Raw genomic sequence first — 72,089 nt, 5'->3', positions numbered from 1 at the left:
GAGTCTGTGTTTCCACTGAGAGGTTTCCCATCAGTTACCCCCCTTGAGGTATTGGGGAGCTTTAAATGTCTCTTTGGTTTAATAGCCTGTTTGCTTGGGATGATGCACATAAAAGGGCTGCAAGTACTTCGAAGGTGGAAAAATGGTTGTCATGATCTCAAGGGAGACTATAAGATGGGAATATTTCTACAATACATTGTGTTTTCCTTTTTAAGGAAAGAAAAGTAATGAAGTGATTACATCATGCCAGGGCTCACAGCCCTTCTCATGCTATTTAACACCAATCTCCCCCCAATACAGTTCTGTAACTCGGGGATCGAGTTATTGCCAGTGGTGGGATCCTGGTGTGACAGCCCTGGGCTGGGACGCTGCCGCAGTGACAGTGACAGTGGCTGCAGGGCTCTGCTGGGGACGTGCCGCACGGGGCAGCTCCTGCTGCTGTGCCCTGTGCTGGCACATCAGTCCTCAGTGCCACACTTCAAGGGTCCAGACGGTTGTTTTCTTTATCCCTTGCTTTGTTTCATTTTGATTTGTTAAATAAAAGCACTCCCAGCTCACAGCTGGTTTCAGGGTGTGCTGCACCTGCACTGCCCTGCCCTGGGCAGAACTGATGTGGATGGGCCATAAATGCAAAAAGATTGTGTGTGTGACCAGCTCTGGTTTTGGTTAAAGTGAAGATATTTGACAGCTCCAAAAGCCAATTTCTTATCTAGAGCCTGATGGTCTAAAAGATGGGGAAAGCTTTTAAACTAAGTTACAAGTGCATCATTACCAGTCAGGAACATGACCCTTGTCCTTATGTGTACATGGAAAAATAACGTAATTAAATAATAGAAACTGAGAAAATTAAGAAATCTACAGTAGTCTGCTATTTCTTCACTGGATTTCAGCCTATGGAAATGAGTCAAAATCCCATGACCAGCTGTGGAACAAGGTTGGGAGGGTACAAGGATCTGCTCATGTGAACAGCTCTTCCCATGGCAGTAGAAAAGGTGATGGAGAATAAAGTGACCCTACAGCAACAAACCAGCAGCGGCAACCCTGTCAGGCACTGAGAAATGAGGGAACAGCAGGTTTGTAGCTCTCTGTTAATCCCCTCGCCTTTATACTGTGTCTGTGGGACTGACCAAAAATTCATTTATGACAGACTTTTAATCAATTTCAGTTTTAACAATTACTTAGTCATCTGGTGTTTTCTCCATATAAATCCATTTCAGAGGCAGAAATATGCCCCTGACCCCAGGACTCCAAAATGTTAATTCACACTCTGAAATTCTGAAACATCAGGATAGTAAAGTGTTCAGGGCAAGGAGTCAACTGGGGGCAAACATAAGCAGTGAAAATTGCAGGGCAGAAGAACAGGGTGTTGGTATTTAATCGACTGCAGAGGAGTTGTTACCAGCTCCAGAGCCTGCCATCCCCCTGCCCGCAGTGAGGCTCACCGACGAGTGGTGTCAGCACCCTTTGTCCCCCCGATTGCCAAGATACTCACGATGACAATGACAGCAAAGCCTTTGCCTGCACGCCACAATAGAAACCTGCGGCCAGAGAGATAGCTAGGAGGAAGGGTTAAGGTAATACAGGAAAGCAAATCAATGTCAGGAAAGGGCTGGACTGATTTAAAGCTCTTCCTCACCCAGCTCTTCCCAGCAGCATCATCCCAGGTTGTGGCTCCACCATGGTGGACTGGCCTCAAGTACAGGCGGCCAAACCCGGGGTGCTCGAGGTCTGGCAGCTCTTTGTTCAGGTCCAGAAAGCAAGAAGATCCCAATCCTCGTATTGTCTTTGCTCGGTTTGTACTCTTCAGTCTTGCTTTTTCCTACAAATCTAAGAGTAGTCTAGTCCCTATTCCCTGTTTCACTCAGTCATGTTCAGGGGGTGACAGCTGTATCTTACAACAAAGAAATTCAGACCAAGAGTCCTCCAGTTTTGTTCCAGAATGTAGAGCCTTTCCAAAATGGCAGGCACCTGCTTCTGGCCCCAGGCAACACCTGCCCACTCTCTGCCAGGATACAGCTCCCGTGACCCAGCGCAGGTGCCCACTTTGCACCCAAATCCCCACAGACTTACAGGGAACGATCTTACTGCCCTACAAGCAACTGATTCTCATCTTAATATCCTGGTCTCTTTCTAAATGTCAAGGATGTTCCCCCCTTGCACTTCTGGGAGGACTTCTGGACTAATTCTGATGGGAAATGATGAAGAATTCTGTGGTCCTAAACATGGCCAGGCGATGGGAGTTGTTGGCTTCTCCCGTGACAAACAGTGGGGTGATGAGCAGGGCAGGAACCTCACGCTGTGCAATGGCCATTCCACCCAAAAGCTGTACCGAAAAGGGATGCAGCCCGGGGTGCTTGGGAAGGATGCGCTGGCTGGCCGGAGCACCCCGTGGCATCGCACTGCCGAGAGCAGTGGAGGCGGACAAGCGGTTTCTCTCTGACCCTCTTTTTGCCCGGACTGATGGCAATGAACCAGCGCAGAGCAAAGGTACCGACTGGCGCTTCCTTCTCTTTAGACACAGGCTGGGAGCCAGCCGTGCTCTGCAGCGTGTTTGTGCTGAGCATTATGGGCTGTAATTGTGTAGGCAGCAGTGTTCATTTAGGAAGCCTGGGAAAGCCCGATTAACATACAGGGTTCCTAGAAAATGTAGTTGCATCTGCTGGAATTGCAAGGAAATAAATGGTTTTGTTCTGTAACAGAAGAGCCGTCTTCACATCAGTTCTGCTTATAGCAGCTGATATGGATGAGGCTGGTAACAAAAATTGTACAGAGGATTTAGGGAGGCATTTACGACATCCACCAGGACCGAGATGTAAGGTTGGTATGTGTTTACTGCCAGACTCACCTGTCTCTTGTGTGTAAGCACAATTAACAGGAATTAAGGGCATCGCCCCAAACTTGCTGATCCATTAACCACTGAAAAAAATATAAAAAGTGAACAAACAAATGGAAATGCCTTATTCACTCCTGAACAGAGGTTGTTAGAAGGTGGCAGCTGGTTTCTTCAGCAGGATACTGGTCCAATACACAGGTTCTGCTTGTGCTGCATCATGGATACTGTGTTTTGTGTGGTGAGGAGACACAGAGTGACTTCATGTGTGTTTGGTTTGCTTACTGCTTCAACCGCCTGGAAAATTACAGATTAAATAATTAGATTGCCAACAAAAGAATGCATTATAAAGGAGAAACAAAAGTTCTGCATCATTCTGCAAGTTTGTATTTATGTGATAGTTTTACACAAAGTTACCACTCTTCATGAGTTGCTGATTGGAGTGTCTTATTCCCAGACCTGCTCCCCACACCTTGTGCCGCATTGTGGTTCAGGGAGGATGCTGGGGGGGGGTCTTGGCAGCGGCAGCAGCACCGCGGGCTCAGGGCAGCTCAGGACCCCGCGCTGTGCAGGTCGTGGTGCTGCCACGATGTTCTGGGCCCCAGCTGTGCCAGCAGCAGTGGGTTGAACGTGCCGTGGGGGTGTAATTGCATGCTTTAGACCTGCGCAACCCCAAACCACATCATGTCCATCTTGTCCACCACGTTAGTTTTATCTGCGAGATTTTCATCACAGAATTTAGTGGCTTAGTCTGAAATTGAAAGGTTGTAAACTGAAAACCAGTGGAGGACTTGACAAGTGGGCACAGGCTCAGTTGTGCAAAGCACACTGTCTCCCAGGGAGGTGTTAAACCGGTCAGCACCAGCTCATGGTGTCAGTGACCCCGTCACCCCTGTTCTGCCCCGACCTGCCAGGGTCAGCGGATCCGCTCTGCAAACGGGAACGGGGTGACCAGGAGGCTCAGGGTGCTCAGGGTGCTCCTCTGGGTAGCACAGGAGTCAGAAGATCATTTGAACAGGAAAGAAAACCGAAGAGTCCAAGACTGGAAACTCTGCTTCTACACTAGTAGTAGTAGCAGTGTTGTTGTTGTTGTTGTTGTTATTATATGAATAAAATAAAAGTGAAAAGATACTAAGAGTTGCTTGACAATTTTGTCTGATAGAAATGTGGCTGTTTAGGCTAATTTTGGCACTAGAAGAAAGAGTGTAAATGAACTGGGAACACACTGATGGTTATAGTGAAGGTTTGCAACTCTCCGACTTTCTGGTAGCTGAGTTTCTGGAAAAATTTTTCACTGGAAACTCATTTGTGCATGAAATGTGAATATTACTTGCGACAGAGTATCTGACAGAGTGAACCGCAATAAGTGACCTCAAAGATTCCTAAATGTGCTCCAGGAGATGATCTTTCCGCTTTTCTCAGTGTTACACATGATCAAGTGCTGTGCACATTCAATCCTTTATTACTCACCAAATGCGAAGAAGAACCAGGAAAAGGATAGAAAATTCAGAAGCGCTCTTCACTGGTGCAGCACTGCTCCACCTCCATAACTGTGTCTACATGATTGCACACCCTGTATCTGTGTTTGACAACACTGTCTTCTTCCCCAGAGCTGCAAATAAATAACCGTGCAAATGTTATAACTGGTTCCCAAGCGATGATTTTTCCTGTGTCTCTTGTGTCCCCTCGGAGCACTTGCAGGCACAGGCAGCAGCTCCCGCTCACACCCTCTGGTCCCAGCGTGTCTGCAGCACCCTTGGCTCTCGTGCAGCTCCACCGAACAGCAGCAGCTCCCGCTGCCGGGGTGGGGAAGAGGAAAGCACAGCCCGCGGTGCGGGGTGCTGGGCAGTGATGTCTGGCTGGGTGCTGCAGGCTGCGCTGAGGCTGTCTATGGAACAAGCCTTCACCGTGCTCACTTGTCCGTGTTGGGGCTGTGAGGCTGCGCCAGGACGGGCTGTGGCTGCGGAGCCCTGGCCAGAGGCAGCAGAACCTGCATCTGCACATCATTGCTGAGCCACCATCCGCTCCCCTCTCAGCCTGACAATGGCCGTGCATGGTGTGCTGTCACAGTGACAGTGTTTGTGCAGGACGTGCTACACACAGTGACAGTGGTTGTGCACAGTGTGCTGCTCATAGTGATAGTGGTTGTGCAGGACGTGCTACTCACGGTGACAGCAGTTGTGCACAGTGTGCTGCTCACAGTGACAACAGCCATGCATGGTGTGCTGTCACGGTGACAGCAGTTGTGCATAGCGTGCTGCTCACAGTGACAACAGCTGTGCATGGTGTGCTGCTCACGGTGACAGCAGTTGTGCACAGTGTGCTGCTCACAGTGACAACAGCCGTGCATGGTGTGCTGTCACGGTGACAGCAGTTGTGCATAGTGTGCTGCTCACAGTGACAGTGGCTGTGCACGACATGCTGTGCACGGTTGTTCACCAGGCCACCGGTGAGCCCCAGAGCACCCTGCTGGAGCCTGCACACATGTGTCGTGTGGGCTGTGGCCTCGAGGCAGGTGGAGTCATCAGCTGCACGGATTTATTCATTAGATCAGCAGCTGTGAATGGCAAACAGGAATGGGAGAAAGGGAAGCTTCACGATTCTTCCATTCTCAGCTTCTGACGGGGTAGTGTCAGTGCCACTGCACCAGTCCCTGCTGTCCCTGCTTGGGAGGGGAACAAAGACTCTTTGTCCCACGCCCTCAGGCAGGGTGCATCTGTGACCCCAAACCTCACCCACCCTCCCGGGGGCTCCAACACGACCCTCTGCTCCTGACCGCCGGGCCTCAGCCCACTGGCCAGCAAGAAACAAGCAAAAAAGGGAGTTTCGGTTGTTTGATTTGCTGCGGTGGGTGTGTTCCAGTTCTAGCAATAGGGTGTTCCCTTAATATTTGGATAAAAAAACATGCAACGCTTTATGTGGAAGCTGAAAGAATAGATAAAGCAATGGCAGAAGGAACTTCCCCACAAATTACTCTAAGAAGTGATTATGTTGGGAAAAAAGTGACAAGAACAAGAGAAAGACTCCTGAAAAGCAAGAATTTTGTTGTTCTAAGCTCTAAAAGACCCAAATGGATGTTGTAGGGAAAGTAAATCTGAAGGACATAGGGAAGTACAAGGTGCAATATAGGTATAAGGCAAATGCTGTTTGAAAGAACAGCAGACGCTTTCCTCCAGCCATAAAGATGAGGAAATAATTAAATTCTGATCAAGAGAAAAATCAGTGAGAACAAGAGAGATAATTAAAAAGACATTGGAAGTAGTAATGTCATCAATAAGTAATTTGTCCTGCGAGGAGCAGGGAGTTGGACTCTAAATGGGTCCCATCTAACTTGAAATATTCTATGATTGTGGTATTGGAGAGGCTATGGGTGTTGTAAATACCTGTTTGCTACTACAGATGTAGCAGGATGCGGTCCCAGCAGCATTGTCTGCAGCTTCTACACAAGCAGACCCCGTGCAGTACAGAAAACACGTACAAGAACAAAACGAGAACAACCCTTTGCACCAGGAAAAGCCAAACCAAAGCAGGCACGAATGAGCTCGGCTTCAGCTGCCTTGGGCTGACCACGGGCCGTCATTGCTGCGACATGCACTGACCGAAGCAAACTCACCAAAGTGGCATCCCCGTTGAAACCCCAGGCAAATACCTCCAGCTGATCCAGACAGGTTTTGCGCGATGTTCCACTTGCTTTACCTGTTTTTTAAACACGTTAATACAATTTCTAGACAATTAGAATGTAAAATGTTGTAATTACTATTAATTTCTATTACAGTCTAGTCTTTCTGTCAGTTGCCACTTTTGAAAGCAAGAAAAAAGAGAAAAAGCCCTTGTTGATTGCTTCCCTACCTATCCAATTTGTCTATTAAGAGACTGTTAATAATCTTGATGTGTAGACAGTTATCAGATGTAAAAATCTTATGATTCACAAATCAATGGGGGACTGTTAACAAAGAGCGTCATGTTTTATCCAGGCACTTTTTGGTTTAGGTGCTGCAGGTTACCTGATTTTTATGATAAAAATCTTTCTAGTCAAAACAAGTGGGTGAAAGTAAATGAAGTTTGAAGCATTATTACATTTTTCTATTCATCTTGCATGATGAGTGTTCCAGGAAGAAAATGGAACTACCAGTTCTTTACAATTTCAGGGAAGTGGAGTATTGTGTGAGAACACAGCAAACCCGAATAGGGGTGAAATGGAGTGTTTACGCAGCTTTGTGTTCCCACTGAACTGCGAGTCCTCCGCTGGTTCCACTGCCAACCTAACTTCTCCCAGCCATGTTCAAAGTTACATATGCACTCTGGTTTACAGGTAATCCATACTGAAATTGTATTTCAGTAGAAAAATGAGAACAAGAGATACAATTTAACATTGATGGATAATGAAATAAGACTCTACCATGTATTTAATGGCAGATTTAGGAACTACATTGCATTTCGCTCTCAGAGTTACTTGGAAATTGCTTAAATCCGGAAAAGATTTGCCAAGTAACTAGGAAGAAATATGGATTTCTGCATTATTATTATTCCTATTTGACTGTTACAATACAGCTGTGGTTCACACGTTCAGCTCTGAGCAACTATTCGGTGAGCATATGTCTAAAACTTCATTTAATCTCTTTGAATGTTTCTGGGAAATGGACTCCAGGGAACAGATCTCGCTTTGGGAAGGAGACGTATTGCATGACCTAACACATCTTTCTGCTTCTAATGCGTCTAGTTCTGTTATATGAAGTAACTTGTTGAAGTGATGTAGTCATTAAAAGAGGAATTGGAACTTCATATGGATTAGGATCTTATGAATGTCTTGGGCAATTGGGAAGAGATATATGAAGATGTGCTGGGTCTCTCTGGGATGAGTTGATTTTCTTCATAGCAGCTCATGTAGCACAATGTTTTATATTTGTGACCGAAACAAGGGTGAAAACACCGACCCGTGGGCTAACGGGGAGAACAGGGATTAGCATGAATTAGCTGAGAGGACTGGTAGATGATGATTAATTGCCAAGTAATGAGCAATAAGCAAAGTGCAATAGCTCCAAGTGTTTAGAGGGTAAGAGCATTATGGGAAAACCTTGAATACTTTGGGACTTCCAGCAAGGAAACTTTCATTACATGAGCAGAGGAGGAGTCCCAGACAGCTGTTCTGATGGAACTCCTCACGCAGTGGTTGAACCCCGGTCACACACACGGCTTGCACGGAGCACGCTGGCTGTACCAAGAGGTGGAAGGGCCAGGACGGAGATCTGCAAAGCGGGGACAGGGCTTCTGAGGAGCGGCTGCTGGCTGCTCTCCAGGGAAGGACAAGGCAGGCAGTTTCTAAACTCACAGAACCTACAGCTCTTCCTTCCTCTCACCCTTGCTGGCAGGAATGGAACTGCACTGGTTTGCCACGGCTGTTTCCCCAGCACAGACCGGCTCTTCTTGTTCTTTCCAACATTACAGCCGTGCCTGTGTAACTCTTGCCTCCCCGCGCAGGGTCCTTGGAGGTGCTGGAAGCTCTGGAGGAACATCTGGCTAAGGAAGCTCTGGTTCGCAGGGAGCCAGCTGCGTGTGGAGGTTCACTGCACACACGGGATCCTGGAAACAGGGCTCTTGGACAGATGCTCCTTCTTTTTGACCCACTGCAGTAGCTCTGGTGTTTTGCATCTCCAGTGCACTTTCACAGTAACGTTTATTTCTCTCACTTCCAGAACGGCAGTATCACAGCATCTCATGGTCTTCAGGTCACCTAGACCCCAGCTCTCAGTGACTGTCTGCACACATCAGCCAGGAGCCGGAGCCGCAGTCACACAGGTGGTCAGGGACAGGGCAGGCTCGGTCCCATCTCCCAGGATCTCACAAGTTCTCCAGCCCAGAGAGTGTCTCTTCATTCCGTGTGAGACAGAGTGAATTCAGCAGCAAGACCTGAGACAGGCTCAGGAGCAATATCTCCTCTGCTGCCATCAGGGCAGCTCCCAGAGGCGCATGTTTCATTTTGAGTCAAGCAGTGAGAAGACATGACGTGGATATGAGGCTTCCAGAGACACACTCGTTTTCAGAGATGCTTTAGGCCTTCTGAATCTGACATTGTGCTGTTATTAAATGGAAAATTAAAGAAATTTCTTATAGGCGGAAAAAAGCTTTGATCAAATTCAGACAATACTGCCAAGTGTTCTGAATCCTGAATATTGAGATCAAAACATAATTGTAATATAACTCATTAACGTTACTTTGGGGTTGGTGACCAAAGCGGAGGCAGCTTATTGCTGGTGTCCAGCTGCTCTGTGCTGCTGTCCCGCCAGCGGGGGAACACGGCGGCTGCTGAACGGGTCGGTGGGTCTGCTGGAGCAGAGCACATCAGCACCATCCTGCTCCATCGGTGGGTCTGGAGCAGAGCACATCAGCACCATCCTGCTCCATCGGTGGGTCTGGAGCAGAGCACATCAGCACCATCCTGCTCCATCGGTGGGTCTGGAGCAGAGCACATCAGCACCATCCTGCTCCATTGGTGGGTCTGGAGCAGAGCACATCAGCACCATCCTGCTCCATTGGTGGGTCTGGAGCAGAGCACATCAGTACCATCCTGCTCCATTGGTGGGTCTGGAGCAGAGCACATCAGCACCATCCTGCTCCATTGGTGGGTCTGGAGCAGAGCACATCAGCACCATCCTGCTCCATCGGTGGGTCTGGAGCAGAGCACATCAGCACCATCCTGCTCCATTGGTGGGTCTGGAGCAGAGCACATCAGCACCATCCTGCTCCATCGCATCCTGCAGCCACACCCACGCCGCACACACCCCAGAGCTTTGTTCGGAGGAGCTGGGACACATTCTGCCCGAGGGATGAGTGAGCACAGCAGCGGGTGGGGAGATAACGACACATACACTCATGACTTATGAGCACAGTTCCAGTAAAATAAGCAGAAGACCATTTTTCTAACACAACCACAAATAACAATACCTTTTTACAGCACACAGTAAAATACGGCGTCAGTGCCAGGGACTGGAAACGCTCCCACCATCTAATAACTGAGGAGAGATAGCATTACTCTTCATGTTGTCCAAACGGATGTAAAGCTCTGCTGGAGCCCCGTGCTGCTTCCCCTCCGCCCCGGCCGGGGAGGACGGTCCCGCAGCACACCGCACGCGGCGAGCGCTCGCTGCAGCGCTGGAACGCACTCGGCGCCGCAGTGATGAATGTGCTGTGAGGAACCACACGGTGCCGAGCAGAGAGTGCTTTTATTGCTTTATTCTGTGTGACACCCATCCTGTGGCTGCGCTCATAACCTTTGCAGCTGAGAATTGAACACCGCTGTAGAAAGACAGATGAAAAAAGGAGAAGAGAATTACAGCGGAGTGGTACAACTGCGACTGAGGTTTTAACCCAGTAACGAAGTCAATATTTTAAATAATGCATCAGAAGGTAAAGCCGTAGCGCTGTAATGGTATGTACCAAACTAAAAAGCATCTACGGTCCTGGTGCAAAGAGAAAGAGCTTTTTGGACAGAGCTGCAGAAACACTACTACAGGGATGGGCTGTTTTTTGCTGAGGAGCAGGACACCACGTGTGCTGCGTCGACGTGGAATCTTCCTTTCTCATGCGCCGCTCCAACTGCCTTGTTTTTCCCCAAAGTTTAGGTGTTGCAGAAGTTCCCATAAACCTCTTCAAAAGGGCATTTCTGGCGTTACATGTTGGATTGAAAATGTTATTTAAATTTAAATACATTTCACATGCACATAGACATTTATTATTAAACTGTAAGGAAAACATTTTCTCGAAAGTTTACGCAAGTTATCAACTCCATGTTTGTATTTAGTAGCTTTCTAGCATTGCATTGGGAGAAAACATTCTAAATTTGAGGAATAAAAAGTATTTCTAAAGGCATTTGGACTTATCTTCCTCTATTTTCCCCCTTTGCTACGAGGGTCTATTAAGGTGGCAGCAATCTTGTCCTGAAGAAAACATGTCATTTGTCATATCTGTATTTTGCTGCCTTCTTTCAAATGGGCTCAGAACACCCACAAATGGAAAAAAAATAATCAAGCCAGCAAAACGACAGCCCAGGAAGAGCGGCTGAGCCCAGAGAGGCTTTCACACAATCACAGAACCACACAACGCTAGGGAGTTTCCGCAGGTTTAATCCCTGCAGCTGGGCAGCAGCTGCGCTGCGATGGCCAGCGGTGCTGCCAGCTGTGCTGCCCCCGGCACTGACCACTGCAGCCCCTCGGGTGTGGGGACGGGCAGCCCCTTACACATGGGGACGAGCAGCCCCTCGGGTGTGGGGACAAACAGCCCCCTGGGTGTGGGGACGAGCAGCCCCTTGGGTGTGGGGACGAGCAGCCCCTCGGGTGTGGGGACGAGCAGCCCCTCACATGTGGGGACGAGCAGCCCCTCGGGTGTGGGGACGGGCAGCCCCTTACACATGGGGACGAGCAGCCCCTCGGGTGTGGGGACGAGCAGCCCCTCACATGTGGGGACGAGCAGCCTCTCACATGTGGGGACGAGCAGCCCCTCGGGTGTGGGGACAAACAGCCCCCTGGGTGTGGGGACGAGCAGCCCCTCACATGTGGGGACGAGCAGCCCCTCGGGTGTGGGGACGAGCAGCCCATTACACATGGGGACGAGCAGCCTCTCACATGTGGGGACAAGCAGCCCCTCGGGTGTGGGGACGAGCAGCCCCTCTGCGCCTCGGCCTTTCTGCCCTCTCTGCAGCTCCCAGCTCCCTCCAGTTCCTGCATGTGCACCTGGTTCTGCGGTGGCTGCACGACTCCCGCACAAGTAATCAATGCCAAACGATGCAAACGTGGACTTCAGCACTTATAACTCTGTTCCACCTCACTCGTACCAAACAAGCAGCTTGGAATCATCTTTAGACCACTGATGAGCTTCAATCATAGTGATTTGTAACTGATTAATGAGATTTTAGATTTGATGTAACATAATATATCAAAGCTCCATGCACATAAATTAAAGATGCTGCAGTATGCCTTATTATGGGATAGGAACGTGTCCAGCTCCAGTTTATGCCCAGAGGCTCCACACAGAGGTGGACCAGTAGAAGAGGAGCTCAGCACTCCCCTGGCAGTAGCTGTGCCACTCCGTCATTAATTAGAAAGCATGTGGAGGCACAGACAGAGCGCAGGGTGTTCACCGGGCTGGGAACAAAGCTCTGTCAGCACGGTCAGTGCTGCCAGCAAAGTGGACACTTGCCATTAGTCTGATTGTTTCCTGTGAAAACATTTTAAGATGACACTTTCAACAACAGCATGAAATTATAAAGGAAATCACCGGGGTTTCTGGCACGGGGGAGGATCTGTGCAAACCGAACGGCACATCAGAACAGGGCTGCTTTTTTCTCTGCAGTCCTAAATTTTACTTCTTCTTAGCAAAAATTAATGCAAATTGTAGCGCAAATTTACTATTTGTGACCCTGTCTCTCTGTCGGCTGAAAAGCAAGCACACAGCCATTGCAGCACCAGGGCTGGGTTACTGTGAATTTTGCTTTCCATAAACTGTGGTTGATTTAGTAACAGGACACAGAACTTCCTCCTCTCCTTCCCGATAGCTCCTGCTCCCTGGTACTTGCACTCTGATCCCAATCAGCTGCATCTCTGGATCAATAGTCCGGGTGTGGGCTGCAGCACAGGCTGACACAGGGGGTGATCGCCGCCACTGCCGAACCGCAGCCCGGCCGGTCAGCACAGCGTCTGTGCTCAGAGCCACCCGCCCCACCAGCTCGGCTGCTCTTCCCATCCCCTGCCCCACCACTTCTGTCGTGTTTTAGAGCTGTTTTCAGTGTTTGATTTATTCTCTGCTCGTTTAATAACAAATGATTATGTGTCTTCTGCTTGTGATTTACAGCGATGAATCACCTTTTCCCTGAAAATCCTGGCACGGTGTGTACAGCCCTCCACATTTATAAATCTGAACTGTTATTCTGTGCTTGGCAGGCCAGCTCCAGACTGTCACCCACAGCCGTGGACATCAGGAAATCCAGGGAGAGGGTAAGTAAATGATGTGGGCTGTGCTAATCAGGGCGTGTGTCAGGGGACCCGAGGTGAGCGGGTGAATCAGCATCAGCAGTGTGACAACTGGTCTGCGCTGCTGCCAGAAGTCGCCGTTTGCATTCGGAACCCTTGGATGATGTTCAGAAGCCTGTGGATGGTGTTCAGAGCCCCTGGATGTTGTTCTCCTCTCTGCACTGGAGCATCTGAGGCCTTGGCTCTCCAGGCAGCGCAGACCCCCTGCGCATCTCAGCAGGACCCGCAGGTGCACGTTGGGAGCAGGACGCCCAGGACAGGTCGGGCGGGACATCGCTCCATGTCAGCACATGCAGGGGTTGCAGAGGAACCTCTCGTTACCGAAGCCTAATGAAAGTCTTTTAGAGCCTTTCCCGCACTCTGACACAGAACTGGAACAAGGAGGGCGCTGCCAGGTTCTCCTGCAGTTTCCAATAGTCTCCTTCGCATCACGAAGAGATGGATCCAGGTGCCTGCGCAGGCACCTCGCTCTGGTTTGGAGACCCCAGCGCACCCCCAGTGTGGGGCGGCGGGTCTGGGGGACATGGGGAGGGTCCCTGCCCGGGGGAGGGCAGCTGGTGGCCCTGCTGGGCTGTACCGTGCCCTCCGCCCCTCAGACACATCCTCTGGGTGCTTTTTAACCATCACAATGTACTCCTGGCAGATCGTTCACCTCTCTACAGGACCTTAACAGGAAAATATTTTTATTGAGCTAATTGGCTAAATGTAAGCACTTCATTTTTATCCCATTATGATTTTTTATATCATAGCCATTAGAAAGAGTTTGCATCACTTTTATGTACTATTTTCCTTCAGATATCAATAACAATTATTTCTCTTTTAAAGAGGGCACTTAAGGCTATTTGTTGCATCTCCTTTCGAATAGTGCTCTCAAGCCCATTTCAGCATTCACTGTTCAAAACCAGCACTTTTAGAATATGTGGAAATCAAATAAAAGCCAACACAATTGAAGGGACCAAGATTAGACAGGTGCATTTAAAACCTGGTTATTTCTATCCATCAGAAACGAGGAGTTTCAAGGTAGTTTTAAATGCAGCCCCTACATAGCACAGATTAAAGCTTCTCTCTGACAGGGGCCCAAGTTGTGGAGCAAGGGTTTGTGTCTGAGTTTCTAAGGACAAGCACAGGGGCTGGGAAGTGAGCACAGGAAATCTCTTCCTCATGTCTCGAATGTGGGTTTCTGGAAGAAATGGATAATCCAGGAAGAATGTATTTTAAAAATCCATAATGCTGAGAGGATTTTTCTCGATATCTCAGGAATTAAATAAATAAATAAATAAAAGCTCACTTTGGTTTCAGCCGTCACGTTTGCGAGGTCTGTTCAAGGTCTGCTCAGCCCAGGGGGGTCTTGGGACGCCAGCCGAGGTGGGTGCAGGACCCGGCTCAGGCGGGGAGCTCTGCACCCACCCGCACAGCACCCTGACTTCGCAGCCTCGGATTTCACTGAGGACAGAGCTCTCTTGGCTGAGAGGAAAACAACGCGACACGTGGGTTCCCAGCTCGGGGAGGCAGGACTGGCCATGGGGACCAGCTTCATTTCCCTTGCGCCAGCCCACCAGGCTGCACCTACTGCAGATGATCGTTAACCTGCATCATCTCCTTATGAAATGCACTAGCTCTTACAGTAAATACAGCTACAGACCTTTGCGCCTCTGCAAGTCTGGCACTGCTGGGCAAACAGCAGCAACAGCAAACCCAGCACCTGCGCGGATAATCCCAGATAACGGTGCCAGCCCAGCACGGGCGCTGGTGCAGGCTCAGGGGTGTCTGGTGCGCCCACTGACCCCGAGCTCCCGCTGGTGACACCCACGAGCGCCGCACGGTGTGCGGTGCTGTCCCCAGGCTCCGAGCAGGCACTTTGCTGTGTCACACAGCTGTGAACAGGGAGAGCTCCTGGCTCCCCACAGGTGCACAGGCAGAGCGCGACATCCAGCATTCCCTTTTCTGGAGTAACATGAACATCAGTGCATCCCTGAAATGCATAATGCATCAGCTTTATTCCAACTGATAAATAAAGGCACAGTTGTCAGAGATTCGAGTTGCTTTTCTTCTGCTGGCTTGAAGCTTTAGAAGAGTATTTGAAAGGTGTGTTTAATCCATCCAGCACTCGCTCTCGAGAGAATCAAGGCTTCAGCTTTAATTCTGCGCGGATGCTCACCTGAGCCTATAAATACCCAGACTCCTGGTGCAGCCCAGACGGGAGCTTTGATATTTGGAAGGTGTTTGCAGTAGGAACCAGGGCAAAGTGACTAATCGGTGCCGCAGATCCAGGGCAGGACAAGCCATGCCGTGTACCGGCTGAGCGCTCGCTGCCGCACGGAGCCGGATGTGACCCCGGCCCGCGGTGCAGGGACAGAGCCCCGCTGACACAGCCAGGGGCACGCGGCCGCCCTCCGCACCACAGCACGTCTGTGCAGCTGCACACCGAGCAGCATCCCTCCTTTCATCTGGGGAAAACTGAGACATCTGGGGAACAGTTAATTACTGGCACTGGTAATTAATTAGATCTACGTATTGCTTTTCATTTTGGGTGGAACTCAGATGATGAATGGTATGTTTGAACCTACAAATCCATTACAACTAATAGAATTGTAACAGCTTTTTCTCTCTAGCTATTATTTTGTACCAAATGGCCTACTCACAAACAACACATAAACATAATTTATTTTCACCACAGTGGCAACTTTTACTGTTACAACAGTCATGAGTATCCAGGCTTCTTATTACAACACCCTTTTTTATTTACATTAACATTTATTTGTAAGCTAGTTATTATGCTCAAGATGTTATTTGCAAAAATATGCCATACTAAATCCCATTTTACTTCAGGATTTTTAGCAGCTATTTTAATGAGAAGTTCTCAGGAACAATATCTATAGGCCAGTGGCCTCTGCATCACCCGTGTGCCAGGTGCTGCCACCAGCAGGAAGGGACCGGCTCACGTATGCTTGGACTGTGCTCAAAATCAGCAACACCACGGGATGACGGAGAGGGAACTCAGAGGAAGAGAAATGCAATTTGGATAGGAAAGCACAGTGAGGCAGAAAGCGGGATTACAGCAGAGCCAACACAGAAGAGGAAGAAATCTGAAACGCTGAGACTGGTGGTGTCTGGGACATGAGACCCTGTGACCCCACGGGGACTGGGAAGGCTGCGGCAGCTTAAATCCACTTACCGTGGTATTAATGACTTTCCTTATATGGGCCTTATAGTTCTCCAACCCAACAAAAAAAAAAAAAAAAAACACAAAAGAAACAAACAAAAAGTTGTCATGTTTTCATCAGCAACCTGCCCTGTATGTTATCACTGACCGTCTTTCCTACAGCTTCCTAGAAAAGACCTCAATAAAGTTCTGCTGCCTCTTCAGTACAAGCTGGAGCTGTTGTGCTTATTACCCAAGCCACACCGGATTAATTTCTTGCCATATCTCTTCAGAAATCCATCTTCAAACAAGGTTTGTTATTTCCCTTGACTCATTTTCGGTGCTCTAGATTTACACAATGCTGCTCCTGCTTTATTTGTGTTTTCAGGCTAAAAAGACTCATACACTTAAACATGATTTGCAAATTCCACAGAATCATAAAGGTCCCTCAGAAATGCTGAATATCCTCGCCGGGCTGATTTTGAGCGCTTTGGCACTGGGTACATACACCAGCCCCTGCGGCTCCGGCCTGTGAGTCTCCAAGGGGCTGGAATGAACGCGGTCGCTGTTTCCACGGCTCACATCCCGCCCTGACCTCTGCTCCTCCGCTCCAAGTCCCACACCAATAAATGCGCAAAAAACTCAGGTCGAAGAATTCCTGAAAAATGAGACAGACAATGCACACAAACACCTCAGTGTCCCCGAAACGTGCTTGTGGCAGAGATCAAGTATTCCACGGTGAAACTATTTTGTTTAGATACATTATTTCCCTAAGGAATATTTAGACAAAAGGCTTTTAATGGAAACATATTCACAGTAACAAAAACCCCACGCCTGCTGGCTTTTAACGTTGTAGCAGAATGGGAAGGAAAACTTTTTAAAAGTCAAAACGTTGAAAGAATGATGTGCACGCCTAGCCCTGGGTCTGGAGGATAACTACAGGCACACCGATCAGAAGGGATAACACCTCGCTTTATTCTTAGGAAGCCCAGACCGGGTTTAGCCGAGCGCAGCTCCCACTCTGTGCCCCCAGAGCCAACAACACACTGGCAGCAAAGCAGCGGCCCTAACCCCGCCAGCGGTCCTAACCCAGCTGCGGCTCTAACCCCGCCCCCGGTTCTAACCCAGCTGCGGCTCTAACCCCGCCAGCGGTCCTAACCCAGCTGCGGCTCTAACCCCGCCCCCGGTTCTAAACCAACTGCGGCTCTAACCCCGCCAGCGGTCCTAACCCAGCTGCGGCTCTAACCCCGCCCCCGGTTCTAACCCAACTGCGGCTCTAACCCCGCCAGCGGTCCTAACCCAACTGCGGCCCTAACGCCCCCGTCCCCCGTGGCGGTCGTTAGCCCCTGACTGAAGCCAGGCAGCCGTCGCTCGTTAGCGGTAATCACCGGCGGGCGGGGGGCAGCCGCCCCCCCGAGCCGCCAGCCGGGCGCCGGGAGAGCGGAAGCGCACCGGTGATCAGCGCTTTTGTGCGGCTGCAGCGAGGGGACAGGTCCTTCTCACTGGAAAGAAAGAAGAGCAAGTAAATAGTAATCGAAGGGCTTTATTTTTACAGTGGTAACTGTTCCACTGTTCAATTTAAAAATGTCTGGGTTTCTTTCTTTTATTTTATTTTTAATACAATTTAAGTGTAACACTTTTTTCTTTTTCTTTTTTTTTTTTTTTTTTTTTTTTAAGTGGGAAAGTGTTTCCTTTAGGAAAAAAATAAACCTTCAATACTCGATTAATCAATTTTGGTTTTCTTTCTTTTGAGGTTGACGACAAAGAGAAGCTGTCCTTGTTTTAAGCTGTCCTTGTTTTAAGCTGACCAGAGAGCTGAACAGCCATCGACTTGTACAGCTGCAGCCCAGAGAGCAGCTTCACAACCCAAACCAGTGGGTTAAGTAAGTTATCAGGATCTTTAGAGTTCTCTGCTGAGTGATGTGACTGTTTAGCCTGTTTAGGTTAAACATAGTAAACTAGATTAAAGTGTTTGTGGTTTTTTACCCTCCAAAATAATGAATAATAACAAAAAGATTACTCTAAAGCATATAGGAATCTATAAAATTCATTTAATTTGATTGTCACATTTTGAAGTAACTGTAATGACTGATACCATACATGCATATTTTTAATAAATTCATTTAGAATGAGGTATACGGGTTAATTATACATTAGAGGTAGAATCCATAACACAAAATAATACACAAACCAAAATATACACAAAATACACCACAAACCAAAACCGGAAACTTTTCTCCTTAAATCTTTTCAGTTCTGTCATTTGTGGTGAGCTTTCCAGCTTACCTGCTCTGCCTGCAATTAATTTAATGTACATAACGAGAGTAGGTCCTGTCGGGAGCCATTGTAAAACACAAACATCCATTTCCAATGCAAAAGCTAAACCCAGGTCTCAGAGGAGAGGCCCATGGAGAACCAGGCTTAGCCCCGGGGCGGATGTCCCAGGCCTGGACGTGTCAGTCACCAGGGCTGAGGTGCCACCACTTTGGAGTTTGAGAAGAGGGATTCTGTGAGACCCAAAAGGTGACATTTCTTTGCCCTTACCCAGAGCTGGTGCTGTTCATACAAATTACTGCCAGCTGGGTTCAGGGAAGCTGCCCCGATCTCAGGTTTGTTTCGAGGTTTGTTCTTCTCTTGGCGTCTCTCCCCACCTTGCTGGAGACAGAAGGTACCGGTACACACATAGAGTGAGAGACTATTGAATTCCGAGCGCGTGGCGGGGAGTCTTAGCGCTTTTATAACACAATATCACTACCATTTACCATATGCACAGTGACTAAAAGAGTTGAGAAAAGCAAGCAAAGCAGTGTCCCAGGTGAGGGGCCGGATGTGCCCAGGAGCAGCTCTTCCCAGCCCAGGTTCTGCTCCTACACATCTCACTTATGTTTTTATGTTTTTATGTTTTTATTGGTCCCTTCTTTCCATTCACATTTGTCTCCGTGCTGCAGAATTTCCCAAACCAGCTCGAGTTCAAGCTTACAGTGCATGCACACTTGGCTCTGCTTATCTGCAAAGATAATTTTGCCCCTGTGGCCATTTTTCTCTCCTTTCAAAATGTCACACACTGCTGTGCAGTGCCAGGCTGCCTATTAACGCAGGATTTCAGTGCTATCCATCTCCGGGTAACGGCCACTGAGATCCCCTCTCGTGGGCGGTGAGCTGGTGGTCTGGGAATGATTCACGCACCAAGTCACGGTTACCCTGGTGCTTCCTGACAGGCTGTGCACTGGTGCTGAGCCCCGGGCTGGTGCTGTCCCCATCCCTGCCCGTGCGCTGGGACAGCGGGCTGCTGCAGCGTCACCCGCGCAGGCTGGCACAGCTCGGCCTTGCTCCTCCATCTCCTTCCCCGGGGGGTTCTTTTCTCACTCTTGCTTTGGGAGGTCAAGGGAACCGCTGGAGTCAGTGTGGAGCTTCTGCCCACGTCAGGCACCGCTGGATGGCTGGAGCTGTCAGCTGGTTCTGCTCTCGTCAGCCTGTGTTTATGTAACGAAGCCCACTCAGTCTCGATTAACACCGAAACGAGCTTGTTTTGAAAGAGGTGATTCCGCACAAGTTTCATTCCAGAGACCGAGAGCAGCCCTGTGCCTGCTGGAGCTCCCGCCAGGCTGGGCTGTGCAGTGTCCGGTCACCCAGCCGCAGGGGCGGCTGCAGTGCTGTCCCCCTGCCAGCCGCAGCCCTGGCTGGAAACACCGGCACTCGAACGCTGGCGTACAGAACCTGGCTGTGCGTGTGCGATGGGCCACGGCCGCGTGTGCCGGCGCTGCGGGCACGGGGCTGGCGCCGGGGACACCGCGTGGAACCGGAGCTGCTTCCTTCCCTGGTAGCAGCACTCAGGTCTGATTTATTAAGTGAGGTTTTGTAAGTCCCAAACAATATACTGCTTCAACCGCAAACAGGTTTTTACTTGGGACCTTCCCCAGTGTCATGTTTGATGGGCCAGCTGAGGCGCGTAGCAGTTGGAGACTCATAACATCGGTGCCAAAAAGCATCACATCCGTAAATACAACAGTGTTTGGTATGTTATACACAAAGATCATCTCTATAATTTAATGTCTGTTTTGCTTGTATTGAACAAGTGGTGACCATTTGAAGAAAGCATATAAAATATTTGAAACTACTGCTGTCAGGAAATTAATGACATGTTTTCCTACACCATTTCAGCAGCTTTAAGACTTCTATTCAACATTTCACTGACAAAGGTTGTGAGATTTAATAGTCAAAAAAAGGCAGAACAGGTAATGTATGGAGGAAGGTGATTGTATTCATGTGATTTAGGATAATCATTGAAGAAGAAAGAGAATAAATTGGGAGACATAGAGCCTGTAATTCTGCAGCATAATTTCATTATTGCCTACTGAATTTGGCTTCATCACAGTTACTTTAGCCCTTAGAAAGTTCGAACAGATGGCATCTCTTGCTCTAACTGTATGTCTAATTTAGTTTGCATGACTTTTTGATTGTGTATATTTGAATTAATGGTCTTCTCTGTGTTTGTCACATCATCAGGTTAATGGTGTTTAAAAGATGGTCATATGTATCAATTCTCCATTGGTCAAGAGTCAAAAGTAAATGAAACTTACTACACAAAATTGGTACTGAACAGTGAAATAACTCTACTAGGCATGAATCGATTCATCCTTGCTAAATGAGGCACAGCTCTTTGCTGCCTGACCTGTGTAACAAGGGGAGTGACTGGTGACTAGAGCAGTGATCCATCCCTGTATCATCTACGCCATTATCACATCAATACGATAGGAAATCAACATTCTTTGAATCTTTGGAAAAAAATATCTGAAGTCTGATATTGCTTTTTAGGTGTTACAGAAATAAGGAGTCAACTTCTTGCTTTCCTTTTGCAAAGAAGATTCTTATCTAAGTCCTTTTGCAATCATGGGCAAGGACTTCAGCTTGGGCTGCTGGTGCATTTTGTGGCTGATATGGCTCTGGCAGGAGAAGGGCATGAAATACTGAGAGGTGGCGTGGGAACACTTGATGTTTTCTCTGTCTTCCCAAGGCCCAAATGCTCTGTTTAATCGCTAGAGTTGGTCAGACTGTGCAATGGGGTTCCTGAGCATCTGCTGCAGCGCAGGCAGCCGCCGCCTTTGAGCCTGGCCATCTCTTTCCCTGTGCGTAGTCACAAACACCCATAAAACTGGGGCTGTCTTCCCAGAAATGTCTAAGGACGGGGTTATTTATATGCAAATGCCCATTCATATCTGCATGCAAACAAGGAGTTTTGTGGCTAATGACTATTCTTTCATGTTATTTTTGCTGCAGCTTAGAAGTAGTGTTGAAGGAACATAATGGTGAGCGTGTAGCAGCAGCAGCGAGCGGTTAGTGCAGCACTGAACAGCTGTCACGAGCACGTTTCATCCAGCTACTTTATTTTCGTTGGTTTTCCCTATGTTTTTAAGGCTACTTTATCTCTCTACATTTCTACATATGTTACAGAGAGTTTCAATCAGTCACCTCACGATGGTTATTCAGCAACACATTAAACTGATACAAAAATCCTCTGTTCGCAGGGTCGACTGGCTCAGAGCTTTCACAACCTGAGATATCAGAGGGGGCAGGTTGTTTTATTTTATGTGGCAAAATAAATTGATTTTTTTTTCCATTTTGGCCCATCTGGCACCATTCCCAGCTGTAGTTTCTCGGACTCTTTCCCCTTTAGTGAAGACCTGTAGTTCAGTGACACCACAGCCCAGAAGAAGCATTTAAAGCATCTAAAGAACCATTCAATTATTGAAGCTTTCTCCCTCCCCAGTAGAAAACCAAGAGCTGCATCTCATACCAGCAAGAACTGTGTCTTGCACAGGACTCCCACAGCATCCTCTTGTCCTCAGATGCTTCCATGTGGTCACCCCCACCATGTTCTATCACTGTTCTTTTGTGCCTTCTGTGGCAATTTTACCACCGGACCTGTGGTGTCCTCTGCGGGCAGCGGACAGAGGGGACGCTCCAGCCGGGAGTGGGGACGGGACCCTTCGCTGCTCCCTCGCCTGCCCGACAGGGGTGGGAAGAGAAGAACTCAGGTACAGAGAACAAACCTGTTCGTTCTCAAAGGTAACCGGACAGGTTTCCCATCAATTTCTTATGTTTGTCTGGGAAAGTTAAAAATCAGAGATTTAGGATTATGCATCATTGCTATCAAAGCTTTACGGACACTGCCTAACAAAGAAGATTAACAAGACACCATGATAAAAATAAGCTATAACAATAAGTGATTAATGTTTCCAGAAGCCTCACCTTTCAATGTGAATTATCTCTGGGTTTAGTTGTACAACAGCATCTCCTATAAATAAAGCTAAAATTGGGTTATTGTTAGCAGTGCCTCTGCACTGTGTTTCTTTCTTACTTTATGTTTAATTTTTTAAAAAGTGTGGGTTTTAGAGTGTAAATGGCAGTATGTCTTATGCAGAATCACTGAACATAGCAATGGATGCACCAATCCCAGTACTGGGTATTGTGGTCCTATCAGCCCTCACGGTGGATCCTGGTGGTGCTGGCATGGGCAGAGGAGTTCGCATCTGTGGGCAGGGGACAGGCAGGTGTACAGGCTTCATGGCAATAAAGAGCTTTCATTGAAGAATTTATAGTCCCCCTCAGCTAAGCTGGAATTTGTGCCACTGCTGCCAGCACAGAGACAGCTGCAGGCACAGCGCGGCACGTTCCTGCACAGCCCGTGCGGTGCTCCCTTGCCCGTTTTCTGCCATGGCCTTGGTGTGAACAGGAGGTGCTCACGAGGTCCCTTCGAGCCCCAGGGACCCGACCATTGTCACTTTGGTGCTGGAGGAAGAGCTGCCTCGCTGCTGCAGCTCTCAGCTCCTCGTCCTGCAGAGCTGCAGGTGCTGCAGGACTGGGGGTGTCTCTGGGCCCCTTCCCAGCCCCATGGCCCCCACAGCCACTGTCACCCAGCGGGGTCTGGCTCACCCAGGAACCCCTCTGACCACAAGGCTCTGCTTCCCGAGGCTGTTCAGCCAGTCCCAAAGCACACCCACTGCTGAGGGCCAGGAGATCTGACTGCTCCACGGACACCGACAATTGCAACGCTTTCGTGAAAGCTATAGCAACATAAAATACCACATAAAACAAAGCAAAAGAGTGCACATCACATGAGTGCACATCACATGAGTGCACATCACAAAAGAGTGCACATCACATTTGACATCACCTGACACAGGTGTGATAGGATTCACTTAACTTTTCTTTCCTACATACAGCATCTCTAAATTGGAAGGCTTTCTCTCAGCCAGGCAAATCTCTCAACGAAGCTCCAGGTTTATCTTCTCATTATGCAGGAGATTTCCATCAGCTCAGTGAAAACGCTACAGAATTCAAAATTTTGCTCCTGCCGTTTGTCCTGAGGCTGCTGCACGAAGCCATCTGGCGATGCAGGAGCATCCCTCTGGCTGGGACTCACAGTTCACCATGGTCTGCTGCTGGCGGATGATTTCCCATGTCTCCTGCAGATCTTCACAGCAGTTTTACCCGTGAGGTCCTAGCAGACGATTCTGCAGCCCCCAGCCAGCAGAAAACCTGTGGCAGGAGCATTGCCAGTGGCACACAAGCCAGCCTGCAGCTGCGGGACAGATGTCACGAGGGTCAGCTTGCACAGGCACGGCTGCCTCGGCTGCAGCGTCCGGAAGGTGAGGGGAGCAGGAGGAGCACCTTCAGGCTGGGGTTTAAAGCTGGTCTTGGAGTCACATTGCACCAGCCACTGCTGATACAGATCAACAGAGCCTCTCTAATTGATAGCAGATCTCTGTCAGCCCATTCTGCAGCTGCCACTCACGGTGCCACTCAGCATGCGACCCCCCTGCTCTTGCTGTGACAATAGACCTGTACTTCTTGTGTGCTCAGGGAAACCATGAGGGTTCCAACTACAGGGAGAGGGAATTTCTCTGCTATTTCAAATTCCTCCCTTGGATCTTCCATAAGTCTCTTTGCAGGTCTCCTGGACATAAAATAGGCAGATAGGGGAGAACATAGACGGGTAAGCACATTGATGGATGGATGGACAGACAGATGATAAAACAGCTGAGTTACACAGCCCTACTCTTTCAGCCACATTGAACCAATGTGCATAAACAGACACATTGCAGCCTGACAAGTTCAATAATTGTCCTTGTTGTTTCCATCAAACTATAGCAAAAGGAATACTTGTTTTTCCAGACAACGTATGAAAAAAAGACTCCGTAACTGCTTACGCCTGGAAGTCACTGAATGCAGCAGTTTTGTAAGGTTTTTTACCTGTCTTGTTCACAGCAGTGGTTAAGCTACTCCTCATTAATGTCAGTGAATTTTGGGAGTAGTATTTATCACCTTTTCTCTTTTAGGAAGCTTAAAGTAATATACATGTACATGTGCACACAAATATTAGGGAGAGGGTGGGCAGGTTACCCTTTTATTTTATATCTTGTGTTTAAAGGATCTTACCATTCAGCGGGAGCACTGAATCCTGGTGCTGTACCTGACACTATTTCCTCAAACAGATCACAGGCCCAGCAATTCCTGTGTGCCGTTTGTTTCTTTCTTTGCCTTTGTGGTTAACTTTCTGTCCTTACACTAGCTTGAATACCCAAATCAAAAGAAGCAAAGCAGCCCAAGACTTCCCATGGCCAGGAAGTGATGGAATAACGTTGATGGTGTTTGTGTTGTGCTCTGTCCACAGCCAGCAGGTTCGGCAGCAGCGGGTATCGTAGCTCAGCATCCAGACGAGCAGTGCGAGGCTGCGGTGCCGCTGGGCAGTGATTCACCTTGCACCCCACTGGGAAGACGTCCATGAGATACAGCAGCCCCATCAATAATCCAGCGCAGACGTGCGCACCGTGGGCGTGAAGCTGCAGCGATGGAGGGGCAGGAGCAGGAGCGGCTCTTCCCGCAGGGTTCCCGGCCGGAGCAGGGCTGCCCATCTCCATCCAGCCCCAGCACCGCTGGTGCGGTGGTGCCAGCACTCACACCTTCCAAAGCTCTGCTCAAAAACGGGGCAGAAAGAGCACAAAGCCACTGCCTCCTTTGCACTGGCAGATCTGCAGCCTGGCTGGCACCTGGACCTGCAGGCCTGCGCTCACCAATTTATCTTGCCTTAAAGCACTTTTGCGTTTTGATGCTGATGAATTATGAAACCTGTAATTAGTCTATATCATTTATCATGAAGTTTGTCATCTAGCCTTTAAATGGAAAGGTTCTATTGGGTGTATACGCTCTTCATGTAATGAGCATTTATCTTTATTTGATTGTAATTATTTTATCTAGAAGGTGCCCCTCTGCTAAGGCACTTGGGAAGCTACGTACGCAATTAGGAAGAGCATGAATTTGTAAATGCAAATCCTAAAAGCCTGACACAGAAGCAGCAGATAAGAGCAGAAGTGGGAAATTCACTTAAGGAAATAAAAAGGTTACAGTGTAGAAATGTGCAGAAGTCAGTCGGCAGAGCAGGGACGCGGCCGCGGTCAAGGCGTGGGCACATCCAAGACCCAGGAGCCCCATTTATTCGCAGCCCCGGTAGAAGTGAAGCCCGTGCTGCATCACTTTCCTCTTCCTCTGCTAAACTGATGCACCCAAGAAAATGTCTTGAAAAGCGTAAAATGAAAGTCTGCTTTTAGTTTGAGTTTATTTCTCCTGGAGGGGAATGGGAGAGGGAGTTCTAGCTGGGAAATGATTTTACCATGTCCTACGCCGGCAGTTCCAGCTCCCTCACAGGCGCTGCCCGTGGCTGTTCCCGTGGTGCCCGGTGTTTATCCAGCTCCGGTGTGGTTTATCCAGCTCCCCGTGGGGATGCTCTGAGCTCTTGGGGGACACTCTGAGCCAGGTTGTGCCAGGTCCTGCCAGGTGGAAGTTGAGCACGCCAGGGTCTCACCAGCGAGTCTCCCAAAGTTATTGTCCTGGGTTTGTCTGGTCATCATCTCCTGAATTTTACAGATTCATTTCTACATCTCTTTGCAAATGTCTGGTCTGCCCTTCAGTGCAGCTGTTCCTTCTGGCCACTCCTGAAAAACACATATGGGGAACAGGAAAAAACCCAACCACCCTCAAAACAGACAATGTTTCTGCTCTAAGTGTGCGGTGAGACAGGAGCAGCGTGGCTCGTGGCACTGGGGTTTGTCATGCCAGAGCAGCCGCAGTCACCGGTGTCCTGTGGGAAGGAGCTGATATCTCAGCTGACACGACCTTCACGATGTGGCAGGTACTTGATTCCAGCACTTGCCCTGTGTCACACTTGACAGGTTTAGTTTAGATCAAACGTGTCATCTTAAAGAAAAGTCTGTCCTGATTTAGTGGTGCTGATGAACAGATTCTCCACCATTTCCACAGACGTTTGTTTTGTATTCGCTCAACCTTGCTGTTAAAAACTTGTTTCTAATTTTGAACATTAATTTTGAATTGCTTGTTGTGCCTTTTCCTGTTGGAATGAAGTCCCCTGAATCTCTGCTAAGGTTTCTTTCTGAAAGTGTTGAGCCACTGTGTTCCAGGGGTGGTCAAAGTGGGTGTAAAGTCCATTTTTTAGAGAGCAACCCTGTAAAAGCGGCTGTCACTCACACTCCAGCTCCAGGTTCCACCCGAGCCGAACCGCAGGTTTCAGGAACTGCAGCAAGACGTCGGATTTCAGGCACATCCCTTTCTACAGTTCTTGCCCAGGCAAAACCCGCTTTCTTCCCCGCTTTAATTGCTTTAATTCTGAGGGTCCACTGTGACAGGAGCAGTGGGCGTCACGGACAGGCTGGGCTGATGGAGACACCAGGGACAGAAAGTCCAACAGGACATGAGTGATGGGTGCCATGGACAGGCTGGGCTGATGGAGACATCAGGGACAGAAGGTCCAACAGGACATGAGCGATGTGTGCCATGGACAGGCTGGGCTGATGGAGACACCAGGGACAGAAGGTCTGACATGACACGAGCGATGGGTGTCATGGACAGCCTGGGCAGAGCAGCCACCCCACCAGGGGCTGTGTGGGCAGCCACAGTGCCGGCACGCTGGTGTCCCAGCGTTCATGGTGAGGATGGGACGGAAAACCTGGAGATGTCACCCATTGGAGCTGTCCCTGGGAAACTGTGGTGTCTTCTGGGAACAATTTCTGTATTCTGCAGGGCTAATTATGAGATCCTGCAAACTGGAATAAATCTCTACTGGTATTTAAGGTGATTTAAGATATTCTCCTGATGGAAAAAAAGTTGGGTTTTGCCATTTAAGGATTTTAAATCCTGAATGCACTGATACAAACTGAACTAAAATCACCTGCTGTCCTTCAAAAGTAGTTTGCATTGTTACAATGGCCTTCAAATAGAGGAGTTGTAAAAATCATTCCCATCGATTCACAATGATTTAGTGTGCATCACAGCATAAAGCAGTCCTATCAATTATTATTTTATCTAGGTTCTTAAAAATTTTCCCATCCTATTAGAGCAGTTATGTCTGTGCTAAAAATAATTTAAGCTCCATTAAACATATTCAAAATATTTAAATCAATCCAATGTTGACCAAAAAATGTTTTATGTTTGTCAGTCTCTAGTGATAAATTGTTCTGGATGCCTATTACATGGAATCTCGGATCTCAGACTGTAATTGTTCAATTCTGTGTGTGTGACTGGAAGCGCCACGCTGCAGGAGAGCAGCATCACGCTTGTGTGGCGCTGGGAGGTGAAGGCACTTGGAAGGGGATCAGCTCCTGCTGCCCGCAAATGCTCTGAAGACATATAGTTAAAATTAACAACAACAAGAACTCTTAACCACATCATACAGGATTACATTGCAAAATAAATTAAAAAAAAAAAAAAATATATATATATAATAGTTAGTATTTCAATAAAGGCAGGAATAAAATTAGAATGAATTTATCTATGATACTACAAGCTATTATTTTTCCATTAGAAGAAAGTGTTTTAGGGAGGTATTCCCTAACTGGATATTAAAAATAATCATAACATAGAAGATGACTGCAGAAAATGCAGGATGTCTCAAAACACATGCTAAAATGGCTTTACAATTTTGTATTATGATTTCCACTTCTGGTTTTCAGCTTGTTTTACTTTCCCCAAATGAAAAAGAAAATCCATTCATGGAAGTTGAAGTCTCAGACAGCTGAGTCCTGAGCACAAGAGACCAAAAGCGCTAAATTGCATCTTCCAGTGAATTCTGTGATTATTGAACAGTGACAAGTACAGGTGCCTAAAAATGACGATCTGATGATCGGAGGGTGCAGGGGCTGCGGCGGCACCTGACCGGCCACGGGCACAGAGCAGCAGGTTTGCACAGAGCGCGGCCAGCGTTTCTTCACTGGGCTTCTACCTGTGCAGGAGCATTCTGAGAAAACCGAAGAGTGAAATTAGAGATGCAAATCCTTTTAAAACTGTGACCTCTGGGAAAGACAGCGCTGCCTTTGTGTTTGGAAATACCGAACAGTGGGGGCTTTATACTAATCCAGATAACTAATTGCAGCACAATTATTTTGCAGAAAGTCAACTACAATGTGCAGGACTCAATTAATAAATGCTTAGGAAGATGCTTGAGCACAAGAGCACACTTCTCTTTCCCCCCAGTATAAAAGAAAACCCCACAGATTAATTTCTGTAATTGATCATTTTAAGCATTGGTTTAACTAAAAAGTGGTCAAATTTATTTGGCAGCCCCCAGAAGCTTCAGTGAGCTCAAGGAGATAAGCCACGTACTTCATGTGAGAGAACGCGGTAACTGGCAACACGGGTGCCCATTCTATCTCTCTGTTTTTTTAAATATGAACTTTTGGCAGGACTGACGCTGTTTTTTCTCCACTTTTCAGAATTTCTCGGCCTCCCACGCTCTCCAGCGCTGGCGGGACAGACGGTAACTCCAGGGCAGTCAGGGCAGTGCCGGGGCCCACGCGCGGCACCCGCTGCTGCCGCGGCACCGAGCAGAACCAGCGGCAGATAAACTCTGCCAGCAGTGCAAACCCAGAGTTAAAGCCCAACAGACAGATCTTCTGAGTCGCTTTCACAAGACATACTGTTCAAACAGAATAATGCAAACAAAAGAAGTTCTCCTCCTCTGAGGAGGGCGAGTGAAGCTCTGGAAGGCGCTGGCTCTAACGCTTGGTCTGAGCAACAGGAGCGCAGCTCTGCCATCGATGGCCACACTGCAAACATGGGGACACAGGAAAGCAGGATGTGAGCACTGCAAACCTGCTACACGGCTGCAAGAACGGCAATGACTAAAACAAAACTGGAGCTTCCCTCCAGTTTGCTATACATGGTAAATGTATTTATACACAGACATGTTATACTGAGAGTGTCCGAACATCTCCATTTCTAGGTGCCATACTACAGCCCAGAGTTGGCTTTCTGATAGAAAACACCAGAAACTGAGCTTCATAACCACTCAGAAACACAGGAATGGGTCCCTCTTCAGAAAATACAGTCAATACTGGGTTTGAAGGATGCTATTTTTCCACATAATCCCTTTGCATAGTTCGTCTTAAACTGTCAACATTCATGATATTTATTATGACATCTATATATGCACTAATCCTCAGTCCTACTTCTTCCAATTGACTACTACACTATTAGCTATTTTTTCCTTTAATTTTTGTTGCATTCCCTTTATATTCTTTTTATGAGAAGAAGAAACTATTAGGTTGTTTTTTTTTTTTGCCTTAGAACTTCATCATAGTAATGGGAAAAATGTCAGAAATATTGAAGAAAAGGAGGTAGTGAAATGTCACATGAAAGGAAGAAGTCTTTCATCCGGCGAGTTTATCAAAAGATGCTATTTGACACATAACTGCTTCATTTATGGACTGTCAGATTATAAAGCCGCGTTTTTCTCCAGGAGAATGGCAGCAGATAGCCAGGAGTGATGCTGCGTTTACAAGTCCCACAGCAGAGGCTTTTTGGGAGCTGGAAATTACTAACTTGGCCAAAGAAACCTTGTCATTTAAGCAGAGATTAGAGGCAAGAGTGATGGAAAATAACTAGGGATGAGGGGAGGAAGCTGGTTAAGAGTCTGGCCCGGCTGCTCTCGGAGCAAGGCGCATTCTTTCCATGTGGGTTTGAAGTGGGTTGTGCAGCCTGAGAGCTGAAAAGACCGGCCCGAAAGGGCGGCCCTTGGAGGCAGGAGGTTCTGTGTCACTTTGGGTAAAACCCACCTTGCTGCCCAGCCACAAGCGGGCACCGGCACAGCGTCACTGGTCCTGGGCACCCCGTGGTGCCTTGGTGCAGGGAGCTAATAACCCCAAAATACCCTGGTGTCCTCAGGGAACAGTGCTGACTGTGCCGGGGAAGGGAGCACTTCTTTGCAAAAGTGAAGACCAAACCCATATCCTCGGCAAACAAAGGATTCACAGCTAAGGAATCTGTAGGAGCAGGGAGATGCTGCTGCTGCAGGGGTGCAGGGGGGACCCAGGTCCTTGCCCTGTGGCCCCCGCAGATATCACCTGCTTGTCCATCAGACAGAGCTCAGCAACACCCAAAGCAACACTAAACTGCTTCCTGCAAAACAGGCTATAAAGCATTATAAGCTGCACAAGCAAACAAAAGCTTTACAAGCCCCTTGAAAGCTCATCAGCACCAGCAGCAGCCGTGGTGGGTGGACTGGCTGGAGCCCAGAAGGACCCTGTGGAGGTGATTTAGTGAACACAGGACGTGGGAAACACTCATGCCTTTTTTCTGAGGATTTCAGAGAAAATAGTTCATCCTGTGCATTTTTTTTTTCCTGAGGATTTTGAAGACAACAGGTCGTGAAAAAGTTAGTGAAAAATGTGTGTAAGAATGTATACAAAGTATTTTATAGAGACACTTATCCATGCTGGTTGAGATAATAAACCCAAAGCTTAGTAGTTTGGGAGTGGGTGTTCACATTTGTCCCAGCGTTAGAAATGTGGGCTAGAAAGGAAAGTAATATGGTAGCCAGAGGGCTGGAATGCTTCAGGAGAAAATCGGGCAAAGCTCTGGAGCTCTTTCTTTTATTCTTTTTTAAATCCATGGTATTATTTTTTTTTTTCCTTTTATCTTATTTAACTTGAAGTTAATTGATAAGAGGCAAAAATGCTCTGGATACCCATGAGCTAAGACGTACTGGACTTTCTCATTTAGAGAAACCTGCGATTTCACCCAGATCCAGGATTCTGATGTCTGCATTTGAAATTCAACCTCTCTAGTGGAAACACTCTGCCTTTGCAGCAAATAATTGCTGTTGTGTTAGGCTGCAAAGCAGATGCTACCGTGTGGTTTGTTTTGCCCCGCCAGGGAACTCCAGCACAAGACACACAGAAAATGAACAGTCTCCTTGCTAAGGGTGATAGATTCCATAGACGTGTCCATTGCCTGGGTTTCTGCCTATAAGGCACCCAAGAGCAGGGTGATTTATTGGAGATTGAAAACCCCGACTGTCACTCGCTGCTCCCACTTGTGTTTGACGAAAAGGAGTTCTCGTCCCTCACTGCTGTCCCTGAACCCCCGGCTGAGCATGGCCCTGAACAGCAGCCGTTCGCCTTGGTAACAGCACCTGGGCATGTGTTATGTTTGCTGAAGCAAATTAGAAGAATCATCATATAAAACATTAAAAGCGCTTTTCAGTAGCATAGACGTCATTTCAAGATTCTGCGTTATAGACTAAAGATCAATGCAAACACTTCCCTGAAAGAGAACCCGAAAGTACCACAGAAGAATAAGCCCACTGTCCGTGTTCCTGAAAGGCAAGCAGAGTGTTGCGAAGACAGTAACAACAGAAAGATCTGTCAAAAAGGGAAGTTTTGTCCAAAAAATAAAAAGACAAAATACCAAAAATTTTCATAAGGTAAGCAAAAGCATAATAGCACAACAAGAAGGTTTTTAGGAACTAAAGACATGGGTGTTCCCAGAATGACTGTTCCTGATAGGCGGGGGGTGGGAAGTTTGGCAGAGGGTCAATGGGGTTGATGGGAGGAGAATTGGACGAGTTCTGTGAGCCGGACCCGGTGCTGCCGGCCCAGTCGCTGCTGCCACGGCCCCTGTGGCACCGGGGCATCTGTCCTCAGGGCAACCTGCTCCCCTTGGGCGACAAACCGGGGGCTGTAGCGAAGGGCAGGCAGGGAGCTGGTCTGTGCACGGGCACAGCCGCATTCACGGCCATGTGGGATGTCCCCGGGCGTCCGTTCTTCCACAGCTCCTGGTGGGTAACTGGAAGAATGTGATTGACTCACATGCATTATTTAACTACATCCAGTGGATACTTTGCATCTTCAGCAAGAAAGCAACAGCCTGTGCATTCCCAGAGCAGCAGAGTCCCTGTGCTTCCTCCAGCCATCCTGGAGGAAAGCTTGCCAACCATCAGTCTGCACGTCCTCAGCCTATTGACAGCCCTTCTACCTTCTACATTAATTCTTACTTCAGGAAATAGAAAGAGTAGTAGAAAGACATAAAGACAACCAAAGCAACTCATCAAAGGATAGGAGAAGTTGAGCAGGAAATTGCCCACATGTAAAATTTGTCATCTGTCTCACAAGACTTCTTGCTACTTGTCCAAAGGATTGAGTTTGACAGTAAGCTTTGCACTTAAGCTATTAAGCTGCTGGCTTTCATTTTCTTGCTAAAAGTAAGTGGAAATCTATGGCTAGGCAGAGCTCAAAACAGGGAGAGCATTTCTAGCTTCCCATAGGATGAAGATAACTGTCTGGTACGTGATCTGTCTCCACGTTCCCTTTTTTTCCCGCATTTTTCCAGGTAATAAGCATGTCCTGCAACCTGCTCACCCACCTGGGCCGCTGTGCTACCCTGGGAAGAGCTCAGACTGCAAGTAGGTTGAGGAGAGTGGCGATGCACAGAGGTATGCTGGGATGCTGGGTGGGTTTGGCGTGGGTTTATAATTTCTATCATTGATCATCTGGAAGAAACAGCAAGGAATTGTCCTACATGCAGACCTTGCTTCTGGTTCACAGTGCTGAGACTCTGAGAACACGCTGCCCTTTCCCCCTCCTGTGGGACCCGGTGCAGCCAAACTAACAAAACGCTGCATTTTAAGCCCAGTCTGTGTTCGACAGGCGTGTTCATTGGGAATGTATGTGACCTGAAAATCCCAGAGCAGGATGAAACTCAAACGCAGTGTTACAGATGTGACACTGGCACTGATCAGCACCATCACAGCTGAGCACCGGCACACACCCGGCGTTTGATTACAAGTGCTTCATTAAGAAGACATGCCAGAAATCTGGTGTTCTACAAATTAGCTTTCATATTTGAAGAAATAATCTCCAGACCTGTCTTTGCATTTTAAAAGTATTAACATGACTACAAGGGGAAAAAGAATATAGCAGAATATAATCTCAGAAACAGTTACTGTAGCTCACCAAATGTGGACTAGAGTTTCACATTCCAGATGACAGGTCCAACCACAACTACAAACAATCAGGCTCCATCAGAGGAGAAGTCAAATATGCTGTTCTTCATTTCAGTGTTCTCTTGCGTGCCCTGCTGGGTGTTCTGATCCGGCTTCACGCTCGGTTGTCAGGAGCTGTTTGGAGAGGGAGCCATGTCTTTGCATTTCCCTTGCAGAGCACACAGGAGAGCTGCAGAATCCGCACCACGGTGAGCCTGCCATCTCATTAGCCAAGTAAAGCATCTTTAGCCAATGCCACACGATGCTTCTATTTGATAAGAAACCCTATGAGCGAGAGATTTCTTGAGATAGTAGAATAATTGATGACCTCTGGAGACTGCTCGTCCTTTCTTCACCCCAGGACACCCCCGCTCTCCCGAGGCACCGTCCCATACAGACCCGGGTCTCCAGCCATGACCTGGAGGGGGGACAGAAAAGGGCACCAAGAGGCACAGCCCCAGTGCCAAACTTGCCGATTACCAGGCGCCAGCAGAGAATTTCAGGCCATACCCTGATGGGTAATATGAGGACATCCACCTACTCGGTTGGGCAAGCAAACAGCTTTTCCCTCTCTGCCAAACACAACATCTGGACGTGATGCGCAGGTTTCCCTCCTGGCTGCGGCAGCCGCGCTGCTCCTGCTGCACCGCTCCCATTCCAGACAGAACGCCCAGCACAGCAGCGCACCAGCCGGCGTGATTCAGAACGTCTTCTCCAAGTAACCAACCACCCTTGGCAGTGCTAAATACAGGTTTACATGTTGTTCTTACCAGGAACAAAGAAACCAAAACCCACAGCCAATCCAAGCGAATGAAAATCCCCACCAAAAAAAGAAAAACAAAAAACCAAACAAACCAAAATCAACCAAACACACACACACACAAAACAAAACACCCTGGTAAATTCAAACAAAAAAACCTGCTAAACTTGAGAGCACTGCAGTGCTTACCAAGGATATTCCTTCTTCAGAACAATAGAGGGAGATCTGCCAGACAAAACGCGAAGCCAACACAAGAGACCTGACACCCCAATTGAAAGACGCACGTTAAGCAGGAACGGCACTTGCAGCAAGGCAGGAGGGGCTGCTCCTGGGACGGATCCTGCACCGCCAGTCACTGCCCCACACCACCCACAGAAACGGGATGTCACAACCAGCACCGTGTCCCACAGTTCATTCTCATCTCACGAAGTGTGAAGTCTTGTCGCTACTGTTCTGTAAAATAAGGTGCAGGAGACTCTCTGCTTGGTGCTGCAGTCACCAGGCTGATCTCTGCTTTTTCAAGCACATGAGCATTAAATATCATTTTGTGCCCTTTTCGTTCTCCTGATCACTTTGAATTCCTGTAATGTTCCTCAGTACAGAGCGGGAGCTGCTTTGCTCTCCTCACATTTAAGTCAGGGCAGCGCCTGACGGATGAGCCGCTGCACAAGCACTTCAGATGAAAGCGATGCTGCAAAGGCACGAGCAGAAGATCAGGCCTCTCTTTTTCAGATTAGTCTTAATCATGTGTTTTCAATACTTTATGTGGCAAAAAAAGGCAAAATCCACTAAATCTGCTTTCTTCCTCACAGCTCTCATAGTGCTGGTATTTTCTAGTTTATCAGTCACTTGCAAACTGTCAGAGCCAAGTGTATGTCTAGTAATGCTCAGAGCTAAGGCTGAACTTAGCTAAGCGCTTCAAGGTTGCTTAAACCTTACCCCAGAGCAGAGCTCTGAAATGGAACTAGAAATCTGATGAGAACAGACTTTGGGAAAGATTTTCATCACACCCGCTACCTCTTGCAGTAAGCTGGGCATGGAAAAATGTGATGTCAGAAGAAGTGAAGTCTAGCCCAGGCCTGCACGAGGACTGGCAGCACCATTAGCGCTCTGTACTGCCTGACAGCCGAACACGAGCCCTCACTGGGACAGGGGAAGGGGCTCAAACCCAGACTGGATCCCCCGGGAGCTCAGAACCTCGCCCAGCTGCCGCCGGGACGTGGCACAGGGACACGCGGGGACACGCTGGGACGCTGGGCAGCAAAGGCCAGTCCCCCAGGCGGGTCGGGAGGGCAGGAGTGACCCCTCTCCATGCCGACAAGCACCGCTGGTACCCACTACAGGTGAGGATCTGTGCCTGGAGACCCATCGAACACAAAGCTGCTCTCCGGAAAGCACATGCATTAACTCCTCTTCAGTGCCCAGGGTCCCTGTCTCTGAAGAAAGGGTTAATGACTGTTGGCTTAATTAGTGCAACATGAATGAACAACATTTTTGTGAGCTTGAGGGTAAATTAAGACAACGTTTAGTTCTGCTTCTTATTAGCTCTGCATAAATTCTCCCAGGAGCCTAATTAGCACTGTCACAGCAAACGTCTCCTCTATTTACACAAGGGAACGTATTCCTTTTCTATAGATTTTGCCCTTGTAATAAACTGTATTAGCAAATAACGCCGTCTCATCCGTTCTGTGCCCGTTGCCACCAGTGCAGCGCAGGGTCCTGCTCCTCAGCGCTGCCCAACACACCTGGCAATGCCATCGACTCTGGATGTCAGGCTGCTTTTCATCTGGAAGAAAGGAATCCGCTGATTTCAAGTGTTGTTTTCAGATCTCAGCACTTTCCTCCTGTAAAGTCACTGCAGTACCCCGCTTATCTCTCGCGCTTCTCTCAGGCCTGAAGTGGGTTAAATTGCTCCTTGTATCAACATTTGGCGCCCAGTGCGGGGAGTGGGGTGTATTTGTGTTACCGCCGACCGCCGCAGGCAGGTTGTGCGGCTCAGCCCTGCCCACCGTTCGCAGGCTGCACACATCCTCTGCCTTCAATAAGCAAGTGTAGGTTTTAAAATATTTTTTAAAATTTATCTTTGCTTCATCTCTGTTTTTTGGAAAGACAGCACTGCTTTCCTTGCTCCCCCTTGCTCTGTAAGCAGGTCCCTATCCATGCAGAATTGGGGTGCTGACATGTTTACAAGTTTTGTCAATCCCTTCCCATCCCCGGGCGGCAGCGGGGGCTCCAGCCCCTCGCGCTGCTGCTGCTGCTTCACCCGCTGGTCCTGTGCTCGGGGCTTGGTAATAAATACACGTTACATTAGCAACATCCCTGCAGGCCAAGAGTGGCTCACGTATTTAATTGTAGCCTCTCTTAAAGGACATAAGCTTGGCCCGGACTTTGACCTGGGCCATGAACTGCGGCTCTGTGACCCCTCAGGGTGCCTGGGGACACATGCAGAGGTGCAGCCCGGACCAGCCGTGCCGGTGCTGAACGTCATTATCAGCCGCCTTCCCCTGAGCCTTTTCCAGCTCTTCTCCTGACCCCCCGAGTGATTTCAAGCATCTTCTGCTGAGCTGCTTTTAGCCATTAGTTCCCAGGACTACTCTACTGCCTCATTTTGAGAGAAGAGACTCTGCTTTTCTTTTTTTTACTTGTCCTTTTGGTATCAAAGTAATCTTTTACTTTAAATAAATGGTTCCACACTAAAAGCCGTGTTCTTTGTGCTTCATTCCTGAGAAGGGACGTTCTGGCCATGATGACCTCTTGTCATTCCTGGAGTTCTGAGAGGCATCTCTCCCGCATCGCCAGCAGCTCTCTGAGCAACCACCGTCACACAGGAATTTTCCTCAGGGAGAGTAACAGCCATACATCTTGAAGTAATAATCACCAGTGAAAATTGTCTCTGTACATTAATTATCTTTGGAGATTTGTTCCAAAACACAGGTAGCAATTTTTTGTGCTTTAACATTCGTAGTTCCATGGAAAGCACATCATTATGCAGAAGGATCTCCATTCAGACAGCTTCTCTTCTCTAAATTTTTATGTAGCTTCCAGAACTTTGGGGTGACACCTCTATCCCATGCTGGGGGCTGCTGGTCCCCCCCATGCTCCCTGGGAACAGCCCCTCCAGTGCAGCTGTCCCTTCTCCTCACCTGGGGACAAGACATTGAGAAGAGCTGGCCCCAGGTGATGCTGCTGGTACCCCTGGATGTTGCAGTGCTGGGTGGTCCCCACTCCCGCTCCCCAGCGAGCCCGCGGGGACGCTTTGGACGGCAGCAAAGGCTGTCCCGGGGGCTGGCCAACGACAGCCCCTGCTCTCCTGCTGGGTACCTGGCAAGCTCAAATGTTAAAAGTCATGGAGATTACACAGTGCAAAGATTTCTAACCTACAAAACTGCAAAGGCATCTTTCAAACATTTTCATCACTGATTACAGCAAATTATTAAAGAGGCACCTGCCACACTTGTTCAGTATTACAATGGCATATTTAACATCAGACCTAGAGGGTGGATCACATGAGAAATCCAAGGGAGAAGTCTTTGTAATATGACTTGTTCACAGCTGCAATTTTAATGCCTTTCACTTTGAGAAATATTGTGCTTGAGATGTTTTCCAGCAAGTCTCAGGCTGTGTTCTGTGGGGGAAGCAATGGTAAGATTAAGATATCTGGAGGTGCAGCGCTACCAAGGAAGCTACTTCTTCTCAGGCTCAGCAAGACACTGAGGATGAAGTGGCTGCTGAGCCAGTGAGTGACACCAGGTCAAGCTGGGGACACGTCTGTCCCTCATGCCGCCCTCAGACAAGGGCAGCGCCGGCTCCCGAGGCCGAGCAGGTCCCAGCTTCGGTGCTTTGCTTTGCCAGCAGCTGTGCCACCGCACGGCTGCGCAGCCTCGTGTGCGCCGACTGAGCCCCGGCCAGAAAATCTACACAGGCGATCCCTCCAAGCTCTGCGACGGCCGCAGGTGTGATCCCTGGTGGCAGCGGCAGCCGGGACAGCCTCGCGCTGGGACTGCGGCGGATGGACACACGGCAGCCAGCCGAGGCAGGAGCACATCTTCTCCTCCTTCCCACAGCGGGTGTAGGAAGAGCGTCTGTCATCAGCTCAGAAGAGTGTGAAGGCTCCCAGAACCCGACACTCATGTTCTCTGAAGAGCCCCTGCCCTAGAGAGCTCTCCTAGCTGGATTTCTCTGGAGTCTGATTAAACCCATCATTTGCCACTGAAAGTGTCATAAAATATTTATGACACAGATGATATTTAAAGATCACTGTAGAACATTTCTAATAACTGATGTAATTCAGTGGAAGCATCGTAAATTGACACAATCAGAAAAAGGAAATAATAGAGCAAAGTGACACTCCAGTGAGTCCACTAATTAGATCTCCACAGTTCCTGGGGTAAAAAAATCACATTCACCTCATCGGTGCACACTCACATCTTATCCAAAGACATTCACAAAGCACCAGCAAGTGCAGCAATCACTGCAGCTGTGCAGCAAATGGTGTCTGAGAGCGTGCAGACCAACAGATGCTCCAGCATGGGAGCTGGGACGCAGGGGGACTGAGCACCTGGCAAACAAGTCACCCTTGCCACAACGACTGTAATGCAAATGTGTGTATGTCTGTACAGGTGCACAGGCAGGAGAAAGTGATGAGTGCCCAGGTCACAACATGCCTCCTACTATGAGAAACAAGGAATCTTCTCCATCTCCCGCAAAAATCCACCAATCCCTCCTCAGCCTCCTCTGCCCCACCGGAAGCTAAAGAACTTCTGTCCATCTACACATCGCTGGTCAACGTGGAGAAACAAAGTCAAGTCCCAAGAATGTTATTTTAAAGCTACTGTCTCTGCGAGTGCTTTCCAAGGGTAACGTTACCCAGCAAATACTGAATGACTGATCAAGGAGCTGGAGACTGAAGAGCTCTGACCACCCACCTGGACACCACTGACATTCCATCTTAGGCTTGTCCCCCCCAGGACACGTGGGAGGTGAGTGACTGCGGCGCCAAGGAAATCAAACCTCCCGACTCAGGGGAAAAACAGTCTGAACCTCTGTAACCCTCGGCTTTGGTTCAAGTGTTCTCTGGCGTTTGCTCTGAAAATGCAAATGGATAATTTACTCTGAGCTGAAGACAATGTCACAGCTCAGTCTCTGTCACCTGTTGGCACAGCTTTGCTCTCAAGAAGTTTCATCGACTCAATCCAGGTGAAGAGAAAATATGAAAATGTTTCAGTTGTAAATGTTTTCTGAAAACCATTTAAAAAACCCCAAACACACACACAAAATGGAGTTTGCTTTCAGTGCTTTCAGTACGTTAAGACCTGCAGGAACGTTTTCTAAAATGCCACTCCTTTCTCACAGAAGTGCTTTTGCGAAGGGCAGACAACTGTGCTCACTTCTATTTTGGGCTTAGAACATTCTGGTTCTGGTTTGTAACATGGTACATAAAGCTTTTTCCTTAACTTGAAGTTACAGAAATTGTTGCATTGCTACTGGTAAAGCCAGATGTTCACAGTTGCTTGGGATAAAGTGGCTTTTTAATAGCCTGCATCATCAACTACAGACATTTTAAAACTATAGAAGAGACTTGTAATAATAACAAATTGTTCAAGAAAAGAAGGCAATTGATATAACTGCTTCCAAAGTAGAGAGGAAAAAGAAAATAGGTTTCCAGAGAAGTGAATGAGTCATCATACATCATCTACAGTCTCAGCAAAACTCCAGATTTAGCCACTGGTAGGTAACACACAGTTATAGAGGAGCAAGCACAGAAGGATTCTGCACCGCTCACCTGCAGCTGCCACCAGCCAGAGGTGTCGTTACGGCATCTGCCAGACACCGTTTCCTTCCCCAATGGGAGGAGCTGGCACAAAAAGCAGAGCTAGGCCCACACTACACCATGCTCTCCCCACTAAAACCAAAACCCAACAACGCACCGTGCCCAGGCAACCCGGAGAGGAAAGTTCCGCCTCCGCACAGCCTCTGTGCAGGGGGCTGTTATGGGCAGCCCTGCTTCTCGTGTTGCCACATCACGCTGGCACTTTTAATCACCCCCTCGCACTCATATGCAGATTGAAGTGGTGGAAAAATTCCATTTTGTGAGAGACTCAAAGGTCTCCGGTTGATCATCTGACTCACAGGGCTAACATCAAATTGTCCATTTCTGCACTGCCTCTCACCTTTCCACAGCGCACCCAGAGAAGCACCTGGCTCCATCTGCTCCGAAGGGAGCTCAGGTGGCAGGAACGTCCTCCTCCCCTTCTTCAGCTCCATTTTTCTGTTTTGGTTTTTTTATTTTGTCAGGAGTGGACTAGGGGAAGGGGTGAGGAGGTCTGGAACATGACTGAATTTTCCAGCTTCATTCAGAGAGATAATTATAGCTTCTTTTTCCTCCCCACATACCAGAAACCAGGTTAAGATTAAGATAGTCTACTATCAAAATATGTGAGGCAGCTGTGCAAATAGCTCAATAGGAATATCCCAGATGAGTAGACAGCCTATTAAACTCTGTGTCTGTGGATTGGTCTATTGTAGATCAAGAAGATCCTTATCAGCTGGTATTGTTCAGCAGCAGAGAAGTCATTTGTCTTCAATATGAACACAATGCTCCTATTGTTGCACATCAGCTGGGGACCAGCTCAGATATTGTGGCATTGATTACCTGGTTTGAGAGGGCCGGGGAGAGGTCTTAGCTTTAACTACAATTGAAATCAGGTAAGGAGATGGTGAGCAGGGAATATAGATCATACGAGCAGCCTGTTAAAAGGAACTGCCTAAGATTTTTTTATACAAAACATCAGCTCCACCGCTCTGCAGAGACATCTCCAGCCACTGTGCTGATCACAGGCCTCTCTGGCAGCAGCAAGACCGCAGGACTTTCCCCAGCCAGCCCTGTTCTGATCCTGTAACCAGATGCTGGAACAGCACCAGGAAGATGAGAATTGTCTCCAAGAGGAGCTTCTTCCAGCCATCTTACCACGACACCCTCTGCCTCAGAAATGTGAACAGGAGCTGCCCCTTTCATTTAAAGTTTCCCTGGTAAAAGGTGAAAAACCTACAAAAGATCACTGGAGAAACAGTGGCAGAGTCTCCTGATTCATGGGTCTCACTCTGCTTTGTAATTGGTTGTTCTGAAAAATATCAATGCTGTTGATATCTGTCAAAATTATAGATGTGCTACTATTTGTAGATCAGTTCGGTGCATTTACAATCCCAGGAGAGAGCTCAGTGCCAAATTTACTCATTTTCCCACTGATGTTAACAACACAAGAACTTTTTTCCAATATCGGCTTTGTAGGTGCCAATGAAATTCTGCATCTGAAGAAGCAACATGAGCAGAAATAGTGTTGTGCCACGAGCAGACCTCAGCTTGGCCCCCGCTCTGTCCTGCCTTACAAAGGACCCTGCAAACACGATAATCTCCTCTGGGTGTTTTAGAACGGAGCCGCAGCCATGGGTGCAAATCAGTGGTCACGCCATGCCCTTGGCTCCCTGGGACCAACACCCACTGAGTCTGGGATGGAAACTGGAAACCTCACTGTCACCGCTTTGAAAAAGGATGGGTCTTGTTACTGGTAATATTCAGCCATTATGAACATGGAACTAGAACTCCCCACTTTTTACATTTGATGTATAAAATCCCTGAAGGGAAGCAGCCTCATGGCAGCTCACGTTGGCCTGCTGAGCAGTACAGGGAGGGTTGCGAGTACACAGGACAGACAGGGGAATCCCTTGAACAGGTTGTTGCCAAAATTCAGTGCAACTTTAGCCTATTTCTATTTATTATTGTGATTTCCTAGTCAAATTAAAACCAAAACCAACAAAAACATCCATTCCCAGCAATTGGGCAGCACCCTGCCCAGCAGCCTCCCTCCCCGCAGCTGCTGCCCCGCAGGAACCCCAAGCCGTGCCCCAAGATGGTGCCTCTGACACACTGTCCACACCAAGCACGACCTAATGCAGGCTGCCCCCAAACCAGAAGATCTTGGGAAGGAAAGATGTGGCCAAACTCCTGTCTTTCACTGAAAAGCCTGTTCGGAGTCCAGCCTCGTTTCAATCACCTGTATAAATCTCTGATTTCATATGTATGTGGACACGATGAGGCTGGATGGGTTTTGAGCAACAAGACCTAGTGGAAGGTGTCCCTGCCCGTGGCATGGGGTTGGACCAGAGGATCTTTAAAAGGTCCTTTCCAACCCAAACTGTTCTGTCATCTCTGTTTGGGCAGCTAACTTTCAGAACGTTTCTGTCCTAAAAGACCTTCCACAATGCGATCTGTCCTTCGTGGTAGGAAATCTCTTGATTCTCTGGCTGCTGCAGGCTGTATGGACTTTTCTCATGAAGAAATGATGCCCTTTTCCTTTCACACACACTTTCCTTTGCAGGCATGACCTACAAATAACAGCTAGATATTAAACGAGGGAAGGGTAAACACCAGAATTCCTCCTTCGTCAGCTTGACTTTGTGGCTTTCAGCTCGCTGGCTTCACTCTGTCCGAACCACTCAGCTGCAGAGCAAACTGCAAAAGGACAGAGTTCCTTTGCACAAAGAGAAGCCAGGGGCCTTCAAGAAAACATCAGCTCATGCCACATTCCTTCTGGGACTTTGAATCCACGTTCTTTCCAGCCTGGACCCCTTTGCAAGGGGTCAGGAGCCTGGGTAAGTTCTCACCTGCGAGCACCACACCTGGGACTGCAGAGCCCGTCCTGAGCACCCCCAGGTGGGAGCAGCTGCAGCAGCTGCAGCCTCAGCACCTCAGCACCTCAGCTCAGGGCACCACAACAGCCAGGGCACCCACAGAGGGGCCTGGGGGTGTCTGTCCCAGAGAGGTAAAACTCCTCACGTTCCAGTGGGCAAAAGTCAAATGCACATAAACCAAAACTTGTGCTTCTAGATCAATCAGTGACTCACTGGTTAGATTTACTCACCTGGATTTTTCCACTGATACACAGATAAAGCTTTATAACTTGCAACACCCAGACAACAAAGCTACTGCTTAACTGTTGCCCTTGTCCTGTTAAAAAGCAAAATTAGCCTCACAACCTGTACAAAGCCTGTGGGTCATGATCTGCAGGATCCTCACCAGTCACTGTGTTCCAAAGAGCACTTCTGCCCTTTAGCCCGAATGGGAGCACTGGATTCTATCCCTATAAAGCCACAAGGCTGAAGCAAATACTGCCATTTTACCACACAATTCAGTTCACCCGCTACACGTAACCTGCTCTGATCCATTATTTCACAAGCTGCGATTTGTATTCACCACCTTGACAAACAACACCAGAACATATAATAAAACAGACTGGCAGTGGAGTAAGAAAATGTCCCTGCGGGACCCCATTAAGAAGCACTTTAATGAAATCATGCCTCCTTACCTACCACTTGTTTTTCAGACCTGTTAAGTAATTCAATTTTCTGATACATTTAGCATAACCCGGGTTGATTCTGCAGAGGACTGGTCTCACCAGAGCCCCAGGCAGCGGTGCAGCCTCAAGCACACGGCCATGGGAACAGTCCCGGGGAGGTGCGCTCCTGCCCTGCATCCCCCTCCATCTCATCCCAGCAGCGTCCTTCACCAACAGAATCCCAGAGTGTCGGGGATCAGAAGGGACCTGGAAAGCTCATCCAGTGCATTCCCCCCATGGAGCAGGAACACCCAGATGAGGTTACACAGGAAGGTGTCCAGGCGGGTTGGAATGTCTGCACAGAAGGAGACTCCACAACCCCCCTGGGCAGCCTGGGCCAGGCTCTGCCACCTTCACCATGAAGAAGTTTCTTCTCAAATTTAAATGGAACCTCTTGTGTTCCAGTTTGCACCCATTGCCCCTTGTCCTGTCACTGGTTGTCACCAGAAGAGCCTGGCTCCATCCTCCTGCACTCCCCCTTTCCATATTGATCCCCATGAATGAGTCCCCCCTCAGTCTCCTCTTGTCCAGCTCCAGAGCCCCAGCTCCCTCAGCCTTTCCTCACACGGGAGATCCTCCATTCCTGGCACTCTGTTACTCACGCCCTTACTGTGGAAAATCTTTCTGAAAAATCTTTCTCAGTCATTCTGGAGACCCATGGAAGGTGGTACATCTGTCATACTGCTGCGGCTGTCTGACAGTTGTGATGGCTTCTCTGGATCATCTCCAGTTGGCACCACACTCTGGGTAAGAGGGAACCCAGAGCCAGTGAACCGGGGCAGCTGAGGCCTCTTTAACAGAACTGAAGTGTTATAACATATTTCTTGCAGTGCTCATTTGTCTGTGCCTCCTCATTCACAAGGCACTGTTTTTACCATAATAGTGGACCAGGCCCAACATGCATTTAGCTGAGGATGCCCAGTGACCCCAAATCCTCTGGCAGCTGTTTCCCATCCTATACCAGTGAGCTCAGCCTTGCTGAGGTCATTATCTCATACTTACCCTTGCTGCCCCAGATCAGGTTTCCATCTGCCAGTACAGCTTGGACTGGAACCAGACACAGGCGCTGGTAAACAGCCGGTCCACATCCTACCGATGCCGCAATCCACCATCTGCAACTGTATGTTTTTCGTTCCTGTTTTACAGAAAGACATTAAGAAAACCTTTGCCTAGTTTCCTTAAAAGTGTCACGTGCAACAATAATTGAGTCAGCATCATGAATTTCTGTGCATCGCCTGAGCTACAGTAAATTGCCTTTTTATGAGCTCTTAGCCCATAAAGACACAAGGGCGGCAGCAGGAGGTCCCAGCCGGCTGCCATGGGGCTGCAGCTGGGTGCTCACTGCTTCGTTAGCAGCTCATCCCATTTGCTCCCACCCTCGAGAAGCTCTGCCAACAGCTTTAAATGGCAGGGTTGATGGAAAGCAGACTTTTTGGGAGCCAGAAAGGAGCAGCAGTGCCTTCCAGACAGCTTTGCTTGGTTGTGTTTAAACCTGCCTTGAAGTTACTGCTGCACATCCAGGTGTCAGTTGTCTTTGCCCACACTTCTCAGTTTAGCTGAATAACCCGAAGCCCGGTGAGGTGCTGCCCTGCATCTGAAGGATCTCGTCCCACGCCCCATTGAGGCACAGAATGACCTTACAACCCTTGAAGTTATAAAGAAGGTTTGTATTTATTTACGACGCCGGCCACACGGGGAATCATTTCACCTAATACATGTGTAAAGTTATAGTAGCTGTGAGCTTGGTTAAATGCAGTGAAGTGTTACATATTCATGACAGTTCTAGGAACGCCTGTACACATTCATAACCTGTCCCCGGAAGGCAGTTCTTATTACAATGAGTTCAGGAGACATTTCCATAGTCTGCACCTCCGGCTCCTCCTGGTTGTGACCGCAGTGATCGTGACCCCGGGTCCTCTGCTCTGTACACGCTCACCTTTGGTCAGTGTGATGAGCTGGTTGGACTCAGACTGCTGAGCTGGTTAAACTGGCGTGTCTCCTGTCCTGTGCCCAAGTCTCTGTTCTCTAGTTCACCCAAGGATGCACCAAGGATTATTATCTTTGCAAGGATCAGCGAACTCCTGTTTCTCGTACAATAAGTTACACAGAGCTAAGCAAGGCTCGGCAATAGTGATGTGGGTTAAAGGGTTGGCTCTCTAAGTGTCTTTAGTGATGTGGGGTAGGGTTAGTTCTTTAAGTGTCAAGTGTTAGTTTAAGTGTTAATTAGTTAATTGTCAATTCCCTGTATCACCATCCTGGCCCCGGGGGCCCGATCTGCCACTCGCCAGGGTGAACCCATGGGGCAAGTTAATTATTTTTGCTGGGGGCTTTTTATTCATTTTGAAATGTTTATTTCTCTTTAGAACTCAGAACCGGAACACCCTAAATGCAAATCTGAAAGCTTCAAGCTGTAAATAGAAGTTTGGGGTGACTTGGCTTTTTTTTCCACAGAGGTCGTGCAGTTTACATTTGAAGTGCTTGGCAAAGGGCTGACCTCACAGTGAAAGTACCATTTACACTAAACGACTGTTCTTTGCTACATTGTAACGCCGATTCTGTTGATGTTTGTGAAGTTTCCATAACAAACTCTCCTGGAAATGAACATATTTTCAAAGTGCCAGTTTTGTTTTGTTTGCTAGCTTTTTTCAATGGTGCTTGGCGTCTGCTTGTTTTTTCCCATGGGGGTGTGTGGCAGGTAAAGAGCACCCAGAGGATTGTTTACTCAGAGGAAGCTGCAAATGTTCTTTGTTAACTTTCTGAATGTAGACCCTTGCTTTCTGCTGTTTGCTGGTACCTCTGCATTAGCCGTGAAACCCAAGAGCATTGCCGTAAGTAATGTCAAAGTCATCTGGAGGCTCGAAGGCTGAAGCTGCAGTGGGAGCTGGGGGTGCCGGTCAGGGTGACACAGGAGGGGGCCCTGTGGGGTGGCCCAGGGCACACGGGGGTCACCGTCCTCCAACAGCCCCCCCCGGGCGCAGACCTGCCTGGGGAAAGCGCTGCTTCGTTTCAGTGGGCACCGGTAACCGTTGTTGCTGATTGAGGAGTTGGGTGATTAACGGTGAGCGCACCCAGCAGCCCCCCCGGGGCTGGTGCCGGGGCCTGGGGTCTGGTGTAAAGGCTGGCTTGCCTCCCTTGTACCTTGCACGGGAAGAGTTTACTCTGCTGTAAGTGTTATTATTGGTTTCCAGATACATAAGGCTTACTTTTGTGTTGAAAGGTAATAGGGAAAAAACGAGTTATTTTTTAAGTGAAAATATCTGCAAGATGTGCCTTAGAAATGTGAGCAGAGTTGATTAGTAGAAAGAAAAGAAAAAAAAAAAACGGAGAAAGCGCCATGGCTGCATCACAGAAAATACAGTTAAACAGTGTTTTCTGGTTTGGTGACCAAAAAATAATAAATACATTTTTAAAAATAAAAGCAGACAAACAAACAAAACCAAACCTGCCCGGGGCAGCCGGTGCGCCCCCGAAAGCCCCGGTCCTGCTCTCAGCACCTACAGGTGGAGCAGACACGGGCTGATCCAGAGCAGGGGCTGCTGCACCGACACGGGCCCTGCCGAGCTGGCTCACACTGCTCTTCGGAGCTGCTGTTCGGTGCGTGAGCCACGCACCCGCCCCGGGGACAAACCGTGCCCAAAACCGCCCCGGGCAGCACGGCACCGCAGCCCGGCTGTGCTCTTCCCAGGAGCCCTGCACGTCCAGTCTGAAAATAAAAACACCTATAAAAAATACATTATGTGCACTATTGCAATAGAATTTATCAGTGCCCAGCTGTAAGAGCGACAAGGCAGTCGAGAACTCAAGCGGCAAAGATAACTTTGATCCTGGGGACCTTTTGTGCTGCTGCTCAGAGCCGGCAGTCCAATCACAATGAGCGTTCAGGCAAAGGCTGCTGGAGGAGCCTCGGGAAGCTGTAATGGGGTGGTGGGAATGTGTGTGCAGCTCCGACAGTCAACAGGAGCAGCAGGCAGCAGTCCCCGAGCTCACACCGCTGTCACCGCTGTCAAGAAGGAGGTGTTTGATGGGTGCGAGCTTGGAAAGATGATCTGTGAACTCTGGTCATTGCCCCCCGTCTGCAGCCAGGAGGGCTCACGACGTTTCTGCCACGAGGAGTGGAAACCGAGGTATTTTTAGCTCCAGGTGGGGACAGAGTGCTGCCCAGCCGGGACTCCGGGGGTAGAAAGCGGAGCGCTGGTCCCCCCTGTGCGGGTCACAGGGTGGAGCCCGTTCTGTACCCACTGCAGGTTATTTTACACCATGTTATATATCATGGTTATGTAGATTTGATCCATTTGTAAGAATTTTATGCATTTACATGTAAGTTTACTTAAAAACACCCCCTCCCCCCCCCCCCAAATCCCCAAACCCAAATTATGCTTATGACCTTGTAGTGTGTACTTTAAACTTGAAGTTTTTTATTTCACCTTATACGTGGAAAACGTTTTTTCCATCAAATCATGTGTACCTTGATCCGAGAATATGCAGGGTGGATGGATAAATACTTCTTCACGACACACAGTATTCAGAGTGTTACTGGTCAGAGGCTGCTGCACGCCCGTGAGAAAACGAGTGGGCGAACCCCTATAGAAGTGTTCAGAAAACTTCCATATGAAGCCAGGACAAATTGGGTTGAGGCAATGAGTAATGATACGACAGTGTGAAAGAAAACAGGCAAACTTATCGAGACAAGGCAGTTCACTTTACTACAGTAAAATGTGATTGACATAAAACAGATTTTCTCCTGATTTATGGGTTTTGCTTTGGTTTTGGTGTGTGTTTTGTTTGTGGTTGGTTGGTTGGTTTGTTTTTTCTTATTATACAATGTCCTAGAAAATCTGAAGACCCAGATCTGCAGCTCTTGGAGAACTTCCTGATTTTTCCTCCACATAATTAAACCTTTTTATTTCTACCCTCAAGAATCAAGCAGAGGGGTCCCCATCCTGCACACACACGCTCCTCTTGCTCACTTGGGACACTGCTGTGGACTCCCTTTCTATCACATTGTCAACTATTTCCTCCCTATATTGCCACTGAAACTGTATAGTTGGACATTTTAGTTACATGGATAGAATAAGCTAATTATCCTTACTTACACATTTCTAAACAATCCATCAATGTAAGTGGGTTATAGAAGTAATTGGACAGAAACTTGCTAAGCAGGGAGAACAGCAGATGAAATTGTTGGCTCTTTTACACACAGTTCAGTTGTTATACAGAAGCATTTGATAATGTATAAGAGCAACTTGTTACAATCCATTACTGCCAAGGCATAATTTCCGATCTTCTTAGTAATTCCCTGTCTTCATTACCTGCTCTCCACAACTTTAATATTCCTGATTTTGCAAGCAGTGCATTTTGGGGTACATTGAAAACTGCATTTTTGCCCCTTATCATCCAGTGTTCCCTTTTCATCAGCATTGTTCCTTCTGCTTTGAGTTATTCCATCTCTAATTTGTGTATGAAACAACTTGCTCAGTGTTGCACCCTTTGGAGTTTGGAGTTTGTCCTCTGGGAGCTGCTGCCCTTGGCTTCCTGTGCTTGCAGGAGCTGCTCCAGCTTCTGGGGCTTCTCCGCGGCACCAGGATGTCTCCGTCAGGACTGTCCCGTGGTGCAAATGCCAGCGCAGCCCCTTGCAGCATCGGCCTTTCAAAAAACCCCATTCTTTTACAAGGTTTTAATACTCCTGCTTATTTTCGAGTCAAATAGGTCCAGCTGGAAGGGACCCACAGGGATCATCTAGTTCCACTGCCTGAGCACGTCAGGGCTGACCAGAAGATACAGCACGTTGTTCATGATGTTGTCCAATGCTGACAGGCCCGGGGCATCAACCACCTCTCTAGGAAGCCTCTTCCAGCGTTTGGCCACCTCATTGACCCATTTGCTTTCCATGCACCTGCAAAATAAATTTTTTATAGCACAAACAACTCTGCTGTGGAAAGCCAGCTGCACTTTCAGGCTGAGGACAGGAGAAGGAAATGCCTTGTTTTGCCTCAGATTGCATGGACCAGTCTCCCAGGTGGTTTGCTTTCTCTGCCTTTCAGTATGTCCGTCACGAGATGCTTTGAAATGCATTCCTGGCTTAAAGTCGTGTCCTGAGAACAGATATCGCTGTGCCTGTTTTAACACCCCTCTGCCTGCTGCGGAGTCCTGGCAGGGGTAGCGCTGCCTTCCCAGGGTGCTGAGTGTGCTGGTCAGTAGCTGTAATAACTTGGTGATATATTAAAATGTCTTGTAAACCAATTTGCAGCAGGTGAATGATTGCTGTGCTCGAAAGACTTCCATTTTCATTTCTTATTTTTCAAAGCAGATACTTATTATAATACAGGTTATTAAACATCAAAGGTTTACCTTGTCTTGAGACAATTTAGCTTCTTTTAGAGGCTCATAAATGCTTTATTGTGCATGGTTCTGAATAAATATTTGATTCAATGTGAGATCAGTATCCATCCACTGGAAGTCACAGGGCTGGCTTGCCAACCTCAGAGCCGCCTGAGCTCCGGTGGAGCGGCCACCTGCCTCTCCTCACATAAGGGCTGTTCTCCAAACCCTCCTGTTCGTCTGAATTGTGTCTCAAGTGCTATGCAATCAAAATCAGCTCATACCGCTTGCATCTGCCTCGTGCTGGGTAAGGGACGGCAATGCCGGGATGGGGTGCAGGCAGTGACACCCCAGGGACACTTCACCGGGCTCAAGTGGGGCTGCCGGGGCCAGGGCAGGGACCCGCTGCAGACCGGAGGTGCTGGAACGCGGACGCACAGCCGCGGCACCAGCCGGCTCTCCCAGCGGGGAGGTGTAACACACATTGCGAACAGGAGTTGAGACCTTTGAAGGAGATTTTCATCCATGTGCGCACAGCTGTGTACAGTTCAGCTCACTGAAGAAATCCATCACTTCCCACCACACAGATCTCGATTATAGGGCAGAGATGATGCAGATTTCACAGAATCCCAGAATGTGAGGGGTTGAAGGGCCCTGGAAAGCTCATCCAGTGCAATCCCCCCATGGAGCAGGAACACCCAGATGAGGTTACACAGGAAGGTGTCCAGGCGGGTTGGAATGTCTGCACAGAAGGAGACTCCACAACCCCCTGGGCAGCCTGGGCCAGGCTCTGCCACCCTCACCGGGAACAAGTTTCTCCTCAAATTTAAGTGGAACCTCCTGTGTTCCAGTTTGAACCCGTTACCCCTTGTCCTGTCACTGTTTGTCACCAAGAAGACTGCTACAAGGGAGTGTTTCAATTCTGTTGCCTCAACACTCAGGTGAACGCGGGTCCCAGAGGAGGACGCATCGCTCAGGCCTCAGGTCCACCAATAAAAACTTAAATATTCCCGTTTCTCAGGGTTGCTACTCACAACTAAACATCAACAGAAACACCCTGTGAGCATTACGGCTCCTCCGCCAGTATGAAAGCGACAATGCCCTGGGCTGAGGGGTTTGCAGGGGCTGCGGGCTCAGCTGCTGCCGGGGAACCTGAGGTGCAGAGCCAGTTGTTCTTCTCTGCTGGAGGAATGCCCAAAACACCTCATAACACCTGTTGTTTCCAGTTTGTCCTTCACCCTGTTGCACTGGGCTGAACCACAAGGAAAAGGCTGGACGTGGCACAGTATGTAGAGCTACAAAGAGAGCAAATTTTCCCCTCAGAAAATAATTAAGGTAAAGATGAATCAAGGCACTCATTTTGTTTTTTTAATGAATGATTTTGAAATTGATTTTCTATAGCTCTGGATTGTTAGAGGATTTTTTGTTTTTTTAATGACTAAACTATTCACAAGATATGATCTTCAGAAGAGACATAGACTAAAGCTGCCAGGAAACTGCCAGGAGTCGTGTCTCATGGTTATTCCATGTTTCTGGGGGAGAACTAAGGGAGGGGAGGGCAAGGGCTGTTTCTTGCCGCACAGGGCAATCTGTATTCCTTTGAGATCACCATGCCCATTTTCCCAGGGAACCACTATTTCTTCAGTGTTATGTGTTTCACAGCACATACGATGTGAAAAGGCATCGGGGGAGCTGCCTGCCAGACCAGAGCGCTTTGCAGCAGAAAACACGCGGGAAAGCCGGTGCCCGGGGGGCCAGCCGAGCGCAGGGCAGCGATGGTAACGCACCTTTGGGGGAGTGAGGGCCGGCCCGGGACAGCCCGGTTGCCTCTGTTCCCCCCTGCTGTGCCTTGCTATCTGAAACGGAGGAATCCTCATGCCAGGGAAGCCCTAGAGACGTTTGCTGGGAGCAGCCGGGTCCCTTACTGGGAGACACCTCATGACAGCAGCAGTGTGGATTGCCTTGCTGTGTGCTTCATTTATAGCATAATTATAGCATAATACATAGAAGCACAAATATAGTGTAATATAAGAAGTTCGGTAAGAAAAAGATGTCACTATGGCAACTGCCCACCCCCTCCCCATGAGATCTGGAGCTGTTAGTGGGGCAGCTGGTGGCTCCTCAGCACCGTCCTCGCTCTGCACCCCGATTTGTGCCGACGGTCCGGTCACAGGCGGGTGCTCAGCCCAGGGGCCCAGGCCCAGCTCAGCTCCTGGCCCAGCTCGTCATGGCCACAGCCAGACCCGGCCGGGCTGGAAACGGGGCCGGAGCCCCTGGGAGGGTCTGGGACAGCGGGACTGTGACCGGAGCCCCCCCTGAGCTCAGGGAGCGGCGGAGGAGACTTCCCGGGATGGAGCCTCCCTGCTCCGTGGGGAGGGATTATTTCTGGGGGGGAACCGAGGAGCCCTCGGCCCCCGGTCATGGATTCTTTGTGCTGGGTGCCCGGTGAGAGCGGCTGCTCTGGGCGTGAGGGCTGCGGGCTGGGGGTCGTTGTTCTGTGTGCTGGGACGGACAATATCCCAGCGGGCACATGGAACCTGCCGTTTGGGAAATGCTGCCAGAGCGCTGATGGATTTTGGATTACCACTCCCAACCCACCCCCCAACGCCATGCCCACTGTTCACATTGGTTTCTGTTGTTTCCCTTCAGTTTGTCATTTGGTTTTGGTTTCAGTCCCCAATTACAGTTGATTTAAGCTGATTATTTGCTTGGAGTGCTTTGCTTTGGGGTGCTTCCATAACAGTCACACATGCTATAAAGTGTTTCCCAAGGAGGCCTGGGTTTGTCTCACTATCTACTGCCATGCAAATCCCAAGCAGGAATGTGGAGAACTCCATCTGCCGAGGCCAGAAAAACATTGCTCATTGTCCCGGATGGACAATAAACCAGGCTTGGGGTGGGACGATGGGACAGAAAAAGCTACGGTGATCAGTGAGATTTTCCTGCGTGCTCATGGGTAAAGAAAATGGCACAGTCTAGTGTCAAAACCCAGACACAGCCGCGGTGCCATGTGGTGTCCTGGAGAGGTTTACAGCACCCAGATCCTCAGCTGTGCCTGGATGAAGAACCAGCTGCAAAGCTGCTGTGTCCCCTCCCAGCTGTGTCCCCTCCCAGCTGTGTGCTGGGCAATGCACAGGCACATCTGCACAGCCCTCACCTGCCTGCTCCCTCATTTGGAGCCAACGCGCTGCTCTGCCTGTCGCCCGCTGCTCTCGCTGGTGCAGGTCCTGTGAAAACACTTTGCTTTGCTCTCTTCTCAACGAAAGTCAACCTGAAAAGCGCAGAAAGAATCTTGGCTGATGCTGGTTGAAGCCATCACATTTTATTCTTCTCCAAAGATGCGTAAACGTAAAACCAGTAATGTCTCTCTCGCATGCCGAGGATCTTCTTCCATTCTCACTGCCGCCTCCAGCATTAGCCAAATGTTTGGGGAGTAATTTTGTTCGAAATGCACCCTCATTATTATTCAGACAATTTATGCCCTCCCGTTCACAAGGACTGTAATAACAAGAGTGGATGAGAAGAAACCATTCTACCGATAATGATTTAAATGGGAGTGTGTGGGATACCAGCCCTCTGTGCATTGTAATCCACCAATTGTTCTGATATATGCAGTGCTTGCAGTTACCTGGCACCAGCTTCCCCAACTATTTTTAAAAGTATGAAGGAAATTTGCCCATTTTCTCCTCAAGGTGAGTGATCAACACTCAGTAACTTGCCTCATTTAATGAAAAGTGCAACACACCCATGTCCAGCATCCCTCTCGGCAAATAGAAGGTTCCATACAGATTAATTCGGTAGTTTTGATTTATCTTAGTGGAATAAATTAATGTGAGAAAGGAATTCAGTTTTAGAGAGGAAGGTTCCGTTAACTGCTAACCAGAAGGAGCTGGGAAAGCAGGAGGACTCCTGTCAGCGTCATGTTAACCATCCCCACGAGAGCCCATCCCGGCTGTGGGACCCTGGACAGGAGCTGGTGTCCCAAAGCAGGGGCAGTGCGTGGGACAGTCCTGCCTGTGGGGTGGACAGGGACAGGAGGGTCCTTGTCCCAGCCAGAACCTGCAGGGATGGGAGGGAAGAGCCGCTGGCCCCTCTGGACTGTCCTGGTCCTGTCCCCAGGCAGCGCGGTGTCTCCCCTGGGCTGCGCGGCTCAGGGAGCCCACAGGGCTTGGAAAGGCCAAAACAGCACGAAAGGTGACTGTAAATCCATAAGAGCAATTATTATTGTTAAGAGTTCAGTGAAATCTCCATGCGTATTTATTTTCCATGCCTATCTACAAGCCGAACGACCATGAGAAGTGAGGTCGCCCATGGTGCTACAGAGGTGGAAGTTGCTGTGTGGACTTCCTCTCTGGAAAAGCTAATGCAGGTCTCCAGGAAACATTGTCAGTGCCCCTTTTATTTTCTGGGTTTCAAAATACAAAAGTAAACCGTGTACTTTTCAACCCTCATTTGCTCTCCAGGGAACCCCATAAGGACGTCACAGCACTCGTCAGGCTCCTGTGCAGTTTGGTACAAATGCTTTTCCCCAGTCCCAGGCCCCGCAGCCTGAGGGACAGCGGTGTCCCCAGTGCTCGCTGCTACAGACATTGTCCCCTCCTGTCCCCCTACCAGGGCCTGCAGTTCGCTCTTCCTGCTGGGGCAATGGAAACCACAGCTGCTTGTATCATGATATCTATGGGAAGTATCCAAGAGCCATTTCTGTAGGGGTTGCTTATGAACCGGTCTCTAGCTTTGTGTAAACCGTGCTGCTACAGAGACAGCTTCCCTAGCTCTGAAAACGGCACTGGGAATGGACACTGGCAGTGTCTCCTGGGACACTTTGCTCCCACTCCCGTTTGTTTAAGCTAATTATGCTTCCAGATGCAAAGAAGGAAAGGAGTTGTTCTTACCGAAGCAGAGCACGTGAACCCCATGGGACCGGTGCTGGGCTCCTGCTCGCAGCAATGGTGACCTGAAATTTCTGACCACGCAGTGTCTACCCAACCTGGAAAATGGTGACAGTCCAAACCAGCGCCGAGCACACAGCACGGTCAGTGTCTGCCTTGCAGTCCTCCAGGTGCAGCCAAACCCTGCGTGTCCACTGAGCTGCAGAGAATTCTTAAAAAAGACCCGGTTGGGAATGTTTGAGCATTGACCTGTAAAGGAACAGGTTCCAGCAGTGGTGTGTGAGGACAGGAAGGAAAAACATCCATTTCTCTTTGAAATACAAACTTCTGACACTGTGCTGCTGCTGGGACTACACATGTTTATTCAGCTGCTGTAAGGTGCAGCCGTCTCCCGCCCGCCCTGCTCACCGTGGGTGACAACACCCGATGCAATCTGAAACTGCTTCTGTAACCCTGGCTCCGCAGAACAACCGTCCCAGCAGCCAGGACAGAGCAGTGCAGCGGGATGTCGGGGATTGGCTCAAGGAGCACAGACATGAATCCACCAAGCAACTGTACGAGCAGAGCCCATTTTAGTTGACATAAGTAGGCCTTAGTTAGCTTGTCTATTAGGCCGTGGGAAAGGGGGGAACGGAAAAGTACTGACTAAAGCAGGGTCAGGATATTTTTGAAGAGATAAGAGTCAGAAGAATGTGGGATGCGCATAGCTAGCTAAACCCAAGTAGGTGGAGTAAGTAAATGTGCTTAGCCTATTAGATAGAGACAAGTATGCATAATTATGGTATTTGGTATAAATGCACGCTATCTCGGGCAATAAAGTTGAAGTATGCTTTATCACTCATATTGAGTCGGCTGCATTTCTTCCTCCGTCCGCTCGGGTCTGGAACTCTGATGGGACTTTTCTCTGCAGCGGGACAGAGCGGTGACAGCTGCTCCACAATGCACCTGGTGAATGCAGCCCCGCTCTGCGCTGGGGGTTTTGGGTCACCAGGGGGTGATTGGTTTTTGTTCCTGTCTGACCTTAAGGACTAATTTAGGCCTGGCATTTTGCAGCTATCTTCTGATGTTGAACTCGCAGCTGGTTGCCCAACCAAATCCTTTAAGTGCTTTGTCAGGGCTTTGCTGGTCTGCTGCTACGGTTCTGCTCCCTTCTCAAGCCTCCAAAGCTCTCTGTGCACCTGCCATTCAGCGGCGCTCGGCTGAATTGACGCCAGAAAGGGTTCCAGACATTCCCAGAATTCAGCAACCCAGTGCTGACAAGTCTGAAACCCGTGTGCCATGGGGCGAATGAATGTCGTGCGTTTCTGTTGGCGCCCGTGCAGACATGCGGGTCCCTGTGGCTGCTGATGGTGCCCGTGATGCTCCCGCGGCAGCTCTGGCACGAGCAGGAGCAGGACCAGGGAACATGGGGTAATGGGTTCAGCACAAACCAGCACAAGCTCCCTGGAGACAGCCCTGGCCAGGCTGGACGGGGCTCTGAGCAACATGATCGGGGTGAAGATGTCCCTGCTCACAGCAGGGGTGGCACTGGATGAGCTTTGAAGGTCTCTTCACACTCAAACTGTGATTCTTGATCAGCTTTAGCTGCTGCACAGCTGTAGCTTCACACATGGAAATCCATGTCTGTGGGCTCTTATGGCCTCGTTTTTTGCAGTCTCTGAACAGGTTTGCAGAAGGTAACCAGGAAAATAGGTCACTCCATTGCTTTGGGTACTTCAATTTGAAAACACAACCAGTAAAATAGATTAGAAGAGAAAAAGAGGGAGGGAGGGGAAATTGGACCAGTATGGTGTGGCATTATGAGCACTTTGTCAACTGATGATTTTCTCTGTAATTTCATCTCTGGATAAACTGTACCACAATGATATCTCACATATCAACCAGAGAGACAGAAATGGAGGAAAACTAAAGACCCTGACTGCTTTGCCATGGTCAATATTTCCTCAAAATGGGAGACGGAGCAGAGATTCCTGGAGCTCACTGTGGCCCCAGCCGTGTCTGTGGGTTTGAGAAGGATCTCTGGTTCCAGGGCGACTGGCACTTGGACAGAGCCCTGCGTCCAGGCACTGTGACGTTACTCATACAGGTACCTGGTACAAGGTGGGCACTGATAAACGTCGAAGGTTCCTCACAGGCCTCAGCTGTGCCCAGAAAATCAATTTGCCATGTAACCAGGGGAGGTGATGAGGTCCGTCCCCTGCAGGTCTGGTCCCCTCCGGCTGCAAGGCGCTAACGCCCTCCCTGGTCCCCCAGCCCGCCTCCCGGGCGGTGCCTCAGTTTCCCCAGACCCGCTCCCCGCGGGCTCGCTGAGCCTCCCCTGACCCCGCCGCTCTGATTTCAGCTGCTGCTTTGAGCACTTTTTATTGCAGTATGGTAATTCTGTGCATAGGTATATTACTTTCAAAAGAAATAATATTTAAAAGGTGACATCCTCCAGTGATTAGCTGTGGAATATCCATTACCAGGGCAGAAAGCGTAAAATGCAATGATAAGTTCCTTGAATGAGAGAATCTTGATAAATCTCAATCCTTGCAATTTGGCGTAATATTCATATTGTGATTCCACGTGCGCACCTGTAACTGTTTCGCTGCTAGTGTTTGATTCTGTGCTGTACACCGTTCATTGAGGTGTTTTCCCCCAAAGGCTGTGCAGTGGATCTGCCGGCCCAGGACAGGCGCCCCTGCAGCCCCAGGGCTCTGGGGTTGGTACCCGGGGTCTGTGACAGCTGCTGGTTCTGCAAACGCACCGAGGAGCTGCTGGGGCACCCAGCATCCCAGCGCCCCGTCATCCCGTGTCCCAATGCGCTGCTTCAACATGACACAAACATTGCTTGACCATGTGAATGATTAGAAGAAAAACATATTATCAAGATATTGGTGGCTGCCTCAAAGCCAGGCTGAAGCCCAGACTCTGTGCTCACACACCCTTGGAGAGATGGAATAGTCAGAGCCGTACAAGAAACAGAATGTTTCATGTGTGTTGTCTGACCTACCACTGCCACATTTCTACCTCAAATTCCCCCCAAATAGAAGACATTCAACCTCCTTTTCTAAGGAAAGATTTCAGGTCTTACCTGATAGGGAATGATAAAGGATGAATACTCAATGCATAGAAAAATGTTAATAAACGTATTTCATCATAACTATATTTTAATAAATCATATAATAAAATGGGTGCAGAAGGAATGAGGGCCTCACTGTGCCAAGTGCTGTAGGAAATGGGGTGTTTTATCAGCTCCAGTAACTCATATGAAGCATTTTAATTAGCAGCACGGTCAGCATAGGCTGCTGTGGGCTTCATCCCGCTGGGTGCTGAGCATCTCAGACTGACCCCCTGTGCCTGCAACGGGCCTCAGCAGCCCAAGTGTTAGCACAGAGGAAGTGTAAATACAAGTGAAAAAAGGAAATGCAAATCTCTTTGCGGCTGGCTGGTGCGAGGGGTCGCTCCCATCCCAGACCCATACGGTGCCCGGGTACCTGCCCAGCCCTCGCTCCACCCCTCCCCATCCCATTTCAGCCCCATGTGCTCCCACCCAGCTCTCCCCACTCACTTTCCTTTTTGATTTTCCTTGCTGGTGGCATTTGCATTTCTCCTCTGGCAGCGCCTTCCCGTTCACTTTTCTCCAGGAAGATCAATGCAGCTGAAGAAGGGCAAGTTATTTTCTTTGACAGCCATAAATTCAAATGAGCTCAGCTTAAAAAGTCCCTGTGTCCAGCTCTGCAAAAGGAGCAGCCCCATCCTCACATGCCCATCTGACAGCTCCCAGCCAATGCGAAGGGTCCTGAGGCACAGGCTCCAAGTGCCACGTGCGTCCCTGGAACCAGCCCGAGCAGTGACGGACACGGTGACCGTGACTGCACCCAGTGACCCTCGGCTTCTCAGACAGCTGTTTGAACCTCAACAATGCACATGTTACTGTGATTCCATTGGGAAGGGTTATCTTTCAAAGAGACCAGGCACAAGTGGAGTGTCACTGTAAGCAGGTTACTACATTGAAAAATTATTGTTAGTTTACATGAGGAAAGTGTTGTCTTTTCAAGTGTTAAAATGTTGGGTTGAATTTTCTCTTAATGACAATTAGTATTTTTTACAGAATTGTCTGCGATACTGCCACAGTCATTGGTCTGCGCAACTGCCAAATTAAGGACTCTTCAGTAATTCACATTTATTACATGTGGTTCACAGTGTCCTAGAATCATGGGGTAGTTTGGGTTGGAAGGCACCTTTAAATGCCGTCTGGTCCAGCCCCTGCCGTGAGCAGGGTTCCTCTCCACCAAGCAGGAAAATTCTCTAAGCAAGTAATTGGGCACGAAGTCTGACTGATCTGTATTTACTTTTCTTTAATTACCCCTGAACGTTTAGAAGTTCTGTTCCACCTGCTCCATTCCACTCTATCCTCTTCTGTACTATTTCAAATGTCTACTCTTATAATGATGGGCTATTATATTATAAAGCCTCACACCCTTCTCAGGACATTGATACATATTCTTGTTTTTCAAGCTCTCATTGCTAAGCACCCTTTTTTGAATCAATAACTTTGATACATATTTATTTGCATACTTAAATGCCATATGAATGATCTATGTTATTTTTACTTTAAATACCTAGTTTTTAATTATCATAACGAGAAGGATGTACAGTCTTGTACAGGCACACTATAACTCAAATGCTGTACTGCACATTGTAACGAAAATGTGTTCTACAAATGGCCTGCTACCAGCAGTCATCTATTTCCTTCAACTTTCATAAGATAGAAATAATTTCCTATTTGAGAGATAATTGACTCGACTGTCCATAAATAGATGTTCCAAGGACTTTCCAGAAATTGCTTAACTGAATCTTTTCTATACTGTTCTTAAGTGTGGAAAATCCACTTTCACATAAACCTGCAGTCATAATTCGGAGCCCTAAGTGACAGGGTGCAGTGGTTATTTATATTATCTGGTGCCAACAACCATCCAACCTTTGCTGTAAATCTGTGCCCCAAATTCCCTGCTGGCGAGGTGTGGGCTGGGACAGTCACCTGCCCGCACCAGTGCTGGCTTATAGGGCAGCACCGCAGCCCAGCACCTCCACCTGAGGGGTAAGACAGCCCTGGGACAGACCATGGCAGCACCGCCGTGCCCGGCAGGGGCCGCACAGCCCATCCGTGCCGGCTCAGAGGGGTGAGAAGGAGCTCTTGGTCCTCCCCCAGCACCCTGCAGACCCCTGGGACTGATGGAAAATGGGAGCCAGCGCAGGGAGCCCAGAGAAAATGGAACACCAGGGAGATGCTCTGCTGAATTCAAACCAGCTATTTATTGAATGCCCCGTTTCCTTTGAATTCACAAAAGAGATAGTGTAAAGCTGTGCACAATCAGCTCTTTCTATTGCATTATTTATTATTCATCACCCTCCAGGGGACTGAAGATGCTAAATGTGTCAGGCTAGCACTTTGTAGGACACAAGAAGCATTTTGCTATTGAAGATGTTCTCACTCTCCTTCCCTTGGCGATGATCCCATTTAGAGGAAAAACTCCAGGAAGGGGAGGACCTGTAACCAGGATTGTCTCAGTACAGCAGGACACATCTCTACAAACATGGACTCTGCAAAAATGAGTTCCATTCCTCATCTACTGCCCTTGAAAGAACAAAGCTGGCAAGACCTCATGGCTTTAAACTAACATTAAAAGGTCCTTGACACCATTTATTGAAGTATTCCCTTTCCCATCCGTGCCGGGGTGTCTGTGATCACGGGTGGGCAGAGCTGTGCTGTCTCCTTCCAAACGTAACGGGGTCCCTGGGTGGTGCAAGGTCCCCGTGCTTGCGTGTGTCCCTGATGCCATTCCCCGTGTTGGGAGCAGGAGTCACTGCTGCCATTCCCCGTGTCGGGAGCAGGAGTCACTGATGCCATTCCCCGTGTCGGGAGCAGGAGTCCCTGATGCCATTCCCCGTGTTGGGAGCAGGAGTCACTGCTGCCATTCCCCATGTCGGGAGCAGGAGTCACTGCTGCCATTCCCGGGAGCAGGAGTCACTGCTGCCATTCCCCGTGTCGGGAGCAGGAGTCACTGCTGCCATTCCCCATGTCGGGAGCAGGAGTCACTGCTGCCATTCCCGGGAGCAGGAGTCACTGCTGCCATTCCCCGTGTCGGGAGCAGGAGTCCCTGCTGCCATCCCCCGTGTCGGGAGCAGGAGTCCCTGCTGCCATCCCCCGTGTCGGGAGCAGGAGTCCCTGGTGCCATTCCCCGTGTCGGGAGCAGGAGTCACTGCTGTCATTCCCGGCCCGCGTCACGGCAGAGGCCGAGACAGATGATCTGATGGTCCTGCAGACACCCTGATGCATTGATCTTTAATACTTTCCCTTCAGCTTTTGCCAGTTTCTTTCTTCAGACATTTTTTACCTCACTTGATATCTCGACCTCCTTCGGACCTCTGCCTTTCACCACTTCCTTAATTAATTCTGTACAGTCAGATCAAAACTTTACCTCTGCTGTGACCTGTCAGTGACAAGTGCCAGACACCTGGGATGCACTGCTGCTCTGCTCCATGTGAGAACCACAAAGTATTTGGATCTCACCTTAGAAGAGTTTAGGAATTCATATTTTCTAATCGAGTCAATAAGCCACTGTGGGGATCATTTTCCTGCCATTGCTGCCCCCAACAAGGCAGCAGGAGCTGTGTAGGGGGTGACAGTTCTTGCAGCACTTCTGGACAGGGGTCCCTGCAAACGCACAAGAGACACGGAGAGCGGGACTGCAGGAGGAAGTGGCAGCTTTCCCTACGCGTTGATGTAACACATTGCTGTTAATTACAGTGAGATAGCAACACTTCCAGTGTGTGGTGATCACCCAATCTTTGCTGATTTAGGACACTGATTTCCCCACGTGTGGAGCTGGATGATGGTGACAAAGTGGCTCTGGAGCTCTTCCAGCCTGCGGTGGGTCTGGGCAGGAGCCTGGCTTGGCCAGGAGCAGCAGAAGCCGAACTGTGGCTTAAACCAAACCTTCGGTGTAAGACTTTGGGGCAGCAACAGTGAAGCACAGTAGGGCAGCAAAATTCTGTTGAAGAGATACTGCTTCTACCTGGCACTCTGTCTCATTTCCAATGGCTGCCTGCTCAGGGTGGGGACGGGGGACACTGACCTTGCCACCTCCTCTCATCACACGTCACAGCCGCTGCAGCTGCCTCCTACAACACACCCTTCCCATACCTCACAGACCTCTCCAGCACCGACATCTGCTCACTGCTAGACCTTTTTATCACATGAATTTGCTCCTCTCCTCTGGGACAGGGATTTGTGCTCTGGCATCTCCAGCAGCATATGGCGGTGATTTCCCAGCCCACCCAGCGCTGTGTGACAAACACGCTGCCTCGTGCTGCTTTTAAGCTTAGGCCAGCAAATCTCCTTGGATGCCTCCTGTTGTGAGAAATGCTCAAGAAATGTTTCCCGTGTATGCCGTGCTCCTCACCCTGCACTTGCTGATGGACATCCAGAGCCCAGGCAGATCCAACAACACAACTGTGACCACAGCGTCCCCGGGCACACGGGAGGACACACGTGCACCCACTGCCACACATGTGAACACACCACTGCACATGGTAAGACACCACCACACATGGTAACACACCACCACACGTGCACCCACTACCACACATGTGCACACACCACCACACACGTGCACACACCACCACACGTGCACACACTACCACATATGTGCACACACCACACACGTGCACACACCACCACACGTGCACGCAGCCACGTGCACGCTCAAACGACCCGAGTCACAGGCTGAGGAGGGTTCCCCAGGCACCGGGAGGCGTTTGGACACTCGGCTGCTGTGCTGGGGGCACTGCCGTGGCCAGGGAACGTTACAGACCCCCAGCATCATGGGGAAGTGCAAAGCTATAGCAAACCCAGCCTGCTGGTTCCATGGGCTGCTCTGACATGCGGTGCAGAGATGAATTCAGGGACTGAAGAGGGAGAAGAAAAGTGAAGAAAATAAAACTAAGTGAAAAAAACATGCTGGCCTGCCTGATGCTTTGAAGCTTTCAGAAGTGCTTGGTAAAAGCAGTGCCATTAGTCACGTCCCCTCAGAAGTCCAACATCACTCACACCTGTAAATGTGAATGAACTGCAGAGCTTCAAGGGAGAAAAGGAACAAGACTGTCATGTGACTTGTTTTACATGGTGGGTGGTAAAATCCTGGTGGCAAGGGACATCACAGAAGTCTCTAGTTCTTCTGTTGACCTTAGTTCACTCCTGCAAAGGAGCAGACCTTCCCTTCTTCCAAAAGAGTGTTTCCTCTCCACAGGAGAACAGTGGACATCAAGACATATTAAACAAGAGCATTGCCAGGACATAAATATAGATGTGGTGGGAGGACACCCATGTTTTTTCCGTTGCTGTTCAGGGTTTGTGTCTGCGAGGAGGAGCAGCCGGCTCCTGCGGGTCCATTGCACAGGCGCCCGCTCCTGCAGCGCTCCACAAGCCCTCCCTGCTGGTCCCGCGGACTCGCCTCTGCATGTGCTGCTCGGCATGGTGGCACCAGCCCACCAAAGAAAGGGAATTGCTATCACCTATTATGTAAATATCCATGCAAATGACAAATAACACATTAATTACAACAGCGACAAAACACAATGAAGTGCTGGATTGTTGATTTTTTGCACACCAGGATTAGGAGAGATGACTTTCTAGAAAAACCTCTCTAGCCAAACATATTTTGAAATTATAAGCAATGTGGTGTTTTGTGACATGCACCGTCAGTTTAGTATTTGTGAAGTTCAGTGTTTGGTTGGCTTGTATTGTTGTATCTGTTTGGTTCTGCCTTGTTTACAGGCATCTGCACATTAATGGATTTTCCTGTTTCCCTGATGAAACAAGCACTCTGGTGTCACAACATCCCCCCTCTCAACATCTCCTTGTCTGTTTCTGTGCCAGTTTTTGCTGCTGGGCATTAACAACATCTCTGCTGTAATTCGGTGTGACCCCAGCCACGGTGCACTGAGACACGGCTGCTTTTATAAACTGCCATAGCAAGCATTATGCCATATACACTGATGTTCTTGATGAGAGTCGATTAATTTTGTTAGCAAACAGGAAAGCTCTAAGTAGCCGTGTAACATTAAGGGACCTCTGCTTCAAGGAAATTAGTACTAATGATTTTTTGGGGGCAGATAGCAAGCAATCTCTTAATCAACAGCTAAATCCAGCAGGGTTTAGTGGTGATACACAAAGTCAAGTTGTTCTTCAGCGGACTATTCATGCCACACTAGTGGCATTCTTGCTCTGTAACCAACACGTGGTCACCTTACACCAGGGCACCTGCAGAAAGTTTGAAAAGGGACATTTGAATGTGATTGTTGGAAAAAAAAGAAAAAGGAAAAAGAAAGAAAAGATATTTTGACCATCTCTAAGCAAGGTGCAAGCTCATCGAGAGCAGCGCAGTGAAGGAGCAGGACGGGTTAGGTGCTGACAAGGTAATTCAGACCTGGTTTCCTTCCTGCAGACTCTGCAGCAGCAGCAGCCGTGCTCCCACAGCCATCGCCACCAGCACCTCTGCGGGACATCACCGCTGGCACTGTCCCCTCTCCTAGTCCTGCGCGCTGTACCCATTGCTTCCCGTGCCGCGGAGCCCCAGCACGGCTGCTCTTGGCCATGCCCTTGCCCTCCCCCTTGCCCCCGGACACCCCTTGGCTCCCAGCCGGAGTTTGTTTTCCATGCAAAACCACCTCCTTTAGCAGTCTGGGGGGACCTGGCCAAAGACTTTATGTGAACTGTATCAGTGATGTGTTCCCTTCTCTAAGACATCTCTGCAACCTCAGATACCTCTGATTGACTGCAAGCCACTGACTGCTGCAGGAGTGTTTTGTCATCGTCCATCTGACTTTATAATTATTCTGTAAGTAACACAGGCTGTTTATTATCTCTATCGGCAGCTCTCATTTAGATCAGCGTGGAGTGTACCAAGATAAAACTTCATGACGCCATAATTTTCTGCATTACCAAGAAGTTTTCTAAACATTACCAAAGTGCTCATTACCTCTCAGGTCTGTGGAAAACCAGGTGCTTTTCTGGGACAACCTCTGTATTTTTGTTAGTAGTTTAAGTAGTTCTTACTACAGCTCCCAAACCTCTTATTCTGATATGAATCAAATTTCAGACCGAGGTAGCTGGAAAAATCAAGACACATAATTTATAAATGTATTTTTCATAATAATTTCTATTGGAATTCCTTTGAAGCAACATTGTGGCCAGAGAGCCAACAGTGTGCACAGTATAGACCAAAACTGCTGAATGGGAAACTGAGTCTGAGAGGAAGTCCCTTCAGCCCGAGGGCAATTAATTGTCATAACACTCCATCCAAAATCATTATGAAATATTAAAAAAAAAAAGAGGAGGGGAGAGCACACAAAAATGCCAAGTGTTCACATGTGCAGCGCTAAGAGCCTTCGGCTCGGCGGTATCTTTCAGTACCTCTCCTCCTGGTGACAGAGGCTTTGGCTGGAGCAGGAGCACACCAGGACAGACAGAAACCCCTGGTCGGTCCCTCTGTGCCATGGGCGATTGTCCACGTGTCCCCTGTGCCCACCCCCGGTGCTCCTGGCCAGGCCAGGGCTGGGCACCTGAGGACAGGGCTGTCCCCAACCTGCCCTGGTGCTGCTGGTCTCTGTCCCCGGTGCCACAGCCCCTCCTGTCAGCAGGGGGACCGGAAGATGCAACCAGGCCAGATTCACAGTGTGTTGAAATGCTTTTCCATCTTGTTGGATTTTTGTTTGTTTGTTTGTTTGTTTGTTTTTTAACTGATTCACTAATGTTTGTAACTATTTCTTTTAACTCCCAAACTCCTCACCATGTATGTAACTGTCGTCTGTTCTTCCCTGCAAGCACATTTTCACTGCACATCTACATTTTTCTACTTGACTTGAATAAAATTTGCAGTTTCGGTACCTATTGACTCTGCATTTGAAAGTCCTTGTGTATCTCTTCACAGCTCATCTCTGTCTCTAATCATCAGCCTGTTATCTCACCGTTCCCTCTCGTCTCGTTTCATTTGTGGATATCTCGAATTCCTCAAGCCTCAGCACAGATCTCTGAGGGATTTCAGGGCAGATTTTCTTTTTTCCACCTGAAAAATCTTCTTCTCCCTCCACACTCAATCTTCAGGCAGCTGTTTATCTAAGCAGCGGCTTTTCTTCTCATGCTGCGGCTATGTAATTTCTTTAGGCTCCTTTGGTGAATGCCTCGTTAAACACCCTGTGGAAACCCAGGCATGTTATATCAGCTCGCTTGCCCTTGTCCATGCGCTTACTAGCTCTTAAAGAATCCCACTGTCCAGGGTGTACCTTTATCAACACAGGTTTATTACGCTCCTCGTATGTCACAGGTGCCCGTGAGCCCTTTCGTCCTGTTCTTTATCATAATTGTTACTGATATGACTCAGCAAACAGCTCACCCGTGAGGCTCACCAGCCCAGCTCAGCTCGGCGGGTTTGCTGGGGACACGTTGCGTTCCCAGCACGACGGCTGAGGAACCATTGCAGTGTTAGGTACATATAACAGCTCCTGGGTGAAAACAGAACCCTTCTTTGCTTTTCCATCAAACTTCTGGTTATATTTGTTCTCCAATATTAATGTTTTACCATAGCACTGATTTGCGATTTCATTGAACTGGCTGCCTTTAATGGCTAGCATTTGCATGAGTTCCCTGCATCGGTATCCATATTTTTATATATATAATAAAGCAAACCACACTGAAAGATCATCTTTATTTACTGTGGCCATTCTGTAATACTTAGATCTGCTAAAATCATTAGAGCATTTTAATTGTCTTATCATTATTCAGTCAAAGCACCAGATATCCTTTCCAAAGACCATGTGCACAGATGAAATTGCAGAATGTAACTTGACTCTTTACTGAGTATTGAATCTGCTGCTGGATGGTTCTAACTGCCAATAAGTCGCCCTGCTTATTTTTTAAATATTTTCGAAGTAACAACTGATATCCTCTACAAATGAAAGTTTGTGACTGTTTATGGTTTTAGTTTTGTCTTTTTACATTCCATTGCAATGAGAAATTATATGTTCCTTATTGGAGTTTGCCAGTACATTTTGCAATGGAACACAGTGGTTAGGACTCTGTTGCTGCCCAAATACCATTAAAACCATTGGGGAGGGGACTTGGTTACAGAGCACAAATCTATCTAGCTTTCCCTTCCTTCCCTCCTTCCTTCCTTCCTTCCTTTCTTTCTTTCTCTTTCTTTCTTTCTTTCTTTCTTTCTTTCTTTCTTCCCTCCCTCCCTTCTCCTTCCTTCCTTCTCCTTCTCCTTCTCCTTCTCCTTCTCCTTCTCCTTCTCCTTCTCCTTCTCCTTCTCCTTCTTTCCTTCCTTCCTCCCTTTCTCTGTCTCTCTCTCTTTGTCCCAGGAAAGCCAGAGCAGAGGGGCCGAGTTGCACAGCCACAGGTACCATGTTCCCAGCAGCCCAGCGTGTCCCCACCACCGTCCCAGGGCTGGCGGGTGTCCCCGAATTCCTCCCGCCAGCACGGAACCCTTTGAGCTGGACTCTCCAGGGAAGAGACTTTCACAAGTTAATTGGCTGCACAGGACATTGCTGCTCATTAACCAGCTGTCCCTGAGCACAGCGGAGGAGGGAGGGCAACTGCACCCACAGCTGCTCTGCAGTAACCGCCTTCAGTTGGGGTTCTTATGTGAAAACACTGAAATTAGCTTTCTTTGGTATCTTCTTCTCACTGTGTGAATCTGGGATTTGTGAAATAGCCATAATGTCATTATCAATGACTTCATAATACGTCTGAAGGAAAGGGAAAGAAAAGGATTCTGGAATGACACATAAACATCTCTGGTGTTTTCTTCATTTGACCAGTCTTCAAGAGAAAAATAGAAAAAAGTGTAAAATTGGCAAGCACTATTTTACCATGCAAAAAGCCTTCCCCAACTTACACAAAGAAGATGAATTTGCATGCTGGAGTTAAGCCTAGATTTACAGTACAAATGACAGCAGAGCAAGCGGTCATCGTCTGAATGCAGAGAGCGTCGTCTTGTTCATCCAGCTCGCGCCTGGTCAGTTGGGGATGGCTGTGCTACCCTGTTTATGTGACGGCAAAAATCCAAGTGAAGCTCAATCTGTGTAATGGATTTCATTATAAACTAATTCCTGACTAGCACAGCTGCTGTAAACATTTGCCTGTTCTAGTGTGTACCCACATAACACGGATCGCAGGTGTCACCTGGTACGTGACGCTCTGCTGTGCAGCCGCGCACATTGCACAAAAATGCCGTAGTCCTGTAAATTTTAAGAGGCTCTATGAATTGTAAACATATTACATTTGCCTTATGGAATAGATTTGGGCAATAGAGTGTGTAGCAATGTGTAGAAGCTCTCTGCCTTCACTTACAGTCATTCCCTCAAAGTCTGAACTGCCGGATGTTGAGCCCAGGGTCAAATTTTCCCACTGTTGCTGTTATCTACACCAGGAGAGAGCGACGGGAAATGGCTGTTCTGCCCCACAGCTCCACAGGGAATGCAGAACGTGGGAGGCAGGGCTGCCTTACGGAGCAGGGTGCACACACCGGGGTGGGTGGGTGCGGGGTCTGGGGGATGCAGGCACCCTGTCCCGTGGGTGTTCAATGAGGGTGAGCGCACCGGCACCCCCACGTCTGTCACAGCGACTCTTTGACTTGGGGCGGCCAGAAGAGGCACCGAGGGTCCTGCGACGTTGTGTCCCCCCCAGATTCCTCTGGAATGCAGAAGGACTTCAGAATGGATTCCCAGAAATGGGTCCTGGCACCGCATAGACTGAAACCTTTAAAAATGTTCTCAACATCCTTTTGTTTCAAATCTTTCAGTAATAGACAAGGTGAGGGTTTTTTGTTTATTGTGTTTTGTTTTGTTTTTTTTCTTGATTTTGAAAGCATTATTGTTGGTGTTTCAGTAGCACAGTCCGCGTTACAGCCATAAGTGCTCTTACTAACCAGTGGTTTAAGACTGAAGTATTTTGACACTGAAACTGGCCATGATGCAAGAGCTTCCAGCCCCAGCTATTTTCCTGACAGAGTGCTGTAATGATCTATCTAAGTGCTCCTCTAAGTGCTGTCTTGGCACTGGCCAGTGCCTGAACATACCGACTCGTCAGCCCCTGAAGGAGTGCCATGCTGGCTTTGATCATTCTCTTCCAGGCATCCTTTCCATTTCTGATTCAGAACCTTATTGCCTTTATTTTTCTTCCTCAAGCCTCTTTTGCAAACGCTGCGCTGAATGCTGTAGCACATGGCCAAAGGCAGCTGACCTCACCGAAATCATGGATGGAGAACCAGAGTTTGTCCTTGAACACAGCAACTTCATTTCTGCTTTCAGTGTATTTGTAACATCCAGGGCTGAGAAATATTCTTCTGTGTGTGTATATATACATATGATTTTCACATAATTATCTAACAGCATTTAGTGACCTCAAGTTGCCATATACTCTATGAGTGCCCTGGGTGTATTCAGAATAAATAGAACCATAGAATCATTTGGGCTGGAAAAGACCTTTAAGATCACCCAGTCCAACTGTTAACCCAACGCCGCCAAGTCCAGCTCTGCCCCATGTCCTGAGAACCTCATGTCCAGCCCTCCAGGGCTGGTGACTCCAGCACTGCCCTGGGCAGCCTGTTCCAATGCCCCACAGCCCTTTGGAGAAGAAATTGTTCCTAAATCCAAGCTCAGCCTCCCCGGCGCAACTTGAGGCCGTTTCCTCTGCTCCTGGCGCTTGTTCCTGGGGAGCAGAGCCCGACCCCCCTGGCTCCAAGCTCCTTTCGGGCAGTTCAGAGATCAGAAGGTCTCCCCTCAGCTCCTGTTCTCCAGCTGAACCCCCAGACCTGCGCTCCAGCCCCTCACAGTGTTCCTGGGACTGAAGCTGCTGTTACCAAAGGACAGTGACAGGTTGGAGGGACCGAGGCCATTCAGGGAAGGGCTGTACAGGACCAACCTCTGCTCACCAGCTCCATCCACAGAGTCCAACAGCTCATTAGATACACACAACACCAAGGCAGAAATCCCGTCAGCAGGTGAGGAGCCAGGAGAGGAGACGGCTGACCCGGAGCTCCGAGCCATCTCTGGTACCTGGCACTGGAGGGTGTCCTCCCTTCACCGTGTCTGCTGTGGAAATCCAAACCGGTAACGTTGGAAAATATGTAAAGATAATATTGATCTTTATAAGAAATGCTTTCAAAAGTATCTATAGACTTACACGGTGCTTTTTCATTTCATTTCTGAAGCAGCACAGAAGAAAAAAAGAATCTGGACTTTTGTAAATGGCTTGTAAAAAAGTTCCTCTCGTTCTGCATTTCAGCCTTTATGTATCTCTGCTCTCCTTTGTGCCTTTATTTGAGGATTTATTGCTGCATCCCCATTAGATATTAGTACTGTTTGTTTCTTTAAGCTGGCTATCTAACAGCATCCAAGTGCAACGCAGTGGCACCAGACCAGCAGGTGGATCAAGGCACTTAAATGGTCATGAGATATCAAATGTATTTGAAAAATTAAACCTTTTATTTTGATTGCATTTCAGTAGCACGGAAATTAAAAGGGCATTTGTGCAGCGTGCGAACTGCAGCACAGTGCCCAGAGGCTGACAGAACATAATTCTAAACAGTGAGAGCATCAAAGCATGAAAAGGGAGAGGAAAGAAGAGGAAAGAGAAGACAGAGCCAGGCAGGAACAAGCTGTGTAAAAGCGGGGCTCTGGAAGTGGGTTTTACAAGTCCCATCGCGCCTATGGCCCCACCAATGGTTTTGAAAATGTAGGGAAGGGTTGTTCTCAGTTTTCTCCTGGTCTCCTTTCAGATGCATCTCTCCAAACGTATTTTTGATGGGAATTGCAAACTGGACATTAAATCAAATTGTGAGGCAGATGAATTAAAGGAAATTTTCAGCTTTCTGGGATCCTTGTCTTTTCTTTCGAGCCTCTTTTGCATTGCAGAGGGTAAATCAGGGAACCCTTGAACGAGTACCAGGCGATACCATTGGGCCCTCCAGACTCTTTGTCTCTATCCCAGGAAGTAGCCAACAAACCCCCTGCAAACGGGGTCCAGCCCCACAGCTCACCCACCCAAACCCTCTGCAAACGGGGTCCAGCCCCACAGCTCACCCACCCAAACCCCCTGCAAATGGGGTCCAGCCCCACAGCTCACCCACCTAAACCCCCTGCAAACGGGGTCCAGCCCCACAGCTCACCCACCCAAACCCCTTGCAAACAGGGTCCAGCCCCACAGCTCACCCACCCAAACCCCCTGCAAACAGGGTCCAGCCCCACAGCTCACCCACCCAAACCCCTTGCAAACAGGGTCCAGCCCCACAGCTCACCCACCCAAACCCCTTGCAAACAGGGTCCAGCCCCACAGCTCACTCACCGAAACCCTCTGCAAACGGGGTCCAGCCCCACAGCTCACGGAGCCGGGGTGGGAGGAGAAGGGGGCGCTGCAGGGCGGGGAGCGGGCTGGGGCGGCAGGAGCTCAGTACCCGGGGAGGCTGAGGCAGGGTCTGGCAGTCTGGGTACTGGTTTATTGCAGGTCGTTTTTGCCAAGTTCAACTGACTCTTGCTGGCCGTACGTATGGCTTCAGGATGTCACCAAAAGATCCTTGTTTTCCGAGCCTCAGAGGAGCCGTGCAGTGATGTGAGTGAGAAACAAACCAGAAATGAATGTATAGCACAGGTTTAGCTGCACCTCTGCACTGGATGTTTGTGTTGGATCCTGGACTTTGAACAGGTATGTGCTAGGAGAAAAAGTACAGACTATGAGCAATTGTTTGTATACAGCTAGAAGAGTGATAAAATAAAGCCATTCAGTTCCATTTCGTGGGGAGTGTGGCAACAACTGACTTTGGAAAAAGCATTGATAGGCATCCTCCAAAATCCCCAAATCCTGCAACAGGCTTTTCCTTTTTTTCCTGATTTCTATCAAACACACATTCTGACAGATGCAAAACAATAAAAGGAAACCCCAAACCAGCCTGGAAAAGTATAAGTCTTCAAGATAAATGCTTTGTGAAGTGCAGTTTTCAAGCACGACTAAAACTGCTTAAAATCTAAGACCATTAAGGAATTTAAACTATGTGTTTTTCAGCTTGATCCTGTGCACTGACACAAGTTACCATTTCTCTGGTTTCTGTGCTCTAGGAGGAGAGCGTTGGGCTGGACAGGCAAGAGAACTTTCTAATTGTAGAGGCAGCAAGAGCCTCCAATACACTCCTGGGTGTATGTGATGCTGCATCGCCCTGAGGACGCGGCGACGGGGCCGGGAGGCACCTTCACACCTTCACTCAGTGAATGTCTGACTCTCCTGCCAGAACTTCCCCTTTGGAGTAAGCCAAACCTCTGCTATCAAACTGCAATCGGATTTTGGGTTGTTTTGGTTTTTTAAGAAGTC

The sequence above is a fragment of the Columba livia genome, chromosome 5 (assembly GCF_036013475.1).
Source record: "Columba livia isolate bColLiv1 breed racing homer chromosome 5, bColLiv1.pat.W.v2, whole genome shotgun sequence".
NCBI lineage: Eukaryota > Metazoa > Chordata > Aves > Columbiformes > Columbidae > Columba > Columba livia.
This window is presented reverse-complemented; position numbering follows the sequence as displayed.